We start from the raw sequence: 57,182 nt of genomic DNA, 5'->3' as shown, positions 1-57,182 counted from the left end.
TCCTCCCCAATTGTAGCACTTCCGAAACATTTGATGGATTCCGTTTCCTGGAGTGCTTTACTCCCCGGACAGCAATCCAGGCATCCTGAGGCGGAGCAGAAGGGGTGGAACAGACCGGGCCCTTCGGTTTAGCTCCTAGCCTGGGCCAAGGCTCATTTAAGGGAACCGAATGGAGTTTCTCCATTACAGGCTCCCCAGAAGTGGAGGTGCCGAGCCAGGGGCAGGTGACGTCGTCGATTTTGGAGGTGGTTTGTGCAACCATGGAGTCCAGGAGTTCCTCGTCCTCCTTGATCTGGCGCAAGACAGATACTCTCCCCTCCAGCTCAGCGACTCTCCGGCTCAGGTACTGGCAGGTGGTACATCCAGGGGTGAGCGAAGCCATGAGAGACATCCAACTTTCAGCTTGCTCCTCTCTGTAGGTCGTCTCGTCGTTGTTGGTAACCAGGAATCTGGGACACAAACTTGCGGTCCCAGCCGTAAAGGCTGACCGCGTTGTGGAATCAGTAGCAATGCAAACTTTAGCTATGATTTTAAAAACGATTTCATAAAAACAACAAACCGAGTGTAGGCATTACACGGTTCTGTTGCGCGCTCTGATGACGTCCAACCCGATTAAACCCGTTTGCAGACCTGGCCCGCGGGCCGGACGTTTGACACCCCTGCTCTATAGAGAGACTCGACTGTGTTATAGACCTGCATCTTATTACAAGCCTGGCTAAGCACTAAATGGAACAGGGCCATTGTGTCAGTGATCCTGTGACTGAAGTGTTACTTGAGGCCCACAGCAACACAGAAAGATATGCCAACTTAACTTCTAATGAAACACAAGCACCTTGTCAGGAGTCAATGATTGTAGAGGAAATTAATGCTGTCATCTATTAAGGACAGTTTTAATGTGACAATCTGTTAAATGTCCTCCCTGTTGGCTATATTGCTTTGACCTTACTTTTTTTGAGAAATAGTAAAAGCTTTCAAGTGACTCACACTGACAGATTTCATTTCTGTTTTTCTCTCACAGCACCAAAGCCCAAATCAGGAACACTGCACTCGCGCTCTCTTCTCAACATCTGCCACCTAGCATTCAACCCCTCTACTTTGTGCCTACAGTACAACCTTCACTCCCCCTTTCTCTCAGTCTCTCTGTCTGTCTGTCTCTCTCTCTCTCTCCGCCTCCCACTCCCCTCCCAGCTCCCCCCTCAGCATTCCTGATGCGTACGAACAGTAAGGTGACGCAGCGTGAGCACACCAATGAGCATGTCACAGAGTCGGTGGCAGACCTGCTCGCTCACGAAGAGCCTCTCGACTACAAGAACAGCTCTCTGAATGTTGGAGGGGTCCCCGGGAAGAAGATCGTTCTTGAGCCCCCAGAGAACGATGGCCGCCCGGCCTGGAATAGCAAGCTGCAGTACATCCTGGCCCAGGTGGGCTTCTCTGTGGGGCTAGGAAACGTCTGGCGCTTCCCTTACCTGTGCCAAAAGAATGGAGGAGGTGAGTAGGAGACAGCACCACTGAATAACTTGTAAACAAAATATAGACACTGGCGTAGCACACACCCCCACAGCTCCCTCAAGGTGGGGGGCCCCACGAGCTTTGACCCCCCTCCCAATAATCTTTAAAATTACAGTACATTTACTTTAAAACTGCAAAATGTTCTCAATTTGTAGAATAGCAGGAAATTTGCTCATGGATTCTTGAAAGTCAAGAAGGACAATCAGGGTGGAAAATTAACTTTTTGGTCCACCTGCCACTGTGGCAGGTAGACCAAAATATCGACCAGCACTCAGATTTTTTACCAGCCAAAATATTTTTTCACCATAATTACACACACACACACACACAAAAACAACAACAGATGAGCATGCTGTCTAATGTTTCAAAAACAAGAAATGTATCACTAGTAAGAAGTAATGGGGTATATTGCTTAATTCCATTTAATTTTTGTGACCTGCATCTTTTAAAATAAACTATTTATATCCAATAATAAAAACAGATAAACAGTTCTACAACTGAACACCAAGAATCAACAAAGTGCCTGCCCTGCCACAAAATACTGAGTGATACGGCTTATTTATTATTAAATTTCAGGGCTCTACGCTGACATACATGAAGTGCTCCTAAGTAGAACTGTAGAAGCACACAAATAAATCATATTTTAGGTTATTGTGCTACTGAAAGGTGAATTCATTTCCCAGTGTCTGGTGGAAAGCAGACTGAACCAGATTTTCCTCTAGGATTTTACCTGTGCTTAGTTCCATTCCGTTTCTTTTTTATCCTGAAAAACTCCCCAGTCCTTAAAGATTACAAGCATACCCATAACATGATGCAGCTACCACTATGCTTGAAAATATGGAGAGTGGTACTCAGTAATGTGTTGTATTGGATTTGCCCCAAACATAACACTTTGTATTCAGGACAAAAAGTTAATTGCTTTGCCAATTTATTTTGCGGTTTTACTTTAGTGCCTTATTGCAAACAGAATGCATGTTTTGGAATATTTTGATTCTATACAGGCTTCCTTCTTTTCACTCTGTCATTTAGGTTAGTATTGTGGAGTAACTACAATGTTGTTGATCCATCCTCAGTTTTCTCCTATCACAGCCATTAAACTCTGTAACTGTTTTAAAGTCACCATTGGCCTCATGGTGAAATCCCTGAGTGATTTCCTTCCTGATTTAGGAAGGACGCCTGTATCTTTGTAGTGACTGGGTGTATTGATACACCATCCAAAGTGTAATTAATAACTTCACCATGCTCAAAGAGATATTCAATGTCTGTTTTTTTTGTTTTTTTTTTACCCATCTACCAATAGGTGCTCTTTGTGAGGCATTGGAAAACCTCCCTGGTCTCTATAAGAAACAGTGACATACACTCTGAATGACCTAAAATGACAAATCCCATATTGGTCTTTCACAGTCAGGCCAACCCAAGCTCTACTGTGCAGTAGGCTAATAGTAAGCCTACTGTTGAAACAGATAAAAGGCTGTCAACTGAGTCAGACATTATTTTCCTGAGTTTTTTTCTCATAAAAACAACATCATTGTATGTTTCTAAGTCCATAACAATGCTGAAACCACATCAGGAGACCACTTTTGAGGTCTGTGTAGTTACCCTTTAATTCAAGTGTGCAGACACCTAGCACTGTTGTTTGGTTAGCAGTATTTCTGTAGCACATGAGATTGAGTTTGCAAAATAAATGGCTACTGGATTGATGCAAATAATCATGATATTATTCTGCCAGGTAGGCATAGGCTACTTTGTAGCTAGTTAACATTTAAGGTTTTTGGGAAAGTCTTTTCATCTACCAGAAGACAGTTAGGCCTATCATTAGCATTGCTATATTTTTCCTGTTCCTTAATTGTTTGAAACCTGACGTTTTACTTCATATTATGAGGTATGTCTTCTTACCTTACTTCAGAGTAGGTTATAGCCAAAATCCCACCATAGAAACGTGGAGGCAATAATTTTTTATAGATTTCCTCATATGCATTCTCCTGTTCCATCATTTTCTTTAAACTTTCTTTCATTGTCTAGCAGCCAAAGGCATTATAATAATATAATAATAATTATCCTAGTCATATTAGCAACCCAAGATAGTTGTTGCATCTTTAAATCTGCCCTCTTTTTACTTTTCTAAAGGATATTTCCATCTGTCCATGAAACCGCTCGCGTGTGCGGTGAGCTTTTTAAAACAGTGTTTTCCCACAAATTGCATTTTGGAACAACGTGTGGACATTGCTGTGCCTAAAATGTGATGAAATAATAGTTAATCAACATTTTAAGCTAAACATTGTGATCTGTTCCATCAGCCTTATTCATTGATATGGCGTATACCTTCATTACACTACTTTAATATGTATCAGTGGGGATTAAGAAGTGATTATATGCAATGCCACTGAAAAATAAGTGGGTATATGGTGTATACCTGCGTATACCCTCCACTACACCACTGTGAATACTTATAGACTCAAGACAATTCAGTTTAACATTTTTTATTAATTTGTACACATTTTGAAAAACATAATTCCATTTCGACATTATGGGGTATTGTGTGTAGACCAGTGACCAAAGAAATCTCAGTTTAATCTATTTTAAATGCAGGCTGTAACACAACAAAATGTGGAAAACGTCAAGGCGTGTGAATAATTTCTTAAGGCACTGTATGCAATTGTAGTATTTGCTGTGCTAGACCTAAGGGATAATGTTTGCTTTATAAATGTTGTTTTAGGTTCTAAATCTAGAAAAACATACCAAAATACAACCTGAAAAACTATCAAGGCCTTTAAACACTTGTTGGACAATAATTGTGAAAATGAAATGCCTTTTATGGTGTCTGACGGAGTTTACATAAATCCAGTAATTTTCATTTTATGGAAAAGAAAAAAGGGGGTTGTTCCTTTTCATGGTGTGATAACCAGTGGTGGAAAAAGTACCCAATTGTCATACTTGAGTAAAAGTATAGATACCTTAATAGAAAGTTACTCAAGTAAAAGTGAAAGTCACCCAGTAAAATAGTACTTGAGTAAAAGTCTAAAAGTATTTGGTTTTAAATATACTTAAGTATCAAACGTAAATGTAATTGCTAAAATATACTTAAGTATCAAAAGTAAAAGTAAACCTATAAATAATTTAAAAATCCTTATATTAAGCAAAGCAGACAGCACCATTTTCATGTTTTTAAAATGTACGGATAGCCAGGTGCATACTCCAACACTAGACATTATTTACAAAAGATGCATTTGTGTTTAGTGAGTCTGCCAGACCAGAAGCAGTAGGGATGACCACGTGTTCTCTTGATAAGTGCGTGAATTTCACAATTTTCCTGTCCTGTTGTCACGATCATTTACGAACGAGAAGGACCAAGGCGCAGCGTGATAAGCATACATGTTTATTTAACAAATACACACCACGACAAAACAACAAACGAAACGTGAAGTCCAAGGTAGCATACACACAACATACCTTACACGGAACAAGATCCCACAACTAACAGGTGCCAAAAGGCTGCCTAAGTATGGTCCCCAATCAGAGACAACGAGCGACAGCTGCCTCTGATTGGGAACAACACAGGCCAACATAGATCTAGACATACTAGAATCTAAAAGACAATCAACATAGCCAAACACAACACAGAAAATACACACCCTGACTCAACAAATACAAGTCCCTTGAGTCAGGGCGTGACAGTACCCCCCCCAAAGGTGCGGACTCCGACCGCGCCACATAAACCTAACAGACAGGGTAGGGGCCGGGTGGGCATTCCGCCTCGGAGGCGGATCCGGCTCTGGGCGTGACCACCACTTACTCTCCCCCTCCCTGTTGCGCCCCTGGTCTGGTCTGGACCTCGGCGCGCTGCTTCCCCTCTCCTTCCTCCCACGACGTACCAAGCCCTGTCTGGACCCTGGTGTGGGAGACCCCGAACCTGGAGAGGGGCTGACGTCTGGGTCTGGACTGGAACCGCTGACTGGAGCTGGACCCGACGACGGTGGATCGAACTGCTCTGGCTCCGGAGTGGAGCCGCTGACCGGAGCTGGATCAGGCACCGGTGGAGCGGACTGCTCTGGCTCCGGAGTGGAGCGGCTGACCGGTGCCGGACCAGGCACCGGTGGAACAGGCAAGGGCCGTGCCGGACTGGACACACGCACCACTGGCTTGGTGCGGGGAGCAGGAACGGGCCGGACCGGGCTGACGACGCGCACCACTGGCTTGGTGCGGGGAGCAGGAACAGGCCGGACCGGGCTGGCGACGCGCACCACTGGCTTGGTGCGAGGGACAGGAACAGGCCGGACCGGGCTGGCGACGCGCACCATTGGTTTGATGCGAGGGGCAGGAACAGGCCGGGCCGGGCTGGCGACGCGCACCACTGGTTTGGTGCGAGGGACAGGAACAGGCCGGGCCGGGCTGGCGACGCGCACCACTGGTTTGGTGCGAGGGGCAGGAACAGGCCGGACCCGGCTGACGACGCGCACCACTGGCTTGGTGCGAGGGACAGGAGCAGGCCGGACCGGGCTGGCGACGCGCACCACTGGCTTGGTGCGAGGGGCAGGAACAGGCCGGACCGGGCTGGCGACGCGCACCACTGGCTTGGTGCGAGGGACAGGAACAGGCCGGACCGGGCTGGCGACGCGCACCACTGGCTTGGTGCGAGGGACAGGAACAGGCCGGACCGGGCTGGCGACGCGCACCACTGGCTTAGTGCGGGAAGCAGGAACGGGTCGGGCCGTACTGGGAACACGCACCACTGGCTTAGTGCGGGGAGTAGGAACGGGCCGGACCGTACTGGGAACACACACCACTGGCCTTGTGCGGGAAGCAGGAATGGGTCGGGCCGTACTGGGAACACGCACCACTGGCTTAGTGCGGGGATCAGGAACGGGCCGGACCGGACTGGCGACACGCACCACTTGCTTGGTGCGAGGAGCGGGACTGGGTTCCCTTATAAACCCCCGCTCCTTCTGCTGCCTAACCAGCTCCTCTCGCCGTGCCTCTACACTCTCCTTCTCCCTTATAGCCTCCTGTAGCTCCTCCCTCTGACCAAATAACTCCTGCTCCATCTGAACCAATAGCCCCCGTAACCTGGTGGCCTCCTCTCCTAACCTGCAGAATCGCCCTGTCGCTGCCTCCTGCTTCCTCGTCGTCCACACCGTGTGCCCCCCCAAATTTTTTTTATTGGGGTTGCCTCTCGGGTCTCCGTCGTCGGCACTGTTGGCGCCGTTTCTCCTCTCCTACCTGTGCATCCTCATTCATCGCCCTCCGGTAACGGACGGCCTCTTCCTCCGTAATACTCCCCCAACCGAGGAGGACATCAACTAATGTAACCTCCCGTTGAATTCCCGGCGTTTGCTCCTGAATATGCTGCTTGGTCCTATTTTGGTGGGATCTTCTGTCACGATCGTTTACGAACGAGAAGGACCAAGGCGCAGCGTGATAAGCATACATGTTTATTTAACGAATAAACACCACGACAAAACAACAAACGAAACGTGAAGTCCAAGGTAGTATACACACAACATACCTTACACGGAACAAGATCCCACAACTAACAGGTGCCAAAAGGCTGCCTAAGTATGGTCCCCAATCAGAGACAACGAGCGACAGCTGCCTCTGATTGGGAACCACACAGGCCAACATAGATCTAGACATACTAGAATCTAACAGACAATCAACATAGCCAAACACAACACAGAAAATACACACCCTGACTCAACAAATACAAGTCCCTTGAGTCAGGGCGTGACACCTGTTGAAAATTCAAAATGTAACGAGTACTTTTGGTTGTCAAGGGAACTGTATGGAGTAAAAAATACAATATTTTCTTTAGGAATGTAGTGAAGTAAAAGTAAAAGTTGTCAAAAATATAAATAGTAAAGTACAGATACCCCCAAAAACTACATATGTAGTACTTTAAAGTATTTTTACTTAAGTACTTTACACCACTGGTGATAGCTGATACTTTGCTCTATCAAAATATATATTTCAAATTGTGTTAGTATTAAGACAAATATTTGCGATACTGCGTTATGTCACTGAATGTAGAACTATAAATATGTATTGTACAGAAATATGATCTTAATTTGAGCCAGTTTGCTACAACAAGAAATGTGAATTATTATGTGGATTATGAGTAGTGGACATTTCTTTTGGAGTTTATACATTTTTCGTAAGGGAAAATCAAGTCAGAAATTTTAAAGTGGAATTTACAAACTTCAGAAGCTTTTTTAAACCTCAGATACACTACAATTTTTTTATGTTCTGCGTTGCAGGAAAGTTCTCCTTTATGAGGTCATTTCCTCCTCCTCTTCCTGTCTACCTCTGTCTGATGAAGAGTCTAGCGGCGTCTGCTCACCTGGCAGCTCAGTGACCCAGACTGAAGGAACAACATGACAACTACACTGGCCTGCCATCACAGTCAGACTGGGCTACCAAGAAAGGAGCACAGCTCCACAAACACCACTCTAAATATAGTTGTGCCATTTATTTATAGTCATTTAATACTGGCATTGGGGCAGGCTGGGGCTCAATTGATATTCTGATCAACATGAAAGAGATACTCTCAATTAAACGTTTCTTGATGATTACTTTTTTTGTCATGAGTCTGTAGTTACAGATGCACAGTGTAAATCTGTGCTGGTATAGTAGTTCAGAACCACAATGTGTCAGGCAAACATCTAAGAACTGTTACACAGTGACTGGAGTGGAAACCTCATTTCTGTAACCTCATAACAGGAGGTTGGGAGTACCTTAATTGGGGAGGACGGGCTCGTGGTAATGGCTGGTGTGGAATAGGTGGACTGGTATAAAATACATTAAACACATAGTTTCCATGTGTTTGATGCCATTCCATTTGCTCTGTTCCAGCCATTATTATGAGCTGTCCTCTCTCAGCAGCCTCCATGAAGTTCTGAAGAACTACTATGCATCCGCGCAGCAATGTCAGGCACAGTGATCTTTCTATTGTATCTTCTTGGAATTGACAGTGTTTTGCAGAAGTTGGTAAATGTAGCTTCTGCACTACCCAGTGCTAACATAACCTAACAGCACTACCATAAATGGATAAAAACATGCCCCATCAGTTTTAATGAGCGTCACACCTCTTGAGCGTCACCACTTGAGCGTCACCACAAGACCACATCTCTTACCCCTGGCCATAGAAATGACTATTAAACATGCTCAATTCAACTCCGAAACCTCCTTATAATGACTGATGTATTTGTTGCACCAGCCCTGTTCTCAGTGAGCGAAATGATGTTGAAAATTCATATTTTAAACATACACTACATGACCAAAAGCATGGGCCAAAAGCTTGTCGAACGTCTCATTTCAAAATCATGGGCATTAATATGAAGTTGGTCCCCCCTTTGCTTCTATAACAGCCTCCAGTCTTCTGGGAAGGCTTTCCAATGTTGGAACATTGCTGCGGGGACTTGCTTCCATTCAGCCACAAGAGCATTAGTGAGGTCGGGCACTGATGTTGGGCGATTAGGCCTGGCTCGCTGTCGTCATTCAAATTCATCCCTAAGGTGTTCGAAGGAGTTGAGGTCAGGGCTCTGTTCTTCCACACCGATCTCAACAAACAATTTCTGTATGGACCTCGCTTTGTGCACAGGGGCATTGTCATGCTGAAACAAGAAAGGGCCTTCCCCAAACTGTTGCCACAAAATTGGGATCATAGAATCGGCTAGAATGTCATTGTATGCTGTAGCGTTAAGATTTCCCTTCACTGGAACTAAAGGGCATAGCCCAAACCATGGAAAACAGCCCCAGACCATTATTCCTCCTCCACCAAACTTTACAGTTGGCACTATGCATTGGGGCTGGTAGCATTCTCCTGTCATCCGCCAAACCCAGATTTGTCCGTCGGACAGCCAGATGGTGAAGCGTGATTCATCACTCCAGAGATCGCATTTTCATTGCTCCAGAGTCCTATGCTGGCGAGCTTTACACCACTCCAGCCGACATTTGGGATTGTGCATGGTGATCTTAGGCTTGTGTGCGGCTGCTTGGCCACGGAAACCCATTTCATGAAGCTCCCGACTAACAGTTATTGTGCCGACATTGCTTCCAGAGGCAGTTTGGAACTCTGTAGTGAGTGTTGCAACTGAGGACAGACCATTTTTACACGCTACGCGCTTCAGCACTCGGCGGTCCCTTTCTGTGAGCTTGTGTGGCCTACCACTTCACGGCTGAGCCGTTGTTGCTCCAAGACATTTCCACTTCACAATAACAGCACTTACAGTTGACCGGGGCAGCTCTAGCAGGGCAGACATTTGATGAACTGACTTGTTGGAAAGGTGGCATCCTATGACAGTGCCACGTTGAAAGTCACTGAGCTCTTCATTAAGGACATTCTACTGCCAATGTTTGTCTATGGAGATTGCATGGCTGTGTGCTCGATTTTATACACCTATCAGCAACGGGTGTGGCAGAAATAGCCGAATCCACTAATTTGAAGGGGTGTCCACATACTTTTGTATATATAGTGTATTTTCCAGACATTGAAATTAGGTTCATTTTCGGTTCTAAATGAAGTTGAAAATAATAATTTTATGGATGTTGAAAATACGTATTTTCTGGACATTGAAAAGACATCCAGAAGACGTCATTTACGGACATTGAAAAGACGTATTTTACGGATGTTGAAAATACATACTTTTTGGGCCTTTGTTCTATGGCCAAATTTCAACCATACATACATTCACTTATATCCACATGTGAATGAAGAAATCATTATCTCACATATTTTTTTAAATGTCCAATTAAAACAGGAAAATGGAGCAAACTGAAGATTGCAGTATGGAATATTTATTATTCCTCCCATCTGTCAGTTTTTGAAAAGTTTTAGAACTGGCAGTGATGATGTTAAAGGTTTTCAGACCAACAGAAAAAACAAACAGAACACTTCAACTACAGTAACATTCTCAGTAAGTTTTTCTTTCTGTGACTGTGATATGTGGTTGTTTATCTACCTTAGTTGAATGCACTGACTGTAAGTCGCTCTGGATAAGAATGTCAGCTAAAAACCCAACATGTAAATGTAAAAAAGGAACACTTGCAAAGCATGCTGGGTTTTATTCTAATGAACTCTCAAACAAGAACAAATTTGGTCGGTCCGTACCGGACGTCAATGTCTCACAAGTTTGGGCAGCACAGTACAGCACAGTACAGTACAGTACAGTACATTAAAGCACAGTAGAGTTTAGTTTAGTACAGTAGAGTAGACTACAGTACAGTACAGTACAATTGATAACAGTAAAGTACAGTAAGATCCAGTAGGGTACAGTACAGTTCAATATAGTACATTATACTGTTCTTTACTCTACTGTGCTCTACTGTACTGTATTGTACTGAATTATACTCTACTCTACTTTACATTACTGTACTACTGTACTGTAATGTACTTTTCTGTACTGTACTCTGCTGTGCTCTACTGTACTGTACTCTACTGTATTGTACTGGACTATACATTACTCTACTTTACTGTACATTACTGTACTATACTCTACTGTACTCTACTGTACTGAACTATACTCTGCTTTACTGTACTGTACTGTACTGTACTGTACTGTACTGTACAAACTTGCGAAACATAGACATCTATAATCATAGCCTACTGGGCAAAAACTGGTTCAGTCAACGTTGTTTCCATGTCTATGTGATGTTGAATCAATGTGGAAACCTGATTGGATTTGAAATGTTTTGTTGATTTCATGTTGAATTCACGTTAGTTGACAACTCAACCAAATGTAAATCAAAACTAGATGTTGAACTGACGTCTGTGCCCAGTGGGAGACCACTATATTCAGCCAAATCACGTCCGGTCCAGACCAAATCTGAACCATCATAGACGTCTATGTTTGGGCCAAATCTAGGCCGGTCCAAAAAACTACATCCGTGGACGTTGAAATCAAGGCCAGGGCGGTCGGACCAAATGTCAACGTCTTTTCAACGTCCATGGACATTGGCATGGATAGTGCTGACTGGGTTGTCGCTCACGTGCCTTCTCTTCCTGATTTATTGCTAATAGGCAGGATTTAAAGGCTCCTATAACCAAGCAGCTCAGTCGTGTGACCAGAAGGATGGCCATCTTTCAACCCCTAATTTGCCTCTTGACAGCCAATTACAGCCACATTAAATGGCTCCATGGTGTTGAGTAGTTAACGCTCTGGGCCTCCTGCCCTTTTCCTCTCTCTCTCCTTATTTCCCTCCACCTCTCTCTCGGATTGCACACGTCTTTACCTCAGTGAGCATGCTATATATCAGGGCTGTGAGTTGGCCCCAGTTCAGATAGGCTGTGATTGATTGGATCTGACTAAAGGGGGACAGTGTTTGTCAACTGATCTGAGGACACTTTGGCTCGGGGCCAAGAGCAGCACACAGGATTTACTTTTCCTTTCCTGAACTACATTGTACATGGTTGATTGTACTTCTTTCTGTCTTCCTTCATTCTATTCTTTTGTGTGCTGTAATATTCAATCCATTATGAGCTCTGGGCTATGTAACTGGTATTCCTGAAGGATGAGTATTAGTGATAGTGCTCCAGCGTAAGTCTTTTCATCCTGTTGATGATGACTCACCCACAGCACATCAAACACAGTAGCATCCTGATTAAACCTCTCCTGGATTAAGCTGGGAAGGACCAAATTTAGACATCCCCCATAATTCAAATCAAATAATAAAATAGACCTTAATAAATCAATGGTTGGATGGGCTCTGGCTTGCAAGGAGAGAGAGTAATATAGAACACTTTCGAAGGTGTCAGCAAATGAAAAGCTATTGCATATTGAAGTGATGCAGAACTGTCCAGTACAAACACAGACACCATAGTCTCCTGAGGCTCCGAACTCTGGCCTCTCCACTGACTCACTGAGTGGGCCTGATACTTCATGACCACCAACTAGACGGTTTGTCTGTCTGTCACCCAGTCTGTCCACCTCTCCCCTTCCCCACAGCCGTTGTAATGAGACACAGCTCAGAGAAACAGAGCCAGAGTCCACAGTAAATATTACGTCTCTCATTGATTCAACAGGGGAGCCAATCGAAACTTGTGAATTTTTTCATAGGGAAGGTGTTCCACATTTTACACAATGCTTATTACAGTAATATCACACATATGTGTACTACTCATGTACCTAATAGTCAATTGTAAGAAATATAGCATGAACACTTTGACTACTTTCTTTCAGGTGCCTACCTGGTCCCATACTTCATCCTCCTCATCCTCATCGGCATCCCACTCTTCTTCCTGGAGCTGGCGGTGGGCCAGAAGATCCGTCGTGGGAGCATCGGGGTGTGGAACTATGTGTGCCCCCGCCTGGGCGGGATAGGGGTGTCCAGTCTAATGGTGAGTGACAGTGAGGATGGTGTCTTTGGTTTTAAGTTGCCTATTATATAATCTCTTGGTTGAAGTGGAGGCTGGAAATCAGTTTGTTATGTGATCACACTCCAATCATCAGCTCAGAGATTCTTGATAGACGGGACAATCTCAACTTTTTTTCACCAATATTGTTCTTAATAATGAACAATATTTTAAATATATACAGTATTTTGATCAAATCAACGTTTACAGTACACATACAGTATTTGCAGACGTTATCGCAGGTGCAGCAAAACACTTATGTAGGATCTTAATTTTAACCAGTTTGCTACAGCAGGAAAATAATAAATTATTATGTGGATTATAATTAATGGACATTTTTTGTAGGGATTGATTAATTTTTCGTTAGGGCAAATCAAGTCTGACATTTTAAAGTGGAAATTACAAACTTTCGAAGCCTTTTTAAACCTCGAATACACTACAAGTTAGCATTTCCTGCTAGTGATGCGCTTGTTGACTCATAACCCGCAGTCCCCGCAGTTATATCCGCAGGGCGGACGGGTTTAGGGTCATTAAATATTGTGTGTATGAAGGGTGGCTGGGTGGCAGGTTGAATAAAGAGAAAACAACACCTTAAACAATCCATAAATGTATCATTCTTGTTCAGTTTATATCTATAGGCTACATTTAGGTTTTTCTTTCATTATTTTAGGCTATCTGGCATCAGAGCATAAGCCGAAGGTTTAACTGTATACGGGAGCCAAATAGCCTACACGCCAATCGCCAAATGCTTTTCGGAACGGGCAGTAAAAGTTAACATCAATCCACAGAGGCAAAAAGGGCAATGTCAGAGTTGAATTCAATAAGACAAAAGCTGCAAAAGGAGAGTTGAGCCTCCCGAGTGGCGCAGCGGTCTAAGGCACTGCATCGCAATGCTAGAAGTGTCACTACAGACCCGGGTTCGATCCCGGGCTGTATCACAACCGGCCGTAATTGGGAGTCCCATAGGGTGGCGCACAATTGGCCCCGTGTCGTCCGGGTTAGGGGAGGGTTTGGCCAGGGGGGCTTTACTTGGCTCATCGCACTCTAGCGAGTCCTTGTGGCGGGCCGGGCGCCTGCAGGCTGACCTTGGTCATCAGGTGAAAGGTGTTTTCTCCGACACATTGGTGCGGCTGGCTTCCGGGTTAAGTGGGCCTGAAGCGCGGTTTGGCAGGTCAAGTTTCGGAGGATGCATGACTCGACCTTCACCTCACGAGCCGGTTGGGGAGTTGCATTGATGAGACAAGATCAAAATTGGGGAGAAAAAGGGGATATAGAAAAAAAGAAGAAAAAAAGGAGAGTTGAAATTGAAGGGAGGGTCAGAAAAGTAATGTTTGGGAAAGATGTGGTGAAAGAGGATAAAAGCAGTGCCAGATATGTTATGTGTGATGATTGGGCTCTATACAAATCAGACAGTCACAAGACAGGGACTCCAATAGGCCTATGGAATGTCAAGGGAACTGCAGCCTACTGTTCAGATGGGTTAAATGGAAATTAAATCTGGACACTGACTGTAGGTCTATAGCCTTAATATTAACTCCTGCAGAGTTAAGCATTTCTTGCAGTAAAATGCAGTAAAATGATACACCAAATGTATAATTTTTACTCGGGACCAGGAGTGGAGACATATTATTTATTTATTTCAGCATCTTGAGAGAATGCAAATGCTCAGTTAGATACCATCTGTAGAGGTGCTATCTTTATCAGCATCATAAAAGCTTATAGTATTTCAACCACATAAATATGCATCCATGCCAAACTGAAATCTTATCAGAAACTTGTTGGGACGTTTTCACAGCTATCTATTTCCTTACAACTGGTGAAACTGATATTATTTGGAAATTTTGCACAGAAAATCTTTAAATTTTTTGTATAGTTATTGCATTTTCTCCCCGGTCCCTAAACGTATTTGCTCCACAAAAGAAGATGACAGAGAAAACTTTATCAATGTCAACTAGATTGAAGCAATAATTCTATCGATTTATTACATTATTCTGGTGAGCAAGGTTATTTTTTTGTCTTCTAGGGCTGCATATAATGACAGAGGAGAAGCTGTATGTATCTAAATTATAGACAAGTTGACTAATAAATAGCGTACCAAAATGTCGGGCCCCAAAAAATCCTGCACCACCTCTCAAAAAATAATTCCACTGTCTGACTGTAGCCTATAGCACATTTTTATATTTGCGGGTTAGGGTCGGGTTAGGGTCGGGTGTGGGCCTCAGATTTTCACTTAATCACATATAGTCGGGCGGTTGTGGATGGGTTATTAGCAATTGTGGGCGGGTGCTGGTGAACAAACAGCTGACAAATAGCACCACTATTTCCTGTGCAGGAACATTCTCAGCAACAAAAGAGTGATCAAATGAAGATCCTACATCTGTAGCTCTCACAGTGCAGTAATATCTAGCAATGCAATAACACTATACACATAATCCAAAAAGTAAATAAATATCAGAACAAGCAATATCAGATTGAGCAATGTCAGAGTCCAGAAAATATACAGTTCCAGTCAAAAGTTTGGACACACCTACTCATTCAAGGGTTTTTCTATATTTGTACTATTTTCTACATTGTAGAATAATAGTGAAGACATCAAAACTATGAAATAACACATATGGAATCATGTAGATCGGGTGAGGTCGTCGGGTGAGGTCGTCGGGTAAGCTTGGCTTTATACATAGTTTGGGCTTTGTCGAGTAAGGCTAAAACGATGTATTTAGATTGTAGTTAGGTATTGTAGGAAGTTATCGTGGGTTGTTGTATGTAATTATTGTAGGTTAGTATTGTATTCGGCTGAGCACGAAGCTAGCTGTATTCGGCTGAAGCTAGAAGCTAGCTGGCGGATAGCTACTGGCAACTATTAGCAACGGTATAGTTGTTTCACGCCTGAGAGTGCCTGTAATTACGCCAGCTGGCTGCCTACAATATTTACATACAATAATTGCCTACCATTCAGCTGTTTTCTACCATTCAGCTGTTTTCTAACCTCATTGTCTGTACCGTTAACGCTAACTAGTAAACAATAGCTGGAACGACCGAGCGAGCAGACGCGAACTGGCTGAGTCAATTCAGTGGCTAGCTTTGCACTTGGCTAGCTAACAGTAGCTGCTAGGGGTAAGTCATAACCTACATATGTATTTAGATTGTAGTTAGGTATTGTTGGTAGTTATCGTGGGTTGTCGTATGTAATTATTGTAGGTTAGTATTGTATTCGGCGGCGCCGGGCGTAGCACGAAGCTAGCTGGCTAACCCTCCACCTGGACTAGCTGGCGAGTAGCTATTAGCAACGGTATAGTTATTTCACGCCTGGGAGTGCCTGTGGTTACGCCAGCTGGCTGCCTACAATGATTACATACAATAATTGCCTACCATTCAGCTGTTTTCTAACCTCATGTCTGAACCGTTAACGTTAGGTAGCAAGTGGCTACTGTGCTTGAAATTTAGCTAGCTTGTTGCTACCTGGATAGCTACTAGTAAACAATAGCTGGAACGACCTAGCGAACAGACGCGAACTGGCTGAGTCAATTCAGTGGCTAGCTTTGCACTTGGCTAGCTAACAGTAGCTGCTAGGGGTAAGTCATAACCTACATTTGTGTTTTGTTTTTTACATATTGATAGCCCGAGTCGTTCAGGGAATTCGGGACATGGGTGACTAGTTAACGTTAGTTTGGCTCTCTCTGTGTGTTCGTGCCGTGAAAGGAGGGGTTCTTCTTTGTCTGAAAGCAATGGCTAGCTAGTTTGCTAGCTATTCTAGCTAACTAGCTGTTCACGGAATAATGCTGCGCCTAGTTAGCTAGCTGAGTTAGTCTATTCCTAGAAAACATTGAACCGCTGTAGTTTACAATAATTATAGTTTCTGAGGTGGAAGTTGGGAGAGTTATATTTGGGAGTTGTGGTGAGGGAGGCCCCGCTCTCTCCTTTCCCAGATGTTTAGTTCATTTCATTCCGATCTCCTCTGCATTATTGTAGCCATTTGCTGCAGCCTGTCAACTATGCCTCTGCCTATCCCTGTTCTCTCCTCTCCGCACAGGCTACACAAACGCCTCACACCGCGTGGCTGCTGCCTCTCTAACCTGGTGGTCCCTGCACGCACCACTCACCTGGAGTTCCAGGTCTCAGGCAGCCTCTGGAACTGCCGTTCTGCTGCCAACAAGGCAGAGTTCATCCCAGCCTATGCTACCCTCCAATCCCTTGACTTCTTGGCGCTGACGGAAACATGGATTACCACTGAAAACACTGCTACTCCTACTGCTCTCTCCTCATCTGACCATGTGTTCTCGCATACCCCGAGAGCATCTGGTCAGCGGGGTGGTGGCACAGGAATCCTCATATCTCCCAAGTGGACATTCTCAATTTTTCCCCTAACCCATCTGTCTATCTCCTCATTTGAATTCCATGCTGTCACAGTCACTAGCCCATTTAAGCTTAATATCCTTGTCATCTATCGCCCTCCAGGTTACCTTGGAGAGTTCATCAATGAGCTTGACGCCTTGATAAGCTCCTTTCCTGAGGATGGCTCACCCCTCACAGTTCTGGGGGATTTCAACCTCCCTACGTCTACATTTGACTCATTTCTCTCTGCCTCCTTCTTTCCACTCCTCTCCTCTTTTGACCTCACCCTCTCACCGTCCCCCCCTTCTCACAAGGCAGGCAATACGCTTGACCTCATCTTTACTAGATGCTGTTCTTCTACTAATCTCACTGCAACTCCCCTCCATGTCTCCGACCACTACTTTGTATCCTTCTCTCTCTCGCTCTCCTCCAACACTACTCACTCTGCCCCTACACAGATGGTAATGCGCCGTCGCAACCTTCGCTCTCTCTCTCCCGCTACTCTCTCCTCTTCCATCCTATCATCTCTTCCCTCTGCTCAATCCTTCTCCCTCCAATCTCCTGATTCTGCCTCCTCAACCCTCCTCTCCTCCCTTTCTGCATCCTTTGACTCTCTATGTCCCCTATCCTCCCGGCCGGCTCGGTCCTCCCCTCCAGCTCCGTGGCTTGATGACTCATTGCGAGCTCACAGAACAGAGCTCCGGGCAGCTGAGCGGAAATGGAAGAAAACTAGACTCCCTGCGGACCTGGCATCTTTTCACTCCCTCCTCTCTACATTTTCTTCATCTGTTTCCGCTGCTAATGCCACTTTCTACCACTCTAAATTCCAAGCATCTGCCTCTAACCCTAGGAAGCTCTTTGCCACATTCTCCTCCCTGCTGAATCCTCCCCCCCCCCCCCCCCCCCCCCCTCCCTCTCTGTGGATGACTTCGTCAACCACTTTGAAAAAAAGGTTGACGACATCCGATCCTCGTTTGTTAAGCCAAATGACACTGCTGGTCCTGCTCACACTGCCCTACCCTATGCTTTGACTTCTTTCTCCCCTCTCTCTCCAGATAAAATCATGCGACTTGTGACGGCAGGCCGCCCAACAACCTGCCCGCTTGACCCTATCCCCTCCTCTCTTCTCCAGACCATCTCCGGTGACCTTCTCCCCTACCTCACCTCGCTGATCAACTCATCCTTGACCGCTGGCTATGTCCCTTCCGTCTTCAAGAGAGCGAGAGTTGCACCCCTTCTCAAAAAACCAACACTCGATCCCTCTGATGTCAACAACTACAGACCAGTATCCCTTCTTTCTTTTCTCTCCAAAACTATTGAGCGTGCCGTCTCTAGCCAACTCTCTTGCTATCTCTCTCAGAATGACCTTCTTGATCCAAACCAGTCAGGTTTCAAGACTGGTCATTCAACTGAGACTGCTCTTCTCTGTGTCACGGAGGCTCTCCGCACTGCTAAAGCTAACTCTCTCTCCTCTGCTCTTATCCTTCTAGACCTGTCTGCTGCCTTTGATACTGTGAACCATCAGATCCTCCTCTCCACCCTCTCCGAGCTGGGCATCTCCGGCGCGGCTCACTCTTGGATTGCGTCCTACCTGACCGGTCGCTCCTACCAAGTGGCGTGGCGAGAAGCTGTCTCCGCACCACGTGCTCTCACCACTGGTGTCCCCCAGGGCTCAGTTCTAGGCCCTCTCCTATTCTCGCTATACACCAAGTCACTTGGCTCTGTCATATCCTCACATGGCCTCTCCTATCATTGCTACGCTGATGATACACAACTAATCTTCTCCTTTCCCCCTTCTGATAACCCGGTGGCGAATCGCATCTCTGCATGTCTGGCAGACATATCAGTATGGATGACGGATCACCACCTCAAGCTGAACCTTGGCAAGACGGAGCTGCTCTTCCTCCCGGGGAAGGACTGCCCGTTCCATGATCTCGCCATCACGGTTGACAACTCCGCTGTGTCCTCCTCCCAGAGTGCGAAGAGCCTTGGCGTGACCCTGGACAACACCCTGTCGTTCTCTGCTAACATCAAGGCGGTGACCCGATCCTGTAGGTTCATGCTCTACAACATTCGGAGAGTACGACCCTGCCTTACACAGGAAGCGGCACAGGTCCTAATCCAGGCACTTGTCATCTCCCGTCTGGATTACTGCAACTCGCTGTTGGCTGGGCTCCCTGCCTGTGCCATTAAACCCCTACAACTCATCCAGAATGCCGCAGCCCGCCTGGTGTTCAACCTTCCCAAGTTCTCTCACGTCACCCCGCTCCTCCGCACACTCCACTGGCTTCCAGTTGAAGCTTGCATCTGTTACAAGACCATGGTGCTTGCCTATGGAGCTGTGAGGGGAACGGCACCTCCGGACCTTCAGGCTCTGATCAGTCCCTACACCCAAACGAGGGCATTGCGTTCATCCACCTCTGGCCTGCTGGCTCCCCTTCCTCTGCGGAAGCATAGTTCCCTCTCAGCCCAGTCAAAACTGTTCGCTGCTCTGGCACCCCAATGGTGGAACAAGCTCCCTCACGACGCCAGGACAGCGGAGTCACTCACCACCTTCTGGAGACATTTGAAACCCCACCTCTTTAAGGAATACCTGGGATAGGATAAAGTAATCCTTCTACCCCCCCCCCCCCCCCCCCCTTACCCCAACCCACCCCCCCCCCCCCCTAAAAAAAAATAATAATAATAAAATTAAAATAAAAACATTGTAAAGTGGTTGTACTACTGGCTATAAGGTGAATGCACCAATTTGTAAGTCGCTCTGGATAAGAGCGTCTGCTAAATGACGTAAATGTAATGTAAAAATGTATTAACCCAAAAAGTGTTAAACAAATCAAAATACACTACCGTTCAAACGTTTGGGGTCACTTAGAAATGTCCTTGTTTTCGAAAGAAAAGCATTTTTTTTTGTCCATTAAAATAACATAAAATTGATCAGAAATACAGTGTAGATATTGTTAATGTTGTAAATGGCTATTGTAGCTGGAAACGGCTGAATATTTATGGAATATCTACATAGGCGTACAGAGGCCCATTATCAGCAACAATCAGTCCCGTGTTCCAATGGCACGTTGTGTTTGCTAATCCAAGTTTATCATTTTAAAAGGCTAATTGATCATTAGAAAACCCTTTTGCAATTATGTTAGCTGAAAACTGTTGTGCTGATTAAAGAAGCAATAAAACTGGCCTTCATGAGACTAGTTGAGTATCTGGAGAATCAGCAACTGCGGGTTCGATTACAGCCTCAAAATGGCCAAAAACAAAGAACTTTCTTCTGAAACTCGTCAGTCTATTCTTGTTCTGAGAAATGAAGGCTATTCCATGCGAGAAATTGCCAAGAAATCTTATACAACGCTGTGTACTACTCCCTTCACAGAACAGCGCAAACTGGCTCTAACCAGAATAGAAAGAAGAGTGGGAGGCCCCGGTGCACAACTGAGCAAGAGGACAAATACATTAGAGTGTGTAGTTTGAGAAACAGGCGCCTCACAAAGAAAAAGACATATCTCAGACTGGCCAATAAAAATAAAATTTGAATATGGGCAGTCTGAGATATGGCTTTTTCTTTGCAACTCTGCCTAGAAGGTCAGCATCTCGGAGTCGCCTCTTCACTGTTGACGTTGAGACTGGTGTTTTGCGGGTACTATTTAATGAAGCTGCCAGTTGAGGATCTGTGAGGCGTCTGTTTCTCAAACTAGACACTTGCCTTGATGAAAGCTTTGCACACTCTTGGCATTCTCTCAACCAGCTTCATGAGGAATGCTTTTCCAACAGTCTTGAAGGAGTTCCCACATATGCTGAGCACTTGTTGGCTGCTTTTCCTTCACTCTGAGGTCCTCCATCTCAATTGGATTGAGGTCGGGTGATTGTGGAGGCCAGGTCATCTGATGCAGCACTCCATCACTCTCCTTATTGGTCAAATAGCCCTTACACAGCCTGGAGGTGTGTTTTGGGTCATTGTCCTGTTGAAAAACAAATGATAGTCCCACTGAGTACAAACCAGATGGGATGGCGTATCGCTGCAGAATGCTGTGGTAGCCATGCTGGTTAAGTGTGCCTTTAATTCTAAATAAATCACAGACAGTGTCACCAGCAAAGCAGCCCCACATCATCACACTTCCTCGTCCATGCCTCACAGTGGGAACCACACATGCAGAGATAATCCGTTCACCTACTCTGCGGTTCACAAAGACACGGCGGTTGGAACCAAAAATCTCAAATCTGGACTCATCAGACCAAAGGACAGATTTCCACCGGTCTAATGTCCATTGCTCGTGTTTCTTGACCCAACCAAGTCTCTTCTTCTTATTGGTGTCCTTTAGTAGTGATTTCTTTGCAGCAATTCGACCATGGAGCCCTGATTCACACAGTCTCTTCTGAACAGTTGATGTTGAGATGTGTCTGTTACTCTGTGAAGCATTTATTTGGGCTGCAATCTGAGGTGCAGTTAACTCTAATGAATTTATCCTCTGCAGTAGAGGTAACTATGGGTCTTCCTTTCTTGTGGCGGTCCTCATGAGAGCCAGTTACATCATAGCGCTTGATGGTTTTTGCGACTGCACATGAAGAAACTTTGAAAGTTCTTGAAATTTTCCGGATCTTTAAGTAATGATGGACTGTCGTTTCTCTATGCTTATTTGAGCTGTTCTTGCCATAATATCGACTTGGTCTTTTACCAAATAGGGCTATCTTCTGTATACCACCCCTACCTTGTCACAACACAACTGATTGGCACAAATTAACTTTTAACAAGGCACACCTGTTAATTGAAATGCATTCCAGGTCTCTACCTCATGAAGCTGGTTGAGAGAATGCCAAGAGAGTGCAAAGCTGTCATCAAGGCAAAGGGTGGCTACTTTGAAGGATCTCAAATATAAAATATATTTGGATTTGTTGAACACTTTTTTGGTTACTACATGATTCCATATGTGTTATTTCATAGTTTTGATGTTCTCACTATTATTCTACAATGTAGAATATAGTAAAAATAAAGAAAAACCCTTGAATGAGTAGGTGTGTCCAACATTTTCACGGGTGCTGTATATAAAGTGCATTCGGAAAGTATTCAGACCCCTTGACTTTTTCCACATTTTGTTACATTACAGCCTTATTCTAAAATTGATTAAATTATTTTTTTCACTCATCAATCTACACACAAAACCCCATAATGACAACGCGAAACCAGGTTTTTAGAAAGTATTCAAACCCTTTGCTCTGAGACTTGAAATTGAGCTCAGGTGCATCCTGTTTCCATTGATCATCCTTGAGATGTTTCTACAACTTGATTGGAGTCCACCTTTAGTAAGTTAAATTGATTGCATATGATTTGGAAATGCACACACCTGTCTATATAAGGTCCCACAGTTGACAGTGCATGTCAGAGCAAAAACTAATCCATGAGGTCGAAGGAATTGTCAGTAGAGCTCCGATTGTGTCGAGGCACAGATCTGGGGAAGGGTACCAAAACATTTCTGCAGCATTGAAAGTCCCAAGAACACATTGGCCTCAATTATTCTTAAATGGAAGATGTTTGGAACCACCAATACTCTTCCTAGAGCTGGCCTCCCGTTCAAACTAAGCAAATGGGGGGAGAAGGGCCTTGGTCAGGGAGGTGACCAAGAACCCGATGGTCACTCTGACAGAGCTCCAGAGTTCCTCTGTGGAGATGGGGGAACCTTCCAGAAGGACAACCATCTCTGCAGCACTCCACCAATCAGGCCTTTATGGTAGAGTGGCCAGACGGAAGCCACTCCTCAGTAAAAGGCACATGACAGCCCGCTTGGAGTTTGCCAAAAGGCACCTAAAGACTTTCAGACCATGAGAAACAAGATTCTCTGGTCTGATGAAACCAAGATGGAACTCTTTGGCCTGGATGCCAAGTGTCACGTCTGGAGGAAACCTGTCACCATCCCTACGGTGAAGCATGGTGGTGGCAGCATCATGCTGTGGGGATGTTTTTCAGCAGCAGGGACTGGGAGACTAGTCAGGATCGAGGGAAAGATGAACGGAGCAAAGTACAGAGAGTTCCTTGATGAAAACCTGCTGTAGAGCGCTCAGGACCTCAGACTGGGGAGAAGGTTCAACTTCCAACAGGACAACGACCCTAAGCACACAGGCAAGACAACGCAGGAGTGGCTTCTGGACAAGTCTCTGAATGTCATTGAGTGGCCCAGCCAGAGCCTGGACTTGAACCTGATCGAACATCTCTGGAGAGACCTGAAAATAGCTGTGCAACGCTCCCCATCCAACCTGACAAAGGTTGAGAGGATCTGCAGCGAAGAATGGGAGAAACTCCGCAAATACAGGTGTGCCCAGCTTGTAGCGTCATACCCAAGAAGACCTGAGGCTGTAATCGCTGCTTCAACAAAGTACTGAGTAAAGGGTTTGAATACTTATGTTAATGTGATTTTTCTGTTTTTTGTTTTTAATACATTTGCAAACATTTCTAACAGTTTTTTCTTTGTCATTATGGGGTATTGTGTGTGGATTGATGAGGGGGGAAAACCATTTAATCAATTTTAGAAAGGCTGTAACGTACCAAAATGTGAAAAAAGTCAAGGGGTCTGAATACTTTCTGAATGCACTGTATGTCAACTCCGTCAGACACCATAAAAGGCATTTCTTTTTTAGAATTATTGTCCAACAAGTTTTTAAAGGCCTTGATTGTTTAATTCTAACATTAGATTATTCAAATATGTAATACAAATCTCCAAATTTATTTTTGTTTTGTTTTATAGTACAATTAAATGCTTCAGGGCAAATTTTGTTAGCATTCTGTGATGATTTTCTAGATTTAGAACATAAAACAACATTTATAAATCAAACATTATCCCTCAGGCTTAGCACAGCAAATCCTTCAATTGTTTAAGCTTGTGTTGCAGAACAGTGATTCAAATATTTTTTCAGAATGTTGACAAGAACATACAAGTTAAATACAAACAATTCTAAACTTTGTAAAATTATTCATTTGAAAATCCCCAATAAAAACATAACCATTCTATTACAACTGTCAGCACTCTGACGGAGTTGAATGTTAGAATAAAATCTGACAGAGTTGATGTTTTACTGAGTTGTCAAAAATGGCATTTTTCTTCTTCATTTAAGTGGTATACACAGTAGCAATTTTGTTTTTCCTCAGTTGCTTTATGGAATGGAAATAGACCTTGTGTAAATCTGTTGATCTGGATTGTGTAATCGGGGGGTTAGGGTGTGAAAGAGAGACAACCCCCGTTGGAGTTGCACGTGACTGAGAGTAGTGTGGGAGAGGCAAGGGATGGCTATTTTTTACCTCTTAAGAGATCACAGTGAAAATGGATGAAAGAGTGCACTTTAATAAGTCATGGATTTCCCGACCTTGTTTAGCTTCTGCCTGTCCTCGTTGACATGAAGGCTCAGAAGACGGTCAGGAACATGAGACAATAACATACTTCTCCTGCCTACAGTGGCTTGTGAAAGTATTCACCCCCCTTGGCATTTTTCCTATTTTGTTGCCTTACAACCTGGAATTAAAATGGATTTTTGGGGGGTTTGTATAATTTGATTTACACAACATGCCTACCACTTTGAAGATGCAAAAATAAGACGAAAAAAACAGAAAATTTGAGCGTGCATAATTATTCACCAATGCTGACCAGTCCCTGCCGATGAAAAACATGGTGGTCTTCTCATGATGGTCTTCTCATGTGATGAGAGGTGTTGGGTTTGCGCCAGACATAGCGTTTTCCTTGATGGCCAAAAAGCTCAATTTTAGTCTCATCTGACCAGAGTACATTCTTCCATATGTTTAAAGAGTCTCACACATGCCTTTTGGCGAACACCAAATGTGTTTGCTTATTTTTTTCTTTAAGCAATGGCTTTTTTCTGGCCACTCTTCCGTAAATCCCAGCTCTGTGTAGTGTACGGCTTAAAGTGGTCCTATGGACAGATACTCCAATCTCTGCTGTGGAGCTTTGCAGCTCCTTCAGGGTTATCTTTGGTCTCTTTGTTGCCTCTCTGATTAATAGCCTCCTTGCCTGGTCCGTGAGTTTTGGTGGGCGGCCCTCTCTTGGCAGGTTTGTTGTGGTGCCATATTCTTTCAATTTTTTAACAATGGATTTAATGGTGCTCCATGGGATGTTCAAAGTTTCTGATATTTCTTTATAACCCAACCCTGATCTGTACTTCTCCACAACTTTGTCCCTGACCTGTTTGGGGAGCTCCTTGGTCTTCATGGTGCCAATGCTTGGTGGTGCCCCTTGCTTAGTGGTGTTGCAGACTCTGGGGCCTTTCAGAACAGGTGTATATATACTGAGATCATGTGACAGATCATGTGACACTTAGATTGCACACAGGTGGACTTTATTTAACTAATTATGTGACTTTTGAAGGTAATTGGTCGCACCAGATCTTATTTAGGGGCTTTATAGCAAAGGGGCTGAATACATATGCACACACCACTTTTTAGTTATTTATTTTGTATAATTTTTTGAAACAAGTTATTTTCTTCATTTCACTTCACCAATTTGGACTATTTTGTGTATGTCCATTAGATGAAATCCAAATAAAAATCAATTTAAATTACAGGTTGTAATGCAACAAAATAGGAAAAACGCCAAGGAGGATGAATAATTTTGCAAGACCATCTGAATGAGAAAGATATTTGACATTGCCTCTTAGTAGTGTGTATGCATGAACATTCACACACACACACTCTGCCATTTGACTGAAAGTGTGGCATCAACTAGCAGTGAGATGGACTCGTGCTGAGGAGCATCTCAGTTTCAATGGACTTTCTTACTCTAACAGACTCTGCCTCTCCTCCATTCCAGGTGTGTGGCTTTGTGGGGCTCTACTACAGTGTAATCATCGGCTGGAGCATATTCTACTTCTTCCAGTCCTTCCAGTACCCACTGCCATGGGCCGAATGCCCTATCAGGAGGAATGGATCATTAGCAAGTGAGTGGATGCCAGATCTGAATAGAGGGACAGAGGAGAGATGCAGAGGGCACAGAAAATTGAGTCATATTACTCCTCTGAAATGTTTGATAAAGCCCAAGCAGCAGGGTGGCCATGACCAATGTGGTTTGTCACACTTTGTCACACAAACTAGAAAGGCTTCAATGGATTTTGAATCCATTCTCCTTTTTTAACAAGGCCTGTATTTGATTACTGATAGATTAATTATTAATGACTAATTATTACACCCTGAAACTGTGTATAATGTGTTAGAAATGTGTGAGTGTAGGACCAGTAAAGGCTATGGCATTGAGCCACTATTTTTTTATTTTATTTTATTTCACCTTTATTTATATATTTAGCAATGTGAGTAAGAGTTAGGCCAGACAACAAAGGACAAGGAGAACTGCCTACAGGCAACTGATAGGCTTTTTAATGAGTATGGTGCAGAATATTGTGAGAACGGCAATAACTGAGGAATGTAGGGAGTAGGCTATGATGAGAAAGTGTGTGTGTATGTATGTGTGTATGCATGTGAGTATATGTGTGTGTGTGTGTGTGAACTGATGGTCAGGAGAGCAGTTTTAGAGTGGAAAACTACAGCCCACCTACAGAGGGGAGGGATTTTTTTGTATGACGTGTGACTATAAAAGATGGACTCTGAAATTGTGATGGCAGAATTCTCAATGAATAAATCTCTGACTATGCAGACCGGGACTCTGTCCGTTACTTAAATCCCAAAAGACTTACAACCTTTTGGGAGACGTACAGAGACACTGAAATAGTTTGTTAAATAATTCCCATAACAGCTTGGTCCTTCTGAGCCGGATTCCTATACCCTGCTTCTGTCATTCCAGGTAACTCTGAAAACCGTCGACGGGCGAATGATACATTTGTAAATAGAAAGTCCTGCCCTTTGACATTAAGGGTTAAAACAGGCCAGAGGACACCTGATTAATGACAGAGACGGTGACGGAATCCAAACCTACATTGAATCTCGGCTGCAAGGATAAGGTCAGTAGTCTTTATTCATTACTTGGTTAAATTGATTTGAGAACTTGCTAAAATATTGACTGAGGGTAACGTCATAATTTAAAGTAGCAAATTGATCAATGCGTAGCCATTTTAAGGTAGCCAATTTAAGGTTGTAGCCGGTAGCCGATTTAAGGTTGGTGGGTCCGTAACGATTCACGGTAATAGGCCATTACCAAAAGAAACTACCCGGTGTTAAAATAGAAGGAACTATTAAAAGTACACCTATGGGATGTAACCTGTAAGAGATTATAGAACAGTCAACAAATAATCCGTGTTAAACAAATACAAAAAGTACACTAGACGGAATTAAAATAGCATGTGTGAGAAATAGAATATTAGTAAAGTCAAAAGTCACAAACAACTGTAGATTTTGCTTTAACTCTATCCGTTCTGGAGCCTTACAAACTAATTCCAGGTGGTTGTATAGAGGAGGGAGAACCCATTCCTGTTGTATGAGACTGTCAGGAATTATCAAGATTACATTGTGGGGATAAATTCCTCCGTAAAGTATGAGATAATTCTGGGGGACTAGTCAAGACTACATATACAGGAAGGGGTGGTTCCAGGTGGTTGTATAGAGAAGAGGGAGAACCCATTGCTGTTGTATGAGACTGTCAGGAATTATCAAGATTACATTGTGGGGATAAATTCCTCCGTAAAGTATGAGATCATTCTGGGGGACTAGTCAAGATTACATATACAGGAAGGGGTGATTCAAGGTGTTGTTGTGTGAAGCTGTTTTGAATTACTTTTTAAATTGACTTGTTATATGGAAGAGGTGGCTAAGGGATTTTTAACAGTACCAACCATGGGGGGCAAATCCTCACAAGAGGTCCCAGAATTTACTGGGGACGAGAAATACTTGATGTAATTAAAATGGAATCCAGGGATAGAAGAAATCTCCATTATGTAACCAGGTGGAGGGAGAGGTATGGTTTTGAGGGACGTCTAGACGCAGATAAACTCGAATCCATGCTTAAACAGATACATAAGTTGTGTAAAGGAGAAAGAAGCAGTGAGAGAGAGAGAGAGAGAGAGAGAGTAAGAGGGGGCCAGTACCCACTGATAGCCTTACCTAATCTATTGGCGGGGAATGAAAGGGGCCCCAGCAACCTTAGATGTATACAGTAATAATAATAATAATATGCCATTTAGCAGACAGGCCATGAACACAGAGGACGTGGCCCGAGCGGTAGAAGGAATGACCCACCCCAAAACAGGAATAGTAAGGTTTGGGCTGCCGTTAGAGGGCAGTGGGTTTCAGGGGATGCCCAGAGGGCACTTTTGCCATGGGCCGATTACGAAGAGTATGTTGGGAAAATAACTGAATTGTGTAATAGCCTCAGAGAACATTACCATTCTCATGCAGACTTCTCTAAAGCACATGAGTGAAAACAAGAGGATAGTGAGACTGTCAGCCAGTACTTAGAGAGAGTTAAAGATGTGTTTAACGCAAACAGTGGCATACCCGAACCAGACCAGAGATAAGCAGAACCATTAAAAGGACTTTGGTGGGTGGCATCGCTAGCTGAGGTTAAACGATATGCAATTCATCATGAGCAGAATAACAGACAGGACAGAGCCAAGAAAGAGCAGAAAGGAGCAGAGTACCTAATGCCCACTCTTGGGGAAATAGCGGGTAAAGGCAGGGAAAAGTGAAGGCTACAGCGGGGGAGGTCGGTGCTTCAACTGTAACAAAGGAGGGCATTTCGCCAGAGAGTGTGAGGCCCCATGCAGATACTGTGGAAAGACAGGCCCTAACTCTTTTCAATGCAAACCCAAAGGAAAAGGAAAGAAAGAAAAAAGAGAGAAGCCTAACAGACGTCTATTTCCCAGCTTTGAGCGTGAGGAAGAGGAAGATAAGGCGTGACTAGTCCTTGAGGGAGAAAGAGTAGACTCTAGTGAGGGGGAGACTACGGAAACCATTGATCCAAATTCTGAAGTGTTTGAATTGGCTACTATTGACTTAGCACTTCAACAGGAATAGAAACCAGATGGAGTCAGGATTGATGGGGAGAAAATCATGCGATCTGCCTCTGGTCATCAATTTATTGAAAGGTTATCAGCCCCAATAACCCTAAAACATGACCAATCAGGAGGAGAGGCAACCTTACCCATCCTGATATCTAAGCTGTGTCCGGTAAATTTACTAGGACGTGATGTAATGACTAAATTGAATGTGGCCGTCATTTCCACTGAGAGGGGAATGAAAGCACACATAGTCAGAGACAATATGGTGGTCTGTGGGGAAGGGGAGCCATGTTATTGGTATAGTCAAGATTTGTTAAGGGGGGGAATAACTGATGTTCCCCCGAACCTTGATGGAACTTGCTGATGATGTAGTACCAGGCCCCACTAAAATGTCCCCCGATGACCTACACTGTACTCTCTGGTATAACCAACACCCAGGTCCAGATGCAATCTATGAGGAAGCATTATTTAAAACCACAGAAAGGACTATAGCCTTGAAATGGTTTCACTATGACAACACCCACGCAGCAGTGGAGGTGGAACTAGAGCCCCAAAGTTCAGGGAAAGATGGAGCCCACATGTGTCCCTAGCAAAGGAGCCAGCAGAGGACTGGAAAGACATGGGCCAGTGGGTATCCAAGGGTAAGAGGATCACTGATTGGGTCAATATTGTGAGTGGAGATCAACACAGCCCATCCACAAATAGGTATCGTCGGAAATTGAATTGGAGAGCCAATTCAGTTCCCGGAGTACATTTAGATGAGAATAGCAGATGCTGAGGAGAGGAATACCTGTTGACAGAACAACAGGAGTCAGACTTAAAAGAAGTCCCAGAGCATTTGTGGTCCCGGGGTCCAGCAGACGTAGGATTAATAAAAAGGGTAATTCCAGTACAGGTGATACCCAAATCTAATCATAGGCCATATCAGAAGCAATACCCTATGAAACCAGAAGCAATAAAAGTTTTGCAGTTTACCAAGAGCAGATTGGGAGGGACCTTGAGGGAGGGCCAATTCTCGGGGAGATAGTGAGGCCAGAAACAAAGGTGCAGTGTCCTGGAAATCACAGTCTGTTTTGTTTTTTTCAGTTCTGCTGGGAGTACATTTGATGATGGGGTTTTGTGTTGAATTAGAAGCTAGAGACTTCATAAAATAATAATTGGAATAATAATTATATATTAACTTGCTCACCCAAACATAGACATACATCATGGGTGAGACATAATTAATATAATATTGTACAAAGCCAATTTAGGGTTTCCATTAAGGAACGTCAATCACTACATTGGATATTAATACTATGGAGATAAATTCAATATATGCTGGTCAACTACGGCATGTGTTTGGTGTTATTTGTAGCCTACTTAGAAAGGACAGTTACCTATATCTGCTGTATTCTAAACAATGACAGATTGGGGGTTTCATAAGAGGTGGCTATAATTTTTGTTGATAACAGAGGTAATTAGATTTGAGAAAGGTTGAATTGCATTGTTTATGCAAGAATGGCATTAAATTCATGCTTTCTAGTTATGTGTATGCAAATATGTTATTCATTTTTGGTGGTGTGTGGATAGAATTTACTAATGCCAGGATTTAGTAAACGAAGCAGAGAGATGTAGTGAGAGCAGTGGAAGGGATACCACACCCTAAGACGGGGGTACACCAGTTCAGAAGAGATATGGAAGTGCTTACCGCCAGCTTTAAGCTGAATACAGGGGTTCTAGAGTGGGCAGAAGGAGGGGCTTATGGAGATAAATTGGCACAACTCTGTGATAATCTGAGAGAATATTATCACAGACATGCCGACTTCTCCAAAGTCCACGAGTGTAAGCAGGGAGACAGTGAGACTATTAGTCAATACCTAGGAGAGAAGAGAGGTTACGGTAGCAAAGACCGACAAGAAGGAAATGGTAATAGTGGAGACAGGAGTGAGTGGAAGTGTTACAATTGTGACAAAACGGGACATTTTGCTAGAGAATGTGAGGAACCGTGTAGTTACTGTGCAAGGAAAGGGCACCAGTTAAGAAACTGTAGGCAGAAGGGGAAGAGAGAAATCAGGAGTCCTCATGACCTGGCTGTTTGGTTGTTGTTTTTTAATTGGGGTTTTCAAATAAAAAACAACACACCTAGTATGATGTTTATAAAGGGTTGTTGTTTCAATTTTGGGGGGTTTTCAGCAGGTCAAGGGTGATAGGTCTTGGAGGAGCACGCACAGTGAATTTTATGGAGTTTTTCGGTTTGGGGTATATATTATTTCTTATGAGAATGAATGTCATGAGGACTTAATGAACACTTGGGATAAGTAAGATTTTTGAAATATTTAGAATGTTGGTAATGTTTGGTATACTATGGGATGGAACAGTTCGTTGAATAATTTCAATTGCCTCTGAACTCTGTTTTAACTTTCTGGTGATAATTAATCATCCACACTGGTAAATTCTAAAGGCATGAGAGGAGGACTTTAAGATAGTTTATTTTACCAAGTTGAGGGTAATTTATAATACTGTGAAAAGTGTGAAGAAGATTATAATTTGGTAATAATATATATAATTTGAACCATAAAACAACAGAAGAAAGAGAGAGCTTTCCCTGAATGAGGGATACCTGTTGCTAGTAAATTGTACTAATCTTGGATTACTTTTACGGGATAGAAGTAAATTGAGGTATTATCAAATGTTGTCATTCAAATTTCATTTTTATTATGCTTTAATAAACAACAAGTTGGTATTTGAAACTAAATTTATGCAATGAGCTGCAGTAATCAGAGGAAGGCACAATCTAAAGCGAAACAGCTATTACCTAGACCGTTGGGAAGGTCCATATCAGGTCCTGTTGGTGACGGCCTTCGCTGTAAGAATTGCGGAAAGATCCACCTGGGTGCATGTCACACACTGTAAAAAGGTAGACCCAGCTACACCTGACGAACAAACACAGAGTTAGGAGAAAGAACCGATCACCACTGGGGCTCGGGGGTTGGCTCCTTAACGAAGATTCCCTTATCCTGTCTGATCATCCCTGTGTGAGTTCGATAGAAGGTAAAGCAATGGGTTGGCCTCTGGCGTCTGACATGTTCTCAGGGCGAGGGTGGGGATTCACAGGTCTCCTGACGGTAGGTAGCTGTCTGATTGTGGGGGCCATATTCCTAACACACTCAAACCCTCCTGATCCGCCAGAAGTAGTAGTTAACCTAACACAAGTTCATAAAATGTCAATCTCCATACACAGTTTAAGGACAGGTGGAGTATTGTGAAAGTAGGGAATTACCAGAAATGGCAGTGCGAGCCATATAAGGGTACAAGTACTAGTTACCATTGCTAAAAAGTAACGTTACGCTTTTAATCATGGGGTAACCCTGATGAACCTGTAATGTTTTTATATGCAAACCAACTTATATACTTCAATGAGTGTGATTCATTTCTATAACAACATATATTTTGTATGTGTGTAATATTTTGTCAAAGGGTGGAATTGATAGATTAATTATTAATTACTAATTACCATGAAACTGTGTATAATGTGTTAGAAATGTGTGAGTGTAGGACCAGTAAAGGCTATGGCATTGAGCCACTATTTAGCAATGTGAGTAAGAGTTAGGCCAGACAACAAAGGACAAGGAGAACTGCCTACAGGCAACTGATAGGCTTTTTAATGAGTATGGTGCAGAATATTGTGAGAACGGCAATAACTGAGGAATGTAGGGAGTAGGCTATGATAAGAAGGTGTGTGTGTATGTATGTGTGTATGCATGTGAGTATATGTGTGTGTGTGTGAACTGATGGTCAGGAGAGCAGTTTTAGAGTGGAAAACTACAGCCCGCCTACAGAGGGGAGGGATTTTTTTGTATGACGTGTGACTATAAAAGATGGACTCTGAAATTGTGATGGCAGAATTCTCAATGAATAAATCTCTGACCATGCAGACCGGGACTCTGTCCGTTACTTAAATCCCAAAAGACTTACAACCTTTTGGGAGACGTACAGAGACACTGAAATAGTTTGTTAAATAATTCCCATAACAATTACTCAGATATTACTCATTTCCATCGGGTTATACACACTCATTTTGCCCTGTAGAATAAGAATTAATCCATACTTGCACAATCATTTTTGATCAGTCTGAGAGAAACACATTTGTGTTTCGTAGTTCAATCTCCCAGTTCAATCCAGTGTCGACCAGGGCAGGCGCTGAATCACACATCTAACTCGATCAGCTGATGGTGTTAGTTTACTTACGAGACTCCTTCATGACTCAGATGGAGATACTCCAGATTAAAGTCCTCTGAGGCTCTATTAGATTAGAAGTGGTGATAATAAAATCACTCAGCGCCTGACCTCTCTTCTCTTTTCATCTCCTTTCCTCTCTTCTCGTCTCCTCTCCTCTCCTCCGCCCCTCACATGTCACAGCAGTATGAGACAGTCAGCCACCAGTGAGCATGGAGGAGAGCAGCTGCAGCTGGTCAGATAGTTCTGCTCCAACAGAAGGGTTCTTACACTGAGAGACAGAGGCATAAGGCATGGTGTAGCAAGTCATCATGTTATTGTGTAATCATACGGTACTTCACACAAATGCTAGTATTGTATGTGATTCCCCATAGGTTTAATTGTACATTACTGCTAATGGTGGTTTACTACACCGTGCCAGGTAACCTCCTACACTACAGTATAGTGGTAAATGAGGTTTTCCACAGTGGCATTACAGGTTGTCTGTAGCATTGTCTTTAATCCTGTGCTAAAAAGTGACCTCTCGCCATGGTCATAGTGAACGGTAGACCCCATAATTCATGCAGGGTTGTGGGACCCCAGGACCACACTGCTTTGCACCCACTCTGGCCTGGCCCCATGGTTACATGTCTGCACTAACCACATCAGATAGACTGTGGTTCACATTGGCACCGATCAGCTAAAGAACACAGAGACCAAGGTCATTCAGACCTACTGTAGCTTTCACTTTTAATACAGTTCGGTCATGCTGGAGCGACATGTAGGAGAGGGGGGAGATGGGAGAGATAAGAGAGGGAGAGAGAGAGGGGCACAGATAGACAGAGTTACTGCATATAAGCTTGAATGCAATCACTCATAGAGAGAGGAAGCAAGAGAGGATAAAAAGAGAATTATGGAGGCCATCTTGATTTCCTCTGCTGAACATTGCCATCTACTTGACATAAATAGAGACTGGTACACTTAGTTGAGCTGGCCATTTCTGTGCGTGCATGCATGTGTGTCCATGTGTGTGTATTTCTGTAGTACATCTGTAAGAATGCTTTCTCCAGACTTAGATCCATGTATATTTTCCTCAAGGTTGAACTATTAAAGGTGAAAATATGAGAGTCCTGAATGAGTGCTCACACTGTGCATGCCAAGTACAAGGATGACTTTGTTTACCCAGGCTGGTCTCATAGACTAAACATAACATAGTAAATGAAAATCCGGGACACTCAAATTAGTATGATATGTTACGTTTAGGATGGTTACATAAGACAGAGGTTACTTAAGGAAAAAATGAAAGGAGGGTGGTTGGTCAGGGTGGATGGGTAGGCGTATAACGCTAATGTCTAGCAAACCAAAGGTTGCGTCTTCGAATCTCATCTTGGACAACTTTACCATTTTAGCTAATTAGCAAATTTGCAACTACTGACTACTTTTTAGCTACTTTGCAACTACTTAGCATGTTAACTAAGCCTAACCCTAACTCTTAACCCTTTAACCTAACTCTTAGCCTTAACCCTAACCTTAACCCCTAACCCCTAGCTAACGTTAGCCACCTAGCTAACATTAGCATTAGCCACCTAGCCATCCAGCTAACGTTAGCCACAACAAATTGAAATTCATAACATATCATATGAATTGCAAATTCGTAACATATTGTACGAATTGCAATACGTAACATATCATACGAATTGTAATTTGTAACATATCATACGAAATGGATGATGGGCATCCACAAATTAATACATACCATACCAAACGTAACATATCATACTAATTGGAGTGTCCCAGATCTTCGTTTACTATGTTACGTCTACCCCTGACTCCAGGTTGGTTTACCTTACTAATGTCAGTCTGGGAGAGCCAATCCAGAGGGGGGAGGGGATTTGGTCCCTGTGTAAATATTCTCTCCCTTATTATATTTATCTTGTTCTCTATCTTTCGCCCTTCTACTCCCCCTTTACTCCCCCTATCTCATACCTCCCTCCCCTTTCTCTCCCTCTCTTTCATTCTCTCTGACCTCCCTCCCTTTTCACCAACACTCTTCTCACCCTCCCTCTCTCTCTCCCTCCCCCCTCACTGACCACCCTCCTCCCCCTCACCCCTCTGCAGTCATGGAGCCTGAGTGTGAGAAAAGCTCGGCCACCACCTACTTTTGGTACCGCCAGACCCTGAATACCATCAGCACCATCGCAGATAGCGGCGGCCTGAACGTCAAGATGACCCTGTCTCTGCTTGTGGCCTGGATCATCGTCTGTCTGGCTGTCATCAGAGGTATCGCGTCCTCCGGGAAGGTAGGGAGCGCTGTGGGGAGAAAGTGGAGGGTTTGTGGGGAAGAGGGGCAAGGAGGATGGGGGAGAGGGGCAGGGGGTGTGGGGGAAAGGGAAACTGGGTGTGGGGAGAGGGGCAGGGGGCGTCGGGAAGAGGGGCAGGGGACGTGGGGGAGAGGGGTGTGGGGGAGAGGGGCAGGATGCCTGGGGAGATGGGCAGGGGGCATGGGGGGAGAGTCAAAAGAGTGTAGGGAAGATATATGACAGGTCCACACTTTTTAAAGAACATGACATGACTAAAAATTGCACTACTGAACTGGAGTTCTACTGAACTGGAGTGCTGCTGAACTGGTGTCCTTCCTTCCTCTGGCATGGATGGTGTAGCTATAATACAGAACGTGTGACTGAATGTTGTTTCTTGTGGTCTGACAGGTGATGTACTTCAGCTCTCTGTTCCCCTACGTGGTGCTCTTCTGTTTCCTGGTGAGAGGTTTGCTGTTGAAGGGCGCTGTTGATGGCATCGCACACATGTTCACTCCCAAGGTGAGATTCAGAGAAGGCCGTTATACACATGCGCGCATGCATGCACAGAGAAGCTTCCATTGCAGTTGCATGCTGTCATTTATGGGAAAAGACAGCTACTACCCCTATATAATTTATAAACATTTCTAATAATTAAAACCAACTAGTCAGTCAATGTGTTATTGTGTGTTCAAGCTGGAGAAGATGCTGGAGCCCCAGGTTTGGAGGGAGGCAGCCACACAGGTGTTTTTTGCCCTTGGCCTGTGCTTCGGTGGAGTCATCACCTTCTCCAGCTACAACAAGATAGACAACAACTGCCACTTTGACGCCGTGCTCGTCTCCATTATCAACTTTGTCACCTCCATCCTGGCTACTCTGGTGGTGTTCGCTGTGCTGGGCTTCAAGGCAAACCTTATGAACGAGAAGTGTGTCATAGAGTGAGTTCAAATCAACTGCCCTATCGGCCATCTAGTAGGGGAGAGTGGGGTAAGTTGAGCCAAAGGGGTAAGTTGAGCCAGCCTTGCTTCTAGGAAACCATACATAAAATCAATCATGTGACCAAATATTTTGGAGGAGGTCATCATTTCATGGAGTCTGTGAATGAAGAAACCACATGGAAAAAGTTAGGTCCAAAAAACTGAAAACTGATTTTCACAAAGTCAAATGAATGTATTGTGTTCTAAGTTTCATGATGCTTTTATCTAAACCAAAGTAGATCATTTTAAGATTGTTTTATACATCAGTTGGGGTCTTTATAAGCTACAACATGAGGTCCTAAACCTAGCATGAAAGTGTAGATGTGTGAGTTAATATAGTCCAAATGTTTGCATTGGGGTAAGTAGAGCCAATGGCCACCATACCCCATACAAACAATGATTACATTTTGTCCGTTTTATACATAAAACTGATATTATTTTTGCAGTCATGCGTATGAACTCAAGTGCATGTTTATTGTTACAGACAAGACATCATCATGCCCTGTGCATACAGACATAAAAAGGGCAGGGGTCTAGCCCCCCTTGAGGTTCTTGAGAGAGCAGCCAAGGAAGTGAGAGAAAGGAAGAAGTCCATTCGAGCAGGAGCAAGGGATGAAAAAATAGACTGAATGACACCAAAGAGGTACAAAAAAGAAAACGATACCTGTACCTGTGCAAAAGAGTGGCTGTGATAGAGTAGCAGAGGCACACAAAGTATTATCTGATGACATGGAGTCTGAGCTTGCTAAACATATCAAGAATCTTGCAGACCAGTTTCATGGGCTTAGTAGCCTCAAATGCAGAGAACTTACCTACGAATTGGCACATCCAAACAATATCCCTGTCCCAGACAAGTGGTCAATAAATGGAAGGGTAAGTGATATTGAACAGAGAATCTATGCATTTAAGTTATTCAATATACCACACCCCCCCCCATTCCTTGAATTAAACTTTGACCAACCAGCACCATCACACACTGTCACAGGACAGCATCACCCACTTACCCCAAGTCTGCTCAATTTACCTTGTCCCTATGCTCAATTTACCCAATACCCGGGATAGATTCTGCCAAGAGACCACTTTTTTTGGACAAGCTATGTTTTCAAAACTGTTATGTTTACATGAATTCTGATTATTTCCAGGGATACACAACATCCTAAAATATATGTAGGTATCTTGGTTAGAAAGAAAACTATATTTCCTTTGACGGAGTGATGCTGAATGTAAAAAATGGCTCAATTTACCCCACTCTCTCCTAGTGATAGTGGAGGGAATTTAAGCTGTCTAATCCAGAATGAAATGACTCTTTGCTCACGCCATACATTTTTTATCATGCCCTCTCTGTGATCAGAGTCAGGACTTTTGCAGTACGTTTCATCTTGTGCTCTAACATGTTTCCCTGTGGTGTTTTCAGGAATGCAGAGAAGATCCTTGGCTACCTGAACTCTAACGTGCTGAGTCATGACCTCATTCCGTCACACGTGAACTTCTCCCAGCTGTCCACCGTAGATTACGCTGAGATATACGGCGTCATCAAGACTGTGAAGGAGGGCAGCTTCGCCGAGCTGGGCCTGGACCCCTGTGTCCTGGAGGATGAGCTCAACAAGGTACAGTGGGTCTGTTTGTCTGGGCTTTGAGCTCTACATCACCGAAACTGGGTCTGAATATAATCCATCTTCACAACACCAAACCAATTAGGCTTTTTCTAGTCATCCTTATAAATCAAATCAAATCTAATTGTATTTGTCACATGCGCCGAATACAACAGATATAGACCTTACAGTGAAATGCTTACAAGCCCTTAACCAACAATGCAGTTTTAAGAAAAATAAGTGTTATGTAAAAAATAGATAAGTAAAAAATTAAATAACAAATACAAAGAAATAACAAATAATTAAAGAGCAGCAGTAAAATAACAGCAGCTAGGCTTTATACAGGGGGTACCGGTACAGAGTCAATGTGCGGGGGCACAGGTTAGCTGAGGTAATTGAGGTAATATGTACATGTACGTAGAGTTAAAGTGACTATGCATAGATAATAAACAGAGAGTAGCAGCAGCGTCCGGGTAGCCATTTGATTAGTTGTTCAGGAGTCTTATGGACCTAGACTTGGCGCTCCGGTACCGCTTACCATGCGGTAGCAGAGAGAACAGTGTATGACTAGGGTGGCTGGAGTCTTTGACAATTTTTAGGGCCTTCCTCTGACACCGCCTGGTATAGAGGTCCTGGATGGCAGGAAGCTTGGCCCCAGTGATGTACTGGGCCGTGCGCACTGCCCTCTGTAGTGCCTTGCGGTCGGAGGCCGATCAGTAGCCATACCAGGCAGTGATGCAACCAGTCATGATGCTCTCGATGGTGCAGCTGTAGAACTTTTTGAGGATCTGAGGACCCATGCCAAATCTTTTCAGTCTCCTGATGGGGAATAGGCTTTGTCGTGCCCTCTTTACGACTGTCTTGGTGTGTTTGGACCATGATAGTTTGTTGGTGATGTGGACACCAAGGAACTTGAAGCTCTCAACCTGCTCCACTACAGCCCCGTCGATGAGAATGGGGGCGTGCTCGGTCCTCCTTTTCCTGTAGTCCACAATCATCTTCTTTGTCTTGATCACGTTGAGGGAGAGGTTGTTATACTGGCACCACACAACCAGGTCTCTGACCTCCTCCCTATAGGCTGTCTCATCGTTGTCGGTGATCAGGCCTACCACTGTTGTGTCGTCGGCAAACTTAATGATGGTGTTGGGGTCGTGCCTGGCCATGCAGTCATTGGTGAACAGGGAGTACAGGAGGGGACTGAGCACATACCCCTGAAGGGCCCCTGTGTTGAGGATCAGCGTGGCAGATGTGTTGTTACCTACCCTTTCCACCTGGGGCGGCCCGTCAGGAAGTCCAGGATATAGTTGCAGAGGGAGGTGTTTAGTCCCAGGGTCCTTAGCTTAGTGATGAGCTTTGAGGGCACTATGGTGTTGAACGCTGAGCTGTAGTCAATGAATAGCATTCTCACGTAGGTGTTCCTTTTGTCAAGGTGGGAAAGGGCAGTGTGGAGTGCAATAGAGATTGCATCATCTGTGGATCTGTTGGGGTGATATGCAAATTGGAGTGGGTCTACGATTTCTGGGATAATGGTGTTGATGTGAGCCATGACCACCATTTCAAAGCACTTCATGGCTACAGACGTGAGTTCTACGGGTCTGTAGTCATTTAGGCAGGTTACATTTAGTGTTGTTGGGCACAGGGACTATGGTGGTCTGCTTGAAACATGTTGGTATTACAGACTCAGTCAAGGACAGGTTGAAAATGTCAGGGAAGACACTTGCCAGTTGGTCAGCACATGCTCGGAGTACACGTCCTGGTAATCCGCCTGGCCCTGCGGCCTTGTGAATGTTGACCTGTTTGAAGGTCTTACTCACATCCAGTGGCGGCTCCTGAAAAAATTCTCAGGAGGGGCAATTTTTCTGATGATTTAGGTGACCTACACACGTGCACGAGTCCGTGCACGCGATTCCAGATATCTTTACCTCTGAATAAACTGCCTTTATTATACCATATCCACCCTGTCCAAAGTCTCTACTTGGTCTCAGTTCTCCAGTAAACTTGTGATTATCAACAGTACACAACGGTAACAAACAATTGGGGGAACTCACGGGGCAGATAGTAACCACTTAAAAGGAAGCGATTCCCAAACCTTCCATAACAAAGCCATCACCTACAGAGAGATGAACTTGGAGAAGAGTCCCCTAAGTAAGCTTGTCCTGGGCCTCTGTTCACAAACACAAACAGACCCCACACAGCCCCAGGACAACAACAACAACAACAACAACAACACAATTAGACCCAACCAAATCATGAGAAAACAAAAAGAGAATTACTTGACACATTGGAAAGAACAAACAAAAAAACAGAGCAAACTAGAATGCTATTTGGCCCTAAACAGAGAGTACACAGTGGCAGAATACCTGACCACTGTGACTGACCCAAACTTAATGAAAGCTTTGACTATGTACAGACTCAGTGACCATAGCCTTGCTATTGAGAAAGGCCGCCGTAGGCAGACCTGGCTCTCAAGAGAAGACAGGCTATGTGCACACTGCCCACAAAATGAGGTGGAAACTGAGCTGCACTTCCTAACCTCCTGCCAAATGTATGACCATATTAGAGACACATATTTCCCTCAGATTACAGCGATCCACAAAGAATTCGAAAACAAACCCAATTTTGATAAACTCCCTTATCTACTGGGTGAAAAACCACAGTGTGCCATCACAGCTGCAAGATTTGTGACCTGTTGCCACAAGAAAAGGGCAACCAGTGAAGAACAAACACCATTGTAAATACAACCCATATTTATGTTTATTTATTTTCCCATTTGTACTTTAACTATTTGCACATTGTAACAACACTGTATATATACATAATATGACATTTGAAATGTCTTTATTCTTTTGAAACTTCTGAGTGTAATGTTTACTGTTAATATTTATTGTTTATTTCACTTTTGTTTACTATCTACTTCCCTTGCTTTGGCAATGTTAACACACGTTTCCCATGCCAATAAAGCCCTTAAATTGAATTTAATTGATAGTAAGGTCGCAATGACACAGAAAGCAGTTCAATGTCGGGGTACAGAGTCGCTCTCTTACCAGGATCGCGGTCCGCTCTGACCAGGGTGAAGGTGGCCGGCTCCACTTCTCTGTCCGGGACTCATCCAGCCAAGTCTCCCAGCTGTATTGGGATTCAGCTGCCAGCAGCGTTTTCATTATTTAGTCCGTTCGTAGCGGGTATGTACACGATCAACAAGATCAGTCCAAAACCAACCACTGGAAATCCATGGTTGGCAGAATGTTTGTAAACTAAGTCTACAAATTAAAAACATAAAATAACGCCGCACTGCAGGTCGCAACAGAGACGCTTCTAGCCGCCATTGTCTTAGTTACGTTCAACGTTACGTCACGTATGACGAAAGCGCGTAAGTGCAAGCCCACAGACACCCATAGAGAATGTATTGAAAGCTTTGAAATGTGAAAAAAATAGATTTTACATGACAGGCTATGAGAGACTTCTGGGCGATTTTCAACTTGACTGAAATCGCCCCAAAAACGGGCGGGGCCATTTGAAGCACGACTTTAGCCTGATTTGACATTTAGTGGCTGGCAGATCAGACGTGAACACTGATAACTGCTGTTGCCGTGATATAATTGATTAGAAAAAAAATCCCTTCCTTTTCCCGTTTGGCAGTGCGTCGCCCATATCGCCCTATTGAACAAGCCGTCCCTGCTCACATCGGCTACGGAGAGCGTGATCACACAGTCGTCCAGAACAGCTGATGCTCTCATGCATGCTTCAGTGTTGCTTGCCTCGAAGCGAGCATAGAAGTAATTTAGCTCGTCTGGTAGGTTTGTGTCACTGGGCAGCTCGCGGCTGTGCTTCCCTTTGTGGTCTGTAATAGTTTGCAGGCCCTGCCACATCCGACGCGCGTCGGAGCCGGTGTTGTACGATTCAATCTTAGTCCTGTATTGACGCTTTGCCTGTTTGATGGTTCGTCGAAGGGCATAGCGGGATTTCTTATAAGCGTCCGGGTTAGAGTCCCTCTCCCTGAAAGCGGCAGCTCTACCCTTTAGCTCAGTGTGGATGTTGCCTGTAATCCATGGCTTCTGGTTGGGGTATGTACGTACAGTCACTGTGGGGACGACGTCATCGATGCACTTATTGATGAAGCCAGTGACTGATGTGGTGTACTCCTTAATGCCATCGGAAGAATCCCGAAACATATTCCAGTCTGTGCTAGCAAAACAGTCCTGTAGCTTAGCATCTGCGTCATCTGACCACTTCTTTATTGACCGAGTCACTGGTGCTTCCTGCTTTAGTTTTAACTAAACTCCTTCTTGGCTCTTCTGTCCCCTCTCCCTCTCTCTATCACAATCTCTTGGTTCTCCTTTGCTCCCTCTCTCCTTCACTCTTTTTTTCTCTTTCTCTCTATCCATCCCTCTCTCTCTGCAGTCAGTGCAGGGTACAGGATTGGCCTTCATTGCCTTCACAGAGGCCATGACTCATTTCCCGGCCTCTCCCTTCTGGTCCGTCATGTTCTTCTTCATGCTCATCAACCTGGGCCTGGGCAGTTGATCGGCACCATGACAGGCATCACCACGCCCGTCCTTGACACCTACAAGGTCCAGAAGGAGCTCTTCACAGCTCAGCCCTAAAATCCACTGTGGCTCTCCCATTCTCCTCTATCATAGTTTCTTACACAAATTCAGCACTTTTCACCAAGACAGAGTGGGGAGCTAGGTAAGACTCACAAATTCTGAGATTTTTAAGGATGACTACTTTTTTATACTATTGTTGTAGTCCTTTCAGGGCTGATTACAAAGTAATAGCAATAAAAGCAATGTTGCATACATACACTACCAGTCCAAAGTTTGGACACACCTACTCATTCAAGGGATTTTCTTTATTTTTACTATTTTCTACATTGTAGAATAATAGTGAAGACATCAAAACTATGAAATAATACATATGGAATCAGGTATTAACCAAAAAAGTGTTAAACAAATCAAAATATATTTTAGATTCTTTAAAGTAGCCACCCTTTGCCTTGATGACAGCTTTGCACACTCTTGGCATTCTCTCAACCACTACATATCTACAATACAAAATGTATAATCATTGGTGGAAAAAGTACCCAATTGTTATACTTGAGTAAAAGTAAAAGTGAAAGTCACCCAGTAAAATACTACTTGAGTAAAAGTCTAAAAGTACTTGGTTTTAAATATTCTTAAGTATCAAAAATAAATGTAATTGCTAAAATATACTTAAGTATCAAAAGTAAAAGTATTAATCATTTCTAATTCCTTATATTAAGGGGCACACTCTGACACTCAGACATCATTTACGAATGAAACATGTGTGAGTCCGCCAGATCAGAGGCAGTAGGGATGACCAGGGATGTTCTCTTGATAAGTGCGTGAATTGGAAAAATGTTCTTTCCAACTAAGCATTCAAAATGTAATGAGTACTTTTGGGTGTCAGGGAAAATGTATGGAGTAAAATTACATTATTTTCTTTAGGAATGTAGTGAAGTAAAAGTAAAAGTTGTCAGAAATATAAATAGTAAAATAAAGTACAGATACCCCCAAAAAACTACTTAAGTAGTACTTTAAAGTATTTTTACTTACAGTAAGTACTTTACACCACTGTGTCTAATACCACAATACAACAATATTACAACATTACAATGTGCGTATGCGTGTGTGTGCCTGTGTGTGTGTCTTTTCATAGTCTGTGTTGTTCCATAAAGTGTCGTTTTATCTGTTTATCTATTTTCAGTGTGCTGCTGCATCATAGCCTTTTTCTGTGGCCTGCTCTTCGTCCAGCGCTCTGGGAACTACTTTGTCACCATGTTTGATGACTACTCCGCTGGTCTGCCACTCACTGTCGTGGTCATCCTAGAGAATGTGTCAGTGGCCTGGATCTACGGCACCAAGAGGTACAGGATGGCGTCTCCTCAGAGAGCCCTATAGTGTCAGAGGTAGCTTTGTAAAGTGAACACACTGATCATCACTGATATTGCAATGTGTGTTTTTATATGAATTAAGAGGAAAGTTGGATAAGAGGATGAAGATTGAGAAAGAGTCAAGGAAAATGTGAATACTGTAAACTGTAAACTGAAGGAGTTGGCTGGACCTATTTTAAACCCACCTGTATGTGTGTGTCAGGTTTATGCAGGACCTGGAGGACATGTTGGGTTTCCGGCCCAATGCCTTCTATTTCTACATGTGGAAGTACGTCTCCCCTTGTTGTCTCATCGTTCTCATTATGGCTACTGTCATCGAGATGGCCATCAGCCCGCCAGGGTACAATGCATGGGTGGAGGAACTGGTCAGTCAACCTGTTGCAAAACAGTCAAAAGTTTCATATAGACACTTGACATTTTGTGTACTAGCCTTGTTACAGAGTTTGCAGTCAGCACCAGGAGTATTTCTTTTTCACCTTATGTCCCTTGTTTCTCTCTCTATAGGCTCAGGAGCGTTTCCAGAGCTACCCTCCCTGGGCATTGGCCATGTGCTTCTCCCTCATCGTGGTGGCCATGCTTCCTCTCCCCACCGTCTTCATCGCCCGCCACTTCAACCTGATGTCTGACGGCTCCAACAAGCTGTCCGTCTCCTACCGCAAGAGCATGATGAAGGACATCTCCAACCTGGAGGTGGACGAGACACGCTTCATCCTGGGCAAGAACCCAGGAGAGACACCTTCGCCCAAGTCCCCGTCCCAAGCCTACCTGGTCCCCCCAGGCACCAAACCCCTGGAAAACCCCAACTCCCTGTCAGCCAACAGCTGCTACGGGACGGGCTTGCAGAACACCATCAGCCCCACAACCCCCACAACCCCCACCACCCCCGTCAACCCCACCGTCCCTGAGTGCGACTCATGATCACTGTCCATCCTCTTCATGTCCCTCCCCCTAGCCTGACCCTAAACCCCTAACGATCACCCTCCTACAGGCCAACTCACACTTAACCCTACAGAGTCTCACCACCAGGGGGTGCTGCAGCGCTGCCCAAAACACCTCCACCCTCAGCTATTTGTGACCCTTATCACAGGACACCCCTCTCCCCTCTCCAACATACCCAGAGGTTAGAGTTTACTGCAGCAGGGGCTGCCACACAGGCCTCTGCTTTTACGAGGAACCACGTGGTCAGGTGTCTGAGATGTTACAGTGGTGTGTATCTATTCCTAATGGAGGGTATTCAATGCTGGACATGCAGTATGTTTTGGTCTAGAGGCCCAGCAGCAGTATTCTCATCCTGCTCTGCTCTGCTTATTGCAGACAGAGTTTAGGGGAATGTAGAGAGAATCATATTTACATTGGCACTAAGTGAAACTGAATGTGAGTAGCTATACAGTGCATTCGGAAAGTATTCAGACCCCTTGACTTTTTCCACATTTTGAAACGTTACAGCCTTATTCTAAAATTCATTTTTTTTTGTCCTCATCAATCTACGCACAATACCCCATAATGACAAAGCGAAAAAAGGTTTTTCGAAATGTTTGCAAATGTATAAAAATAAAAAAACAGACAGAAGTATTCAGACCCTTTGCTATGACACTCGAAATTGAACTCAGGTGCATCCTCTTTCCATTGATCGTCCTTGAGATGTTTCTACAACTTGGATTGGAGTCCACCTGTGGTAAATTAAATTGATTGGACATGATTTGGAAAGGCACACACCTGTCTTTATAAGGTCCCACAGTTGACAGTTAATGTCAGAGGAAAAACCATGCCATGAGGTCGAAGGAATTGTCCGTAGAGCTCCGAGACAGGATTGTGTCAATGCACAGATCTGGGGAAGGGGTACCAAAAATTGTATGCAGCATTGAAGGTCCCCAAGAATACAGTGGCCTCCATCATTCTTAAATGGAAGAAGTTTGGAACCACCAAGACTCTTCCTAGAGCTGGCTGCCCAGCCAAACTGAGCAATCAGGGGAGAAGGGCCTTGGGCAGGGAGGTGACCAAGAACCCGATGGTCACTCTTACAGAGCTCCAGAGTTCCTCTGTGGAGATGGGAGAACATTCCAGAAGGACAACCATCTCTGCAGCACTCCACCAATCAGGCATTTATAGTATAGCCAAGCGTCACGTCTGGAGGAAACCTGGCACCATCCCTACGGTGAAGCATGGTGGTGGCAGCATCATGCTGTGGGGATGTTTTTCAGCGGCAGGGACTGGGAGACTATTCAGAATCGAGGGAAAGATGAACGGAGCAAAGTACAGAAAGATCCTTGATGAAAACCTCAGACTGGGGCGAAGGTTCACCTTCCAACAGGACAACGACCCTAAGCACACAGCCAAGACAACACAGGAGTGGCTTCGGGACAAGTCTCTGAATGTCCTTGAGTGGCCCAGCCAGAGCCCGGACTTGAACCCAATTAAACATCTCTGGAGAGACCTGAAAATAGCTGTGCAGCGATGCTCCCCATCCAACCTGACAGAGCTTGAGAGGATCTGCAGAGAAGAATGGGAGAAACTCTCCAAATACAGGCGTGCCCAGCTTGTAGCGTCATACCCAAGGAGACTCAAGGCTGTAATCGCTGCCGAAGGTGCTTCAACAAAGTACTGAGTAAAGGGTCTGAATACTTATGTAAATGTGGTATTTCTGTTATTTATTTTTAATACATTTGCAAAAATAAAAACCTGTTTTTGCTTTGTCATTAGGGGGTATTGTGTGAAGCTTGATGAGGGAAAAAACTATTCAATACATTTTAGAATAAGGCTGTAACGTAACGAAATGTGGAAAAAGTGAAAGGGTCTGTGTCACGCCCTGGCTCTGGGGACTCTTGTATGTTGAGCCAGGGTGTTAGTTTCTTTGTGTAGTGTCTATGTTTCGTTTTCTATGTTCTGTTCTAGGTTATGTGGTTCTATGTTGGCCGGGGTGGTTCTCAATCAGAGGCAACGAGAATCAGCTGTTGCTTGTTGTCTCTGATTGGGAACCATACTTAGGCAGCCTGTTGTGCACTTGTGTTTTGTGGGATCTTGTTCCGTGTTGGTTTGTGTTCATGACCGAGGACTTCACGTTTCGTTTTGTTGTTTTGTATTTTGTATCGTGTTGCTAGTACACTATTAAAGAGATGTACGCATATCACGCTGCGCCTTGGTCCAATCATTATGACGATCGTGACAGTCTGAATACTTTCCGAATGCAATGTATATATTTGTGGCAGGTTTGAAGCCTTTTACGCTTTGCAGTCCTCCATATCAGTCCTCTATATCAAATAGAGTGTAGTAATGCTTTCCCTAGATTTTATGTAGAACATTTCCTTGTAATTTAGTGTGCCACTGAAGCACTTGAGCAGACCACTGCTCTTGACACACCTCCTTTCGCTGCAATGCTCTACCTGTTTCAGCTAAGTGTTTAGAGGCAGGAACAATATTGTTTGGCATTGGTTACAGTGCCAACTCCAGAGGGCTCTGTATATTTTGAAAGACTATGTGCAAGGCTGCTGTAAAGACACTGTCTGTCACGTTCGTTTAAAGAAGGGTCGGACCAAGGCGCAGCGTGATATGCGTACATGTTTATTAACGATAAACACACGTCAAAACAACAAAGGAAACGAAACGTGAAGTCCAAAGGTACAACACAACAAACCTTACACGGAACAAGAACCCACAACAAGACAGTGCCAAAAGGCTGCCTAAGTATGATTCCCAATCAGAGACAACGAGCGACAGCTGCCTCTGATTGGGAACCACACCGGCCAACATAGAAATACTAATCTAGAATATTCACACCCTGACCAAACTAGCTAGAGTTCTGTAGGCCAGGGCGTGACACTGTCTTCATTTTCTATTTGCTAGCATTCATGCTCTTCACATAAGCACCACTGTCTCATCTAGTGTCAGTCTCCTACTGTATCTTGTGTACTTTAAGCCAATACTGTCCTTGTTCATCATGTAGGAGTTATATATTGTGATACTTCAGGCCACGCATACAGTAGCTAGTGTCTTAGAAACTTCCGTACCTCCACCAAAGAGTCTGCATGTCGACTACGTTCTGTACATACACCATAGAGCGGAATTAACAGATCACCATCACTTTCAGAGCAGAAATCCAGGAAGAAACGCACTGTATAATGTGCTGCTATTGATGTAGAAGATGAAAGAGGACTTGTCCAGTCATTATAAATAGCACAGATGAAGAGTACAAAAGGAGTCCCTCCCGGGCACAAAACGTTTTTGATGATCTCATATTATGAGAAGTTTTTGCAATAAATTACTACCAAGCACATAAAAATGTATTGACATAACCTTGTTACAAATAATTCATCAGCACAAGAAAGATTGTAGTATGTATAGGCACAAATAGGAATGTATTACAGCAAATGTGATGATTAAGGAGCTTTGACCAAATCAGATCGAAGTCTGATTGTAAAGCAATCTCCATTTTACTGAGGAATATAAACCTTCCCATGGTTGATCCTCAAATCTCTATTTACTGATACTCATGAGCAGAACGGCAGTGCTTCATGTAAGTGTGTCTTAATTTAAACCAAGAGCACAGTTCTCCATTGGACTATTTCAACCCTCTTACAGAAGTGAAGTATTAAAACCAGATAGAGAACTCACACAAGCATACAGTGTTAGTTTAATATCTGCCAAGACCTTTTCCCACAAGTATTTACACACCTTCATCACACAGATAGCAAAGCTTTTACCGTACGTTGTTACCGTAACAAAAAAAAAGCACACCTGACAATCTGAAATGACAGGGAAGGAAGAAAATCCCCCCCAAAAAAGAAAATATATATAAAATCAACATGACCCATAAAGCAACATGACCCACTTGGCCTGTCACTCTTATCAATTGATTTACAGCTAGCTGTGAAGTCAAAATGATTCCATTTAGCTAACTTTATTTTTTGAAGAGGATTCCTTTATTTAGATTTGTATCACAATGTTCAAAGCCATGCATGGTGTTGATGATTAAATTGACTATATTTATATTACTGTATAATATACTATCTGTGTATGTTGGTGCGCATAATGTTTAAAGACTAATTACGATTTTATCTGTAAAGGTGACCAGTTGTATGTTTTCATCCTGTGTATATTTTATTGTATATTTGAAGATTTCTCTATTTTGTAGTTGGTATACCTTATCTATGACTATGGGACTTTAAAAGGAGTGGGAAGATGGGAGGGGGGTACAGTATGTTAACCTTGTGTGATCCCAATGTAGCCTCGTTTTGTGAACGTGTATTGTCGAACACTGACAAGCTGCATGTGCAGCACTCTGGTTCTGATGTGTTCCTCTCTCAGCTGCTTATAGAGAGGCGTGGCCCTCCAGATAAGAACATATGGATAAGCATATCCATGCAGTCACCAGTCTTTGCTTGAAGTTATAGTCAAGATTTGTTTTAGTCATTGGCCTGGAGCCAGTCCCTCTTATGATTGTACCATGTTGAAATCCCTCACTTTGAAAGTTTGTAAATATTATTATGTCTGTAAGATTTTACAACAAATAATAATCAAATTATTCTAAAGATAGAGCAAAACTTGTGAAGTATATAAATGTCTTAACACTGCAGAACTGTTTTAATAAGAGTTCATGTGGAAGAAATTACTATTGAATGTGGTGAAAACTCCAAAAGAGTATTGTTATGTTTCTGTTTTGTTGTCTGCATATTGGTATGCTCAATGTTTGCCCAAGCTTCTGTACAGTCTGTGTTAAAGCATTATTGTACTATATTATCTGCTGGAGCAACAGTAGAGGGATGGGAGGCTAAAACCTCTGTAGGGAAAATGAGTTGTGGTTAGGAACTGCCCCTTTGTAGCTAAAGTGTTATAGTGACTCAACATAATATGAGTGTGTGAGTGTGGTTATGTGTATTTGTGTCTATGAATGTGTGTTAGTGAGTTTGTAGTTTCCTTCTGATAATAAGTGGGTGCAGGGCCTTACCAAGCACAACTTGAACATTGAATCGGAGACACAACCAGAACCTACTCTCTCTTCCATCATTATGATTGTACAGTATTGAAGCTACATGTGAAAAGAGTAAAGATATTTTTTGGATATCACCAAAAAGATAAATAAACCATAAACAACCTGTCAAGTGATTTGTGTTTAACTTTTAGGGCAAGCTAGATATCTAGATAAGATACATGTAGTCTGGGTGGCCTGGAACACTGTGCTGTTCTGTTTACAAATGGGAGCATAAGGCTTCCTAGCATTACGCAGTTCAGCCATTTGGCACTCAACATATCCCACATTGGGACATAACCATGGTTGCAGCAGAACACATTCACACATGTCCTCACTCTCATTAAGTACTACATACTGTACACAGAGGAAAGTATTGTCATGGTCCACAAGGATCATAATTCATTCACATTTCAATTCAATGTAAATACGCCCTTTGTACAGATTTGTAAAGCAATCACTTGGAGAGGCCAACAGATGACACATATTTGAACAGAGCTGTTGTTATTCTGGCAGAGGAAATGGTGCTGTCCTCCCTCACTGTGGCGTCATAACGGATGTTTTGGCAGAGAACAGCTAAATGGCTTCTCAGAAGCCCATGTACAACCCTTCAACAAGATTGTGCAAGAGGACACATCAGAACACAGGCATTAGACATTTTTATTAGACTTGTTTTTACTCTGTTGTGTATTATTATAACAAACAGATATTGTGGTGATATTACGCTCTCAACCCAACTGTGACATATAATGAGAAAATTACTTAACAGAAACTTAAAACTATAGAATATACAGTAACTATAATTGCATGTTTTAATTTGTAGTGTTAATATTGTTAGAGGTTTGAATGTTTTTATATAAAAAATTATACATTTCATCTGTGTTTCCATTTCCCCTGATAAATCATCCATTTTGTTTTAAATATCAATGTGATTTCACACTCTCACCTAAACAGAACATAACAAATCATGAATAATAAGTAACCAGGTAAGTACTGATAAAATTACAAAAATTGCATTGTTTCAGCTCATTCTTTCACATATCGAAAAAAACATGTCTAAATCAATGCTAAATTCATGTAAAATAAATGAGTATAGCTGAACAAAAATATTAATGCAACATGCAACAATTTCAACGATTTTACTGAGTTACAGTAAATCAGTCATTTGAAATAAATTCATTAGGCCCTAATCTATGGATTTCACATGACTGGGCAGGGGCAAAGCCATGGGTGGGCCTGGGAGGGCATAGGCTGACTGCAGGAATGTCCACCAGAGCAGACAACTCAATATTAGGAAGGTGTTCCTGATGTTTGGTATACTCACTGTATATCGTATCATTTTACATTTGTGTGACTCTTCTTGTCTATCAGTATATCAGTGTTTTGTTACTTGTCGTGTTTTATGTTTTTGTGTAGACCCCAGGAAGAATAGCTGCTGCTTCGGCAAAAGCTAATGGGGATCCGAATAAACCAATAAACCAAAAATATGTAGTACTTTGAATACACACAAACAAATATTGTTATACCATGTGATGGGCTATAAAGATGATAAAATGTAACATGTTATAATGTTATTCATGGTATAACATAACTATAATGTCCCAATCCGGTGTAATGGTACAATCAGGATCCAGTCTTTACCTCCAGGATCTCATACCCAGACTTAGGCTGGGATTCAATTAAAGGCACGTTGGACTCTAAGAGGGAAAGAGAGAGAAAAATTGAGCTTGGTTTCTGAGCAACAAAAATAGGCATATTAATATAATCAAATATGAATATACAAATATTATAAAATACCTGAATAAGACCGCACCCCTGATTACAGGCATAATTCTGTCTGCTCTTGGGGATGGCTGGCTAAGCGCTCCAGACAGGGCAGGTGTTGCCTCTTCTTCTTCTTTGGGAGCTTTTGTTGGGCCATGGCCAGGGAGTAGTACAGGCGGAAGTTATTGACTATGACTGGGACAGGCATGGCTATGGTCAGAATACCTGCCAGAGCACACAGGGCTCCAATTACCATGCCGGAACAGGTCTCCGGGTACATGTCCCCATAGCCCAGGGTTGTCATGGTAACCACCGCCCACCAGAAGCTTATGGGGATGTTCTTAAAATTGGTGTGTGCAGCCAAAGTTGGGTCTTCAGGGTCACCATGTACTCGCTCTGCATAGAATTCCAGGGTGCTGAAAATTAGTATTCCAATTCCAAAGAGGACAGCGAGGAGGCAGAACTCTGGAACACTGGCCTTTAGTGTGTAGACTAACACACGGATGCCCACCATGTGGCGCATCAGCTTAAAGATCCTCAGGATCCTCACAAAGCGCAGCACACGCAGGAAGCCCAGGGCTTTCCCACTCAGCCCCACCTCCAGGAAGAAGGGCAGGATGGCCACAAAGTCAATGATGTTCAGTATGTTCTTCACAAACACCAGTATGTTGGAGCAGCAGGTGAAACGTACCAGAAACTCAAATATGAACCACACCACACAGACGCCCTCCACCAGGGTCAGAGCAGGTTCGGTCACTATCTCATAGTACGTCACCTCTTCGGTGTGGTTCCCATCTATGACCAGCTCTGTGCGGTTCTCTAACGTTTGGAAGCTCTGATGTGTCTCCAGACAGAAAGCTGTGATGGAAAGGAGGATGAAGAAGAGGGAAAGAAACGCAATGACCTGCAAATGACAAGAGGCATCATATGACTGAGTGGATCATCTCATAATGATTAAAGACACAAACAACACACTCATTTATTTGTCTTTGCGGTTTGATTGACGTGTTGGATATACAATGGTACTGTATAAAAAAGGCTGTTGGTCGGTGAGATTATTAGGCTTGTGTGCTGTCTCCTAAACTGGCTCAATCCCATGGTCGCTGTTTCATATGGAGCCACATTCCGTTTGGGTGACATGACTCAATGGGAGTTACATGACTGAACCATTCAAGGGACTCTGAGGGTGAATCTCAATTGACTTTTTTATTCCTCACATCTTCTCTGCCCATCTCCTTATCAAAGCACATCGGAGCAGAAGATCTGAAGTTCCTGCACTCTAATCTTCTCTGTTTTAAGAAGGAGGAAAGGAAAACGTATGTAAGATATCAAGAAGATAGAATTTAGATTCACCCTGAAGCTTCAATTCTGGTGAAGCTGCTTTTATTATTACAGTCCTAGCCTATGGAACAGCCTACCTGAGAATCTGAGGGTAGTAGAAACAGTGGATTTTTAATTTATTTTTGCACACACCTTTTAGCCTTTACTTATTTGTAAAATGTGGTTTATACTTCTACCTTTTGTACTCGTTTTTATTGCCCTTTATTGTCTGTGATTACTTTTATTTATCTCTTATTCCTTTTTGTTTTCTATTTTTATTTGTGAAGTGCATTGTGTTGCTGCAAGGCAGCAATGAAATGTACTATAGAAATATGTTTGATTTGATTTGATTTTGTTCTTGTGGTCTCCGGCATTTTCCATTTAATTAATGGAGTGGCTGCGGTTCCGGATTTTTTGGGAACCTGATTTGCCATGGCTAAAGACATGGAGATTTCTGTGCATGTGCAAAAATTTTTTTAGAGTAGCTGCTGCCCAGTGCTCCGCTGCCGCTTCCCCCTCCTTGAACACCTTTGCCTGGGGTGTAGCCTACAAATCTTATGTTGAACACAAAGGGCATGGTTGACATGTTCCAACTATTTATTGCATTCCATGCCTCAGTAGGCTATTAAGCATATGCATGATTTCATGTTATTTTTTCAGGAGGGGAATTAGGCTACATGCAGCTATTTACATATTGTACACACAAAGTAATGAGAGAAATGTGAAGGGACTGGTGGCAAGTGAGCTGCAACTACATAGGAAAAAATGTTTGCGTAAAATAACACATGCGCAGAACGTGATCCGGATCCATAGCTTTGAGAAAGCGGTTTCCAGAGGGGCAGAGCAGGGGCAAAACTCAATATTCACAGCCACAGCCTTTAAAGGGGTGTGATATATCAGACATGCTTCAGGCTTTCAGAGCTGCTTCCACATGCTTCTCCAAGCCATTGCAAGTGTTTATTTTTCTTTAAAATTAGTGACTGTTTCAATGCTGTGATCCGTTTCTATGCCTGCTGCCTGCTCTGGACAGTCATTAGAGCTGTTTGGTTTATGGAAAAGCCATATGGTTTTTAACTGCAGTAAACAGAGCCAGCCTGCTAACACACCACCTTCTCCACAGCATGGTAGGAATGCCCAGAGGGAATTGCCAGCCTCACACTGACTAGCCTGATTCAGTCCCTATCAAAACTACAATTTTTTTTTTCATTGGGAGAGAATAAAGAATACAAACCTTGGCAGCCTTAGACGAGAACGGGTCATCAAATAAAGCCCATATTTTCGGTTTCCACCTTTTGAAGCAGCTCTGAGAATTATCTGGGTTGTCCTCAATATCGAATGGCTCTGGAAACTCTTCATTGTGGTGCACATTTGAGTCAGATGACCCGAACGCTGCAAGGGCCTCTTCGGCATCCCTATGTTGGCAGAATGTTAACCAGCAACAAGGTTCCACGTCCGCCTCGTCGACCCCCCAAAAAGCCAACTCCTCTTCAAAAAGGGGACCGCAGACATCTTTTGGACAGTGAAGCTTACCGGTTCTGTAGTAATTCAGAACATTGGAGAAAACACCTGGATGTCTGTCAAAGAATATTTCAGGGTCACCACTGGGGTCATGGTCCATCAGTTTAGCCAAACGGGTACCAGGCAAGCTCTTGAGAGTGCCCATGTAAGTTTCATGACGCATGCCACCAACGTTGATCACAACCTTTTTTGTGACATCCCCTTTTTTGTCCCAGTCTTCCCTTAGACATGTTTTCGACGACGTCCTGTCGTGGCCATGGGCTGAAGTATGGCCCTGAGAGGACACACACATTGAGCTGATCATGACTTGGAGTGGAGAGAATAGCACTTCCAGGAATGTTGTTTAGCCTACGGTCCTCATCTGTGGCAACATTTTTGAAGAGATTTAAAAGGTTTCTCAGGCCCAGGGGTAAAGAAAAACAGCATTAAGGCAGGCTATCATCTCTCTCCTTTGGTAGTTCAGTTTGGGAAGAAATCATGGTCTTTCCTTCTCTTTATTGCTTCAGAGCAGTCCCTCCCTGTAGGCCACACCCTTTCTGCATTCCAAAGTTTTTGTCCACTTCTGTCAGTTAGGGCAACCTGGTCTCCGAGCATTTCGTATTATTCTGTAAGTAAATCCGAGATACTCCATTTAGTATGATATGTTACATTTCGTATGGTATGTATTAATTTGTGGATGTCCATCACCCATTTCATATGATATTTTACGAATAAAAAATGTGTATTATATGTTACGAATTTGTAAAACGTACAATACGTTACGAATGTTCAATATGTTACGATTTTGCTAAATATATGATATGTTGCGAATTCCAACTAGGTGGCTAAAGTTAGCTAGCTGGCTAATGTTAGCTAGGCTAGGGGTTAGGGTTAGGAGTTAGGTTAAAGGGTTAAGGTCAGGGCTAGGATTAGGGTTAGCTAAAAGAGTTAAGGTTAGGGGATGAGATTCAAACTCGCAACCTTTGGGTTGCTAGACGTTTGTGTTATACACCCACCCTGACTAACCACCCTACTTTTCTTTTTGCCTTAAGTAACCATCTGTCTTATGTAACCATACCAAACATAACATACTAACTTGAGTACATATCATTCATTTAGTATGTTACGTCTAGTCTATGAAACCAGGCTGGTTAGGGGTACAGCTTAATTTTAGCCTATTGCTAAGTTTCTTTACATCTTAACGTTGATATCAATAGATTTCAAAATAGGTAAGACATCCAAACACAAATCTGTGGCAAAGAACAACCTCACAATATGTGAGACAGTTTTAAGACAGTTTCTCCATCAGTGAACAACTGCGGTCACTGTCACCTTTACTGTAAGGATTAACTTAATAGAAAATTAATTGAAGTGTAAATGGTTAACTAACTCTTCACATTCTTTGATCCTCAACATTGACTTGGTTCAGCCCCAAGTGCAAATGTAAAGCAGTATCTATTGGGCTAATGACCTCCTCGTGTCATCCTGCTGTGTAAGGGACATGACACTGCCCTCTAGTGTGTTTCCAAGAGAAATAGTCAGAGAAAGTATGACATAAAAGCTGTATAATAACCAACACTTTTGCACTTTATTCACATATTTAAAACAAACAATTATTTTAAAAAAATGAAAAACGATGTTTCCGTAGATATTACAAATAAGTCAATATTACAAATGTAAAGAGGGTAACCATGAAACCATTTAGAGGTTTACAAGCTATTTAGACAATAAGATTCCCCAAAACCTAAACAGCAATCTAAAACCTTTCAACTGTTCTCCGGGATGTACAGTGCAGTCGGAAAGTATTCAGACCCCTTCACTTTTTCCATATTTTGTTACGTTACAGCCTTATTCTAAAATTGATGAAATTGTTTTTTTTTCTTCAATCTACACACAATACCCAATATTGACAAAGCAAACACAGGTTTGTAGATTTTTTTGCAAACGTATAAAACAAAACAACTGAAATACTACATTTACATAAGTATTCAGACCCTTTACTCAGTACCTTGTTGAAGCACCTTTGGCAGCGATTACAGCCTTGAGTCTTCTTGGGTATGACGCTACAAGCTTGGCACACCTCTATTTGGGGGGTTTCTCCCATTTTTCTCTGCAGATCCTCACAAGCTCTGTCAGGTTGGATGGGGAGCGTCACTGCACAGCTATTTTCAGGTCTCACCAGAGATGTTTGATGAGGTTCAAGTCCGGGCTCTGGCTGGGCCACTCAAGGACATTCAGAGACTTGTCCCGAAGCCACTCCAGCGTTGTCTTGGCTGTGTGCTTAGGGTCGTTGTCCTGTTGGAAGGTGAACCTTCGCCCCAGTCTGAGTGCTCCGGAGAAGGTTTTCATTAAGGATCTCTCTGTACTTTGCTCTGTTCATCTTTCCCTCAATCCTGACTAGTCTCCCAGTCCCTGCCTCTGAAAAACATCCCCACAGCATGATGCTGCCACCACCATGCTTCACCGTAGGGATGGTATTGGCCAGGTGATGAGTGGTGCCTGGTTTCCGCCAGACGTGTCGCTTGGCATTCAGGCCA

The 57,182-nt window shown here is 43.5% G+C and overlaps 1 protein-coding gene and 1 pseudogene across 2 annotated transcripts; one reads left to right on the top strand and one right to left on the bottom strand.

Annotated features, from left to right (window-relative positions):
• The first annotated feature begins 1,208 nt into the window (after positions 1 to 1,208).
• Positions 1,209 to 45,073, top strand: LOC311133117 (sodium-dependent neutral amino acid transporter SLC6A17-like; annotated as a pseudogene). Its single transcript has 11 exons — positions 1,209 to 1,488; positions 12,681 to 12,838; positions 25,993 to 26,119; positions 35,441 to 35,622; positions 36,031 to 36,141; positions 36,316 to 36,557; positions 38,011 to 38,203; positions 42,590 to 42,781; positions 43,916 to 44,075; positions 44,305 to 44,467; positions 44,607 to 45,073. The product of its transcript is annotated as a sodium-dependent neutral amino acid transporter SLC6A17-like (transcript).
• Positions 45,074 to 50,703: 5,630 nt separating this feature from the next.
• Positions 50,704 to 55,135, bottom strand: LOC311133495 (voltage-gated potassium channel KCNC4-like). Its single transcript, XM_084166984.1, has 3 exons — positions 54,380 to 55,135; positions 51,862 to 52,732; positions 50,704 to 51,761 (listed from the first exon to the last, which is right to left on the bottom strand). Exons 1-2 carry the CDS (start codon positions 54,968 to 54,970, stop codon positions 51,884 to 51,886), a joined length of 1,440 nt encoding a protein of 479 aa, XP_084023110.1. The 5' UTR covers positions 54,971 to 55,135; the 3' UTR covers positions 50,704 to 51,761; positions 51,862 to 51,883.
• Between the last annotated feature and the right edge of the window lie 2,047 nt (positions 55,136 to 57,182).

This window comes from Coregonus lavaretus (genome assembly GCF_964263955.1).
Source record: "Coregonus lavaretus genome assembly, chromosome: 8".
NCBI lineage: Eukaryota > Metazoa > Chordata > Actinopteri > Salmoniformes > Salmonidae > Coregonus > Coregonus lavaretus.
Note: the sequence above shows the minus strand (reverse complement) of the source record. Positions and strands in the feature narration are given on the sequence as shown.

What these genes read in the sequence shown, in the direction of transcription:
- LOC311133495 (XM_084166984.1), bottom strand. Translation starts at nt 54,970, where the DNA reads ATGATCAGCTCAATGTGTGTGTCCTCTCAGGGCCATACTTCAGCCCAT. An exon ending in TCTCGTCTAAGGCTGCCAAG is followed by an intron (nt 52,733 to 54,379) that starts GTTTGTATTCTT and finishes TGTCATTTGCAG; the next exon opens with GTCATTGCGTTTCTTTCCCT.